The sequence below is a fragment of the Topomyia yanbarensis genome, chromosome 1, assembly GCF_030247195.1.
Source record: "Topomyia yanbarensis strain Yona2022 chromosome 1, ASM3024719v1, whole genome shotgun sequence".
Taxonomy (NCBI): Eukaryota; Metazoa; Arthropoda; class Insecta; order Diptera; family Culicidae; genus Topomyia; species Topomyia yanbarensis.
This window is the reverse complement of record NC_080670.1, coordinates 65965521-66037609: the sequence shown is the minus strand read 5'-3', so window position 1 is coordinate 66037609 and position 72089 is coordinate 65965521.

The following is a 72089-nucleotide window of genomic DNA, read 5'->3' as shown; positions in this document are numbered from 1 at the left end:
TATATTTTGGCAACAAAAAACCTAAAGAGAAAAACGTTTTGAATGTGATTGCATGATGGAGGACTTATCGGTGAACAAGCTTTTCTAACAATAACTTTATGTATGTTTTCAAATTTGGTACTAATTGATATACAAAACTGTAATTTTATTACAGAATATAATTCTAAGTATCATGTATCATATGCATTGATATTGCAGGCATAACTGCGCAAAAAATGACCAGGGGAGCCAGGCAAGATCTTGCAAGTCGTATCTTCACTGAAACAAGAGTTGAATGGCAATAAACTCGTTTGTACCACTTAAATTCCCAGGAATAGCCGAAATTCGTCCAATTATGAATCAAAAAAGTAAAGGATTTTTAATACCTTGCTTAACGGCGAGCTTGCGGGTCGATTGCTGTTTTTATCCTTAAAGCCAATAAGAAGAACATGACAAGTCCGAAATCTTTTTGACCAATTAGCCTTTCGTCATTTCTGCTGAAATTGATGAAGAAGCTGATTGATTGACATTAAATCTAATTACTTAAAATCGGTGCCATTAAGTAAACATCAATTTGCATACCAGCATGAAAAATCAACTATGTTAAATGTTAAATAAAAGAGAAATAATATGCAGCCATGGAAGTTCAACAATTGATGCGAGGGCTGAGAAAGGATGTCCCAAAAAGGGGTACTCTCGTTGTGGTCGTTGGTAGTTGATGGACTATTATCACAACTGTCATTATTGTTCGTGGGAAATATGAACAAGTAATCAGAGATAGATTGCAATATGCTCTCAACTTAACTGCAGCTTAGTGCAAAAGTGAGGGGTTATCCGTAAACCCTCATAAGACTACGATTATTTCATTTGCACGAAACTTTAAAATACCTGACTTATATTTGGAAGCAACGAAATTAGTTCTTTCAGTGAAGTTAAAATATCTAGGAGTGATCGTTACTAGCAAACTCAATTGGAACTCCCATATGAAACAAATCATAAATATGGCTACTAGTGCCTTATGGATAAGTAAAAAAAAACTTTTTGAAAAAATGGGGAATGAAATCTAAAATGATTCATTGGATCTATATGGCTATAGTAAGACCAAGAACGTGAGTTTAGTCTGGTGGCCAAAAACTAAAGTTAGGTACGCACAGAAAAAGCTTGAAAGATTACAAAGACTTACTACGATCTCTATCACAGGAGAAATTCGTAGTACGCCTTCCAAAGCACTAGATATAATGTTAAGTTTATTTCCTTAACATTTAGTTGTGCAAATGGAAGCTGAGAAAAACGCACTAAGGCTGAAAAGAACTAAACAGTTCTTCGATGGAGATCTTGGAGGCCATCTCAGTATTCTGAAATAGTTCAAAATCAATCCGTTATTAAATAAAACTGGATGAATAGGAAATATAACCTTGAACGCCTATTCAACGTGTCTGAACCAAGCCGCACTGAATTAGGAACAGTAGGACCTACTGTTAAACCAGGATCAATAGTTTTCTACATTGATGGTTCTAAAAAGAGTAACAAAGTTGAGGCTAGGGTAACTGGTCCTGGAGTTAACGTTTCAATATCTATGGGTAAATGGTCAACTGTATTACAAGCGGAAGTACAGACAATTATTGAATGTGCCACGATTTGTTTACAACGTAACTATAGACATACGAATACATGCATCTTCTCTGGCAGTCAAGCGGCCCTTAAAGCATTGAAGTCAGTTACGGGTTCCTCTAAATTAGTTTGGGAATGCATTCAATTGCTACAGCAGGTGGTTAACAAAAGTACAGTGGATCTTTTCTGGGTACCTGGGCACTGTGCAATTGAAAGCAATGAATAGGCAGATTTGCCAGCATTAAATGGATCATCAAAATTATTCCTAGGACCTGAACTAATTTGTGGGGTCTCAGAATGCACCATAAAAATGGAATTGAAGAACTGGGAAAATTCAATTATGGATAACATATGGAAAAAATAATACTACTGCCCGACAACCTAAAAGATTTATCTCACCAAATATAATAATAACTCAACGGCTGCTTAGTATGTCCAAAAGGGATTTAAGTATATTCAGCGGTTTAGGATAGGATACTAGCCCGCGTAAATATTACCTCAAGCAGCTACGCAAAATAGAAGATGATACCTGTCACTTCTACAACCTAGATAGGGAGAACTCAGAACAATTATTTTGGAACTGTGTAGCACTTTTCCACAAAAGGAGCAATTTCTTCGATGAGGAGATAATACAACCCTTAGATATATGGATGACTGCACCCAGTAAGATAATAAATTTTATACGTTCTATAATACCTTACTGGGATCGTGTGTCTATAGTCAGCAAGTAGGAATCACTCAGATTAATAGTGATACAGCACCCCAATACAATAAAAAGAGGCCTGCCGCAATAGATCGAAACACTGGTCGCAGTGGAATATGTACCCAACAAATTAAAAAAAAAAAACCTGTTTTAATCCACCTAGCGGTGCAATTGTGCCTTTCTCATTTCTCTAAACTATGGCACGGAGGCTTTTTATGTTCAACATAATTGTGGAAATGTCTTACGGTGTCGACGGTGAAACACTTGAAACAAAAAAATATCATACTCCATTAGCCTAAACAGCATTAGATCAATGTTATCTGCTTACTAACTCATTTTGTCATGCGGGGGTGGGTATGTGAGGAGGGCGAAAGTCCCATGAACGAACGACTCCCCAGCATAAATTGGTATGCTTTGTAATATAGTGGTGGTTTAAAGATGATGGGGTTGAAAGGGAGGGGTATGAGGTGGTGGTCTGAGGGGTGATGTAAGGAGATTTTTAAAGGAGGGGAGTGAACAGTAGAGGGGGGTGTAACCCCTCTCTGTAAACCATCAACTACGCCCCTGTTAAAATCCAGAAACCTTATGAGAGTCGAAAAAAAAATTTGGCCGGGATTAGGTTGACGTTTTTCAGAGTGATTGCATAACCTTTCTATATGAGAAAGGCAAAAATGTGCAAAATCCAAAAAAGTGAATCTTCGTCAAATTTTTTTCGTGTTTGCATCAAATCTCGACGTTTTATGCACCTTGAATACATTTAGCATCAAAAATAAAAATTCTATTTTTAATTTTTCCTATAGTTTTTATGAGAAATTTCTGTGTGGCCGCACTCTGAAACCCGTAATTCCGGAACCAGAATTCCGATCGATCCAAAATTCAATAGCAGCCGATGGGAAGGTTACACCTTTCATTTGAGACTAAGTTTGGGCAAATCGGTCCAGCCATCTCTGAGAAAAATGAGTGACATTATTTGACACATACGCACATACATACACACACATACACACACACATACACACACACATACATACACACATACACACACACATACAGACTTTTTCCGATCTCGACGAACTGAGTCGAATGGGATATGACACTCGGCCCTCCGGGCCGGGATTAGGTTGACGTTTTTCAGAGTGATTGCATAACCTTTCTATATGAGAAAGGCAAAAAAGTGCAAAATCCAAAAAAGTGAATCTTCGTCAAATTTTTTTCGTGTTTGCATCAAATCTCGACGTTTTATGCACCTTGAATACATTTAGCATCAAAAATAAAAATTCTATTTTTAATTTTTCCTATAGTTTTTATGAGAAATTTCTGTGTGGTCGCACTCTGAAACCCGTAATTCCGGAACCAGAATTCCGATCGATCCAAAATTCAATAGCAGCCGATGGGAAGGTTACACCTTTCATTTGAGACTAAGTTTGGGCAAATCGGTCCAGCCATCTCTGAGAAAAATGAGTGACATTATTTGACACATACGCACATACATACACACACACATACACACACACACACATACACACACACATACATACACACATACACACACACATGCAGACTTTTTCCGATCTCGACGAACTGAGTCGAATGGGATATGACACTCGGCCCTCCGGGCCGGGATTAGGTTGACGTTTTTCAGAGTGATTGCATAACCTTTCTATATGAGAAAGGCAAAAATGTGCAAAATCCAAAAAAGTGAATCTTCGTCAAATTTTTTTCGTGTTTGCATCAAATCTCGACGTTTTATGCACCTTGAATACATTTAGCATCAAAAATAAAAATTCTATTTTTAATTTTTCCTATAGTTTTTATGAGAAATTTCTGTGTGGCCGCACTCTGAAACCCGTAATTCCGGAACCAGAATTCCGATCGATCCAAAATTCAATAGCAGCCGATGGGAAGGTTACACCTTTCATTTGAGACTAAGTTTGGGCAAATCGGTCCAGCCATCTCTGAGAAAAATGAGTGACATTATTTGACACATACGCACATACATACACACACATACACACACACATACACACACATACATACACACATACACACACACATACAGACTTTTTCCGATCTCGACGAACTGAGTCGAATGGGATATGACACTCGGCCCTCCGGGCCGGGATTAGGTTGACGTTTTTCAGAGTGATTGCATAACCTTTCTATATGAGAAAGGCAAAAATGTGCAAAATCCAAAAAAGTGAATCTTCGTCAAATTTTTTTCGTGTTTGCATCAAATCTCGACGTTTTATGCACCTTGAATACATTTAGCATCAAAAATAAAAATTCTATTTTTAATTTTTCCTATAGTTTTTATGAGAAATTTCTGTGTGGCCGCACTCTGAAACCCGTAATTCCGGAACCAGAATTCCGATCGATCCAAAATTCAATAGCAGCCGATGGGAAGGTTACACCTTTCATTTGAGACTAAGTTTGGGCAAATCGGTCCAGCCATCTCTGAGAAAAATGAGTGACATTATTTGACACATACGCACATACATACACACACACATACACACACACATACACACACACATACATACACACATACACACACATACAGACTTTTTCCGATCTCGACGAACTGAGTCGAATGGGATATGACACTCGGCCCTCCGGGCCGGGATTAGGTTGACGTTTTTCAGAGTGATTGCATAACCTTTCTATATGAGAAAGGCAAAAATGTGCAAAATCCAAAAAAGTGAATCTTCGTCAAATTTTTTTCGTGTTTGCATCAAATCTCGACGTTTTATGCACCTTGAATACATTTAGCATCAAAAATAAAAATTCTATTTTTAATTTTTCCTATAGTTTTTATGAGAAATTTCTGTGTGGCCGCACTCTGAAACCCGTAATTCCGGAACCAGAATTCCGATCGATCCAAAATTCAATAGCAGCCGATGGGAAGGTTACACCTTTCATTTGAGACTAAGTTTGGGCAAATCGGTCCAGCCATCTCTGAGAAAAATGAGTGACATTATTTGACACATACGCACATACATACACACACACACATACACACACACATACACACACACATACAGACTTTTTCCGATCTCGACGAACTGAGTCGAATGGGATATGACACTCGGCCCTCCGGGCCGGGATTAGGTTGACGTTTTTCAGAGTGATTGCATAACCTTTCTATATGAGAAAGGCAAAATGTATTAAAAATAAACAAACTCTTAAAACTAAATTTAACATATCCCAATCTAAAGGAAAATAAAAACTCGCTTGTAATTTATTACTCTTGCTCAAATCTGAGATTTATTTGTTTTATAGAAAATAGACACTTTACGAAGCTTCGTAAAAATCAGGTAAAGTCCAATTTCGGTTTTTTGTAGTTTTTGTACACAAAAACCGAACAATATACTCAAAACGTATAACAAATCAGTATTTTATAAGTTTAGAGTAAAAATCATTTCAAATTAAAATGATTCGGTAGACTATTCTGTTTTAATAAGCGATCTACGAAAAAAGTGTCGAGTGATCAAAGTCACCCCGATGATCAAAGTCACCCCGGTTTACGGTACATGCTAAGCATTGTGGACCTGATTTTGAGTAATGAATAGCGTAGGAAATACTATTGTTCCTGTAGAGAGAGTCCGGACAAGATGAATTTGACGTATCCAAACTAAAGAATTGCGACCTACAGAATAGGTATGGCTTTTATAGTACTTATCCGTGCTTTCTCGTACTTAAGGAAAACTTTTGTTAAAAAATCAATGAAAAGTTCTACGGGCGATGCTAATATGTTAAACGCTTTCAATCCCTTAGATTGCTTATTAACAAATTTATTTATTTAAAACCGCTTGTACCATGTAGCAACACATGTGCCTATAGTGGTGCGATTACTATTGTTGAAAATCCCAATGATTTTCGATGTGAATTGAAATTATTAATACATTAGATCAACTATAAGTGCAAGGGAGCTTTTACCCATTTTAATAGGTTTTGCATCATCTAGATACCATAGTGGTACCAGTTTCTATGAGAATTTACTGTGTGACCGCATTCGTCAACTCGTTATCGCAAACCAGATCAAAATAAAAATCAATAGCAACCGATGGGTAAGGTTACACCTTTAGTTTGAAACTAAAATAATACAAATCGGTCCGTGCATCTCTGAGAAAAATGATCCACAATTTTCACACATACATACACACAAACATGCATACAGACTTTTTCCGATTTCAGCGAATTGAGATGAATGGTGTAGAAGACTGATTTCTGTCAATTTTTTCGAGATTGCACCAAATCTGGACGTTCCTTGCATTTTAAAGTCATTTGGCATCAAATGTACGAACTCGATTTCTAAATATTCACATACTCTTCCATTTTAATAAATTTTAGTTCCGACTTAATTGGGAATTTCATATGTGACCTAACAAATAAGAACAAACATACACACATACATAATGACACACACATACAGACTTTTTCCAATATCGACGAACTGAGCCCAATACTATTAAGTTAAAAGTTTGCGATGATATTGGTGCAATTATTGATAGAGGCGGCAAAATAGTGATGTTAGCGCTCGATTTTTCAAAGGCATTTGACACTGTATCTTATTCAAAGTTATGTGAAAAACTTCAAGCAAATTTTGGTTTTAAAATGAACGCAGTTAGCTTGATTGAATCGTATTTAAAGCACCGAAAGCAAGCAGTTCATGTGGGTGATAGTTTCTCGAATTTTTACCTGTTATATCAGACCAGACGGTTACTGAACCGTATTTCCGGAACAATGTAAGCGATCCGTGCGAAGTTTCATAGACCTCTATGGGAAAAATATACGTTTTATTTGGGACAAAGTTTATGAAAATCGACCCAACCAGCCGTCTATGGTAATCAATATGGCCAATGAGACTTCGGTTGGCCGTCAGTGACCTACAACTGCAAATTATTTGACATAAATTTTAGTGAAATTTTTACCTTTTGGCATTCATCGTGGTATCGGTTTGAATTGGAATTTTCTATGCGACCCCACGCCACAACCCGTAACTTCGGAACCGGAATTTTGATTGGGATGAAATTTGGCATCCTTTTACGAGTATGAAACACCTTTCATTTCAGACTAAGTTTCGTAAAAAATGTCAAGCCATCGCCGAGAAAACGATGCCACTGTTGTTCTAAATTTAGTTGTTTCCGCCGGGGCTTCCAGAACCGATGATTGGGGCCAATGTGGCCAAAGAGACTTTGAATGGTTGTTAGTGACCAAGTACTACAGATCCAAGCAGATGTTGTCATATTTTGGAAAAAATTTCACCTTTTACATTCATCGCAGAAATCTGTTAAAACCGGGATTTGCTGCATGATCGTACTCCTTATCCCGTAATTCGGGAACCGGAAGTCGGATCCATTTGAAATTCAATTGCAGTCAATGGGAACGTTGTATCTTTCATTTGAAACTAAATTTGTACAAATCGGTCCAGCCATCTCTGAGGAAAATGAGTAACATTTTTGACTCATACGCACATACATACACACATACACACGCATACAGACTTTCCGATCTCGACGAACTGAGTCGAATGATATAGCAGACTAGGCCCTCCGGGCCTCGGATAAAAAGTCGATGTTCGGAGCGATTGCATAACCTTTCTATATGAGAAAGACAAAAAAATTTGCCAAAATCCAAAAAAGTCAATTTTCGTCAATTTTTTTTTTGCGAAATTGTTTTAAATATCGGTGTTTCATGCATAGACTGGCAAATCCAAGAAATTCTGCACCTATTTTAAATAAAAAAGTTTTGCATCATTTTGATTTGATATCATAGTGGTACCAGTTTATATGGGAAATTGCTGTGTGGCCGCACTCTTAAACCCGTAACTCCGGAACCAGAATTCCGATCGACACAAAATTCAATAGCAGCCGATGGGAAGGTTGTACCTTTCATTTAAGACTAGGTTTGGGCAAATCGGTCCAGCCATCTCTGAGAAAAATGAGTGACATTATTTGACACATACGCACATACATACACACACACACATACACACACACATACACACACACATACATACACACATACACACACACATACAGACTTTTTCCGATCTCGACGAACTGAGTCGAATGGGATATGACACTCGGCCCTCCGGGCCTCGGTTAGAAAGTCGGTTTTTGGAGCAATTGCATAACCTTTCTATATGAGAAAGGCAAAATTAATGTCAACAAAACAAATTGAATTCGCAGGATGTACTCAATACACATCGAAGAGAATTTTGACAAAATTTGATAATTTTTCAATGGGGAAAAGGTTAGTGCCAGTCCAAGTTGTTAACTTGAGAATAACTCATTTCTTTAGCTATCGAATACAAACATCAGTGTACATACTTCACCTCCATTTTCCAAAACACACAACATTTGCTAACTAGTGAAGGGGGAGGGGGGGGGGAGGTTGGCTAAGTGTTTCAGCGTGAGAAAAAAAAACACTTTTTTGCGATTTTTTTAGAAGTTGGAGTAAAGCGAATTAATCAAAACTTTTGTACATTATAATGACTCGGTGACGAAGCTTTTTGTAGAACGTCTCTGAAAAAAACACGATTTGCGGTGTTAACTGCCATTTATAAACTTTTTTCAGATACGTTGTACAAAAAGCTTCGTCACCGAGTCCCTCGTCGATATTTTTGCATAGAAAAATTACAGAATGTTATTGAAATGATACATTATGGTGTACAAAAGTTTCGATCAATTCGCTTCTAAAAAATTCGCAAAAAAGTGTTTTTTACGCTGAAACCCTTAACCACGCTCCCCCTAAATGAAAGTGAAAACATGCGTGTTGCATTTTTCATAAGAATAATATTACAAGGAATTGTAAATAATTTATCGACATTTTCTTCATTTTACCCTGATGAGAGGATTCTCAAACACACTCTCAAAGAATGGGCACTTTTTCACACGAATCTTTCATGGCCTCCTTTTGAATCATGGATGCCCATATCAAACGCTTCTGGTTCACTATTTTTCCGCAATCAACTCGACACTGAAGCTCAATCAACATTCGAACCCTCAGGCATTCGAACCGAACCAATACGAATAGGTCAAACGCCCAGATGTACCGGATGATCCCTAATGGTGGACTGCGAAATGATGCAGCCACGTGATTGATATCAAAGTTACGATAATGGATGCAATTGATGACCTGCAGGGCATATTTTTTGTTTGAGAAAAATAGCAGGTATGTATCTCTTTTCAGTTTAACCCACTCTATTTCAAACTTGTTGAAATCGGTGTTGTACATTTGAATATTACCCAATAATGCACTTGTTCGAGTGTAAATACATAAAATATACCACGTTTATAGAACAAAGAAATCCAAAATACGTTATGCAACTGCTATTTATTTGTAAACCTATCATCTCCATGCCATGCGGTTAAGATGTTTCTGAATTCTGAAACGTGCCCTTGTAGCTCATAATGTGGTCTACAAAATTATATTTCCAAGTTTCTGGCTGTTTTTTGCAAGGCATTTTTGGCATCAAAATGTAAACACCATCAAATAGATTTACAACTTGACATTTCTTCAAATGCGGGCAAGAGCCATAATTAAAATATAATTCTTCGTCTTTGTCAATATGGTTCATTTATAGACCAAACATCATTAGCCAATGATTCAATGTCGATCCAATGTGTAGCTTGTATGATGGATAATGAACAATAATCTGTTCCGCTTTATTTTGCATAACAAGTCAGTCAGTTTACCGTTTTTTGTCATTTATGAAACGGGCATCCATTATTTATTACCACAAGCATAATTAACGTACACATTTGGTGGATTAATGTTATATTTTGAATGCTATTTTTGCCAAACCATTGGCCCACGTTTCTCCGGCGCATTACGAGGTTTAATCCCTGGCTTTCAAGTCGTATTACCAACCATGAACTGCGCATACATCGTTGAACTAATTGAATCCAGCCCACGTTATTTTGTTTTTATTGTCCTCCGACGTCATAAAAGCTCACTAGGTGGGATGTTTGAGTTGTTGGGATGGCGCGTAAGGACGACGATAGCAAGTGCCGGGTCGAAATCACAATTAATTTAATCAACCAAAACGTCAAACGGAAACTTTACGAGTTCCATCGCAATAAATATTTAATTCACTTTAGACTCAACTCAATTGATTTATTCACGTTTATTGTTCACCACGGCATGAAAGAGTGGCACTCCGTACGGTACTAAACCCAACTTTAGTCTGTCCCATTTCGCAAGCTCCTCCTCCTCATTCCAAAGCATCGGCCACGCCAACGACTTTCGGGCTGTAGGGTAAAGTAGGAAAAAATGAACATTTTAAAGTTGAATTATAGATTTTACTTGTCAATTATTGCATAGCCAGCAAATTGTTCTCGTGATTTGAGGTCATTGTCATTGTGAAATGATATACAGATGAATGATGCAAAAAAAAATTGACAAAAGTATTACAATTAAAGTCTCTAGCCTGCTTGGTTTCAAAAATTTTATGCGGGTGAGTCAATTGACTCAGTTTTAATTATCATTCAGCTATAAAAATCATTAAGAGATACAGATTCATTGTGGTTTTGTTTTTTCCGATCCGAAAAGTATCATTTTATTTTATTTTTCAATTATTAATTCTTTATACAACATGTGAACATGAGCTTTTGGATCTATTTTTCATTTAAAAACGCTTTCAATCCACCTAACAGTGTGATGAAACATTTCTTATAACTCTTATCACTCTCTTCGGATATTATATCGTTTGAGAACATTTAGAACTTGATGCTTCGCGATGTTTTTCATAACACATACTACATGGGATAGTGGCAGGACTCAGATAATCGCTCAAATCAGCATAGGACAACATCAGTGTTAGAAATCTCAAACCAAATCAATAGGAAAGCGAAAAAATGGCCCATAAAATAGACCTACCATCGAATTATTGTTAATGCTCTGTTAATAAAATATCTAAATTGTGGTGGGAAAACTGAATTTTCCTAAAGGGGTTATTTATTAATCATTCGCATGTATGAAAAAAGCCTTATGTTTACATTTGTGAGTATCGCCCTTTTCACAAAAAAGCGTTGAAATTAAATCGCAGCTCCTGATATCACGCTATCTCTGAAGTGCATGCGTACATAGTTCCAAATTTTACTTCGACATCGACTTTTTCTAAAGGTGACTTCCCAGTAGTATTCTTGATTTGAATTATTATCGCTAATCCTAATGCCAAAGAATAAATAAAAACCTCACGAAAACGAACCGTTTGGGAAAATCATCATCATTACTGGAACTTTCATTTTCACGAAACTTTTCGATAGCCTTCCGTCACTTGCATTAATGCACTGGGTGCACAGTGCTCCGAAAATCTAGCGAAATCGTCTTAGGGCACCAGCAGGTCTGATTCAGAGCCATCTGCGCGACGAGTTTAATCTGTAAAGAACACTAAAAATTAATTTCTATTCCATTATATTCAGTTCAGCAATTCGAGAGATCGTGCTCACCGCAAGTCATGAAAAATAGACTACGTTGTGAAGCGATGGTCACTATTTATTAAAAAATCACGGTTAAAATAAAAAATTAAACTATTAAAAAATTTCAAATAGTTTATAATTTTCACAAACTTATTAGGAAAAATTGTTTAAAAAGCTTTCGTAATATTGTCTAGGAAAAACCTGTTTTAATCTACCTAGCGGTGCAATTGTGCCTTTCTCATTTCTCTAAACTATGGCACGGAGGCTTTTTATGTTCGACATAATTGTGGAAATGTCCATTACATTCTTAGTACACTTTGCACTTATACACAATGGCATGCCAGCCACGAACTTGATGAGCTACGTGTCGACAGTGAAACACTTGAAACAAAAAAATATCATACTTCATTAGCCTAATCAGCATTAGATCAATGTTATCTGCTTGCTAACTCATTTTGTCATGCGGGGGTGGGTATGTGAGGAGGGCGAAAGTCCCATGAACGAACGACTCCCCAGCTTAAATTGGTATGCTTTGTGATATAGTGGTGATTTAAAGATGATGGGGTTGAAAGGGAGGGGTATGAGGGCTGGATGGGGTGGTGGTCTGAGGGGTGATTTAAGGAGATTTTTAAAGGAGGGGAGTGAACAGTAGAGGGGGGATGTAACCCCTCTCCGTAAACCATCAACTACGCCCCTGTTAAAATCTAGAAACCTTATGCGAGTCGAAAAAAAAATTTATTAGGTTGACGTTTTTCAGAGTGATTGCATAACCTTTCTATATGAGAAAGGCAAAAATGTGCCAAAATCCAAAAAAGTTAATTATTTTTCCGTGTTTGCATCAAATCTCGACGTTTTATACAACTTGAACACATTTAGCATCAAAAATAAAAATTCTATTTTTAATTTTTCCTATAGTTTATATGAGAAATTTCTGTGTGGCCGCACTCTGAAACCCGTAATTCCGGAACCAGAATTCCGATCGATCCAAAATTCAATAGCAGCCGATGGGAAGGTTGCACCTTTCATTTGAGACTAAGTTTGGGGAAATCGGTCCAGCCATCTCTGAGAAAAATGAGTGACATTATTTGACACATACGCACATACATACACACACATACACACACATACACACACATACACACACATACACACACATACATACATACACACACACATACAGACTTTTTCCGATCTCGACGAACTGAATCGAATGGGATATGACACTCGGCCCTCCGGACCGGGATTAGGTTGACGTTTTTCAGAGTGATTGCATAACCTTTCTATATGAGAAAGGCAAAAATGTGCCAAAATCCAAAAAAGTTAAATTTTTTTTCGAGTTTGCATCAAATCTCGACGTTTCATACACCTTGAACACATTTAGCATCAAAAATAATTTTTTTTTTAATTTTTCCTATAGTTTTTATGAGAAATTTCTGTGTGGCCGCACTCTGAAACCCGTAATTCCGGAACCAGAATTCCGATCGATCCAAAATTCAATAGCAGCCGATGGGAAGGTTGCACCTTTTGTTTGAGACTAAGTTTGGGCAAATCGGTCCAGCCATCTCTGAGAAAAATGAGTGACATTATTTGACACATACGCACATACATACACACACATACACACACATACACACACACATACACACACATACACACACATACATACACACACACATACAGACTTTTTCCGATCTCGACGAACTGAATCGAATGGGATATGACACTCGGCCCTCCGGGCCGGGATTAGGTTGACGTTTTTCAGAGTGATTGCATAACCTTTCTATATGAGAAAGGCAAAAAGCTGAAAATTTCAGTATTTTCTCTATCTGCAACATATAAACTCTTAAGTATACCAATTAATTGGTAAACGAATTGGAATAGGTTCGCCAAATTTTGGAAGAAGTCTATAAAATAACCCCTTGAAAGCTACCTAAAAATTCTTGTAGTTCGATGCAATAAAAAAATCATATTTGGCAATTCATATTTGGCTGATAAAATTGGAGTGTCAATGTATTATAATAGATATTCAGCATTCGAAGAAGTTTCTTGTGAACGAGTGTAGAACGACTTTGTTTCTACTCACTTGAAGTCAGCGGCGTAGCCAGAAATTCGGTTTGGTGGGGGTTTGGTGAAAATCGATCATACTGTCCAAACGGCATAATTCCGAATCCGTAATTTTTGATGTTTTAAAATTATGCAGAATTAATTTTTCAGAAAATAGTAACAGAGTTCGTGTCTTTAGCGAATTTGTTGAGACTTTATTGTAGTCATGAATATTAACCTGAGAAAATTCACCATAAATACTTCTTGGACGATATACCGTCAAAATTATTTTATCAAATGATGCGCTATTTAACGTTTGTAAAACTCATCAAAGATACTAAACCTCCAAAATTGGCGGTTTCAACATGATGCTATCTTGACCTTAAATTACTGTTTTTAAACATTTGACCTATACATATAATTGGTCATACAACAAAAATCAAATGCTCATCAAAATCGATCAGGACCTGCTAGAGTCGAATGGAAATCGTCATTTTTCATAAATTTCTCTCTACATTCGGAAAGTGTTATCCTCGTTATTAATCATATTACGTTTTCGTCTCAACTCGACGCATTCCCAAAATAAAAACCTGTTTTAATCCGCCTAGTGGTGCAATTGTGCTTTTCTCATTTGTCCAGACTACGATTCCATGGCTGGTTATGTTCAATATAATGGTGGAAATGAATATTACATGTTCAGTACGATGTGCACATACATACAATGGATCGACATCCACGATCTTGAGATACTATGTTATACTGAAATATCGCTTGAAACCAGCGGCGGATCATGGAGAAAGATCCGGGAGGTCCAGGTCCTGCCGAAAATTTTCAACTTTTTAGGAAATTTTAAACTAGTTTTAATTTTAAAGTAGCAACCCCTCACTGCATACTCCCTCCGGGCCGGTATGATTGACGATTTTTTTAGTGATTGCATAACCTTTCTATATGAGAAAGGCAAAAATGTACCAAAGTCCAAAAATGTCAATTTTTGTCAAACATCTCAATGTTTCATGCATTTTAAAGTCATTTGGCATCAAAAATACAAATTTGATTTTGAAAATTTTTCATTTCAGTTTATATGGGAATTTGCTGTGTGATTGCACTCTTCAACTCGTAACTCCGGAACCGGAAGTCCTATCAATAAAAAATTCAATAGCAGCCGATGGGATTCATTTGAGACTAGCTTTGTGCAAATCGGTCCAGCCATCTCTGAGCAACAGAGGTCACATTTTTTTCCACATACACACATACACACACATACATACAGACAGACATTTTCCGATCTCGACGAACTCAGTCGATTGGCATATGACACTCGGCCCTCCGGGTGGGGATTAGATTCAAGAATTTTAGAGTGAATGAGAAAGGCAAAAACATTTTTAGCAAATGTTGAAAGTTATGCATTTCTTTGGTGAGCAGTTCTATGTTTCATTAAGTCAATTTTAACTTCGCTTCCTATTAAATAAAGACCCTTATTACAGTACATCTCTACAAAAACGAGCTCAATTTGAAAATAAATCTGAGGATTATGATTGATTACAGAACTCTGGAATTTTCTATTGGAATGTTTTCAGGCAGGAATTTGATATTGATGCAATTAGACAACTGTGAAATCAAAACCAATAGATCAGTTACATATCAGGACCCCATTCCGACAATTTATCAAAAGTCCTCATGATGTTTACAACAACAGGTTATCAATCTACGGATCAGATAATTGTTATTGTAATATTGAATTAAATCAGTCAGCATCAATAAATTTTCAACTTAATCCATTTTTTTTGTTGGATGTGGTTGTTGTATGGTGTTAAACCCCAAAACCTTCTCTTGGCTACGCCGTTGCTTGTAGTTATTTATTTCGCTTTTCATTTTCCGATATTTTTCAGATCGATCCGATGGTTATAAGTTAGAAAAATTGCAGTGAGAAGGTTCGTACAAATGAACTTTTTTGCACTGAAAAGTTATCAAGTTCCTTCCAAACAACTTGGAAGTGTTCGGTGATTATTTCTAGCGGTTGTAAATAGAAAAATGAAATACAAAATTCGAAATACAAATAATGTTTGGCTTATTTCAATGGATTATTACTATATTGAACAATAAATAGGCGACAAAGAGTAATCCACAACCAACATGCCATAACTTTTAAAGTATTCAAAATAGATATTTAAAGTCTTCAGTAAAGTTATTCGCAAAAGTAGGAGCTACAAATTTGCTGAAGATATCATTTCGATATAATCACTTCCAAGAAAATTTGTGAAAATATCTCACTCATAGGGGGATCAATCAGCAAAACCACAATACCAAAAGAAAGGGCATATTACCTTCATTAAATTCTCAGAAGATACTATTGACCTAAAATAAGCCGTTTTGGCGTTAATAATAGATTACATGTTCTTGGTCATATTTCTGGCAATGGGAAATGATAAAAATCTTTCGTCCGCATTTAATGTTAAATATCTCTTTTGATAATAGTTCGATTTCAACAATCTATAGCTTTTTCGAAAGGTATTCGTTAAAGCTGTCTAAAAACATATAAATTGTTAATCTATATTGTCAATTTCGGCAGATAATTCAAAAAAACTGCAAAAAACGCCATTTTTACGCTTTCAAACAGTCATATCTTGGAAACTAAACATCAGAATCAAAAACAAATTAATAGCGTTCATACTGATTTTTAGTTCTTTCATTTAAAATTGGTTTGGATAAGATCGGTTCAGCCATTGCTGAGAAACACGAATGAGAATTTGTCCGTTACATACACACACACAGACACACACACATACACACACACACACAGACATTGTACCAAATCGTCGAGCTGACAGTAGCGCTTTGCTCCCTCTAGTAGTTATAATCTTTTTGGGATGGTGCCTTTACGATGTACGGAAGCGAAGATTTGTGCCTAATCTGGGCCATTCCATTACCGAAATATTCACCACCGTTAAAGAATTCTTTGCTCAAACTCATTTACTCATATCATTGTTCATATTCAGAAGGATCCGCATATTCATATTAGGTTGCGTGGGCCGCGAGCTCCCGTAGAGACACTCACCTCCCTGCGTTGGGCTATCGATCGATTGCCATAAATCAGGTGGTGAGTGCGAAAACTGCTTGTGTCCATTGGCTCTGGACGAGGCTGTGGTTGAACAAATGTTGTGTTTGGGGCAAAATGCCGTGGAGAAGCAAATGATTGCATTCTAGGTGGAATGTTCGGGATTGTGTGGTGACATGGTGGTGCTGGTGCTTTTTCTGAAGGTTGTCCGAGAAATTAATGCAGGCACTGCAGTGGATTGTCTAGGTGCTGCTGTTTGGGTGGGATGCCAAGTAGACACACTGGCTGGAGCATTTCGGGCATCTAGGTTCAAATAATGAACACCATAGCTGTAGGCTTGTGCCAAACTCTGCGCTCTGAAGTTTATACAGAGTTCCGAAAGCGGGTCTCTAATGAACGTATCTATAGATATCTGATTATGTAACTGGGATATACTAGCGGTTTGCTTACGGTTGTTCCGCGCTTGCCGCTGTTTCTTTAGTTTTTAACTTTATACCTACAAAAAATAGAGCACGTACATGTGTACAGCCTGACAACGCCTAGTTAATACGGTCCTATTTTCCGGGATTTCGGTTCCAATCAGTGCTTTAAAGTCACAAGTCCCCAACTTGAATGGCGATGCACAGAGGAGTATTCTGTTGGACGAAAAGCAAGGCGGCAATTTTCAAAAGCTTCTACCCGAGGAAGGCGACCGGTTAGCTGCACGTGATTCTGGTCTCATCCGTTCCGTTCCGAACTTCGGCACGCTGTATCTCTTACAAGTAGGTATATTGATTAAACAAATTAAAAAAAGCAATCCCTTTTAAAATCGTGCAAATAAATGACATGAAGCTGAATATCACATCGTTCTCAAAGCTGAGACTCTAATTCATCGAAAGATATTGAAGTTTTGAGAACATATTCAAATACCACTTTATAATACTTATATAACAATAGCTTTAGCAGCAACTTCACGATTGGCGGATAGATAGTACGGATTTTCAGTTATACGAAAGAAATATCTTGACATTTTTAATGAGAATTTATCGCTCTTGTTTTACTCTAAGTTTGAGTTATAAATGAAATAAATTGAGGTTGTCAAATTGTGTAGCAGTTGTCCAGGAAGTCAGCGGTGTTAAATGAGAAGTGATTGCAGGAATTCGAATGTTTATTCTTGCCCAGTTTTTTAGCTCAAATACTCGTCTGTGCAATAAAGCCGTGTGGTGTCCGGCGGGCTAATATTTTTTGCACTATTTCAGCCAAGCATAAAACCACTGGGAACGTGCCCCCTTCTCGTAAAAGGGGACTAGGTCAAGGTATTGATCCGTACCGAAGACTTAACCTGGACGGACCTTAAGTTTTTGCATCATAGCCTTTATCCATTCTATATTGAGTGAATCACTGTCTTTTTTGATTCGCTATTCCCGATTGTGTACCAACGTTTTAGGTTTCTTCTGGCGGTTGTACAATAGCCGTAAAGGATGAAATCTAATTGTACACTAAGTAACAGCAGGTATTAATATACCGGCTCTCCCACGCCATAATATTCAAAGCTTTGGCTCAAAAACCGTATTTAAAAACAGTAAACTAATATAATATTCAAAGCTTTGGCTCAAAAACCGTATTTAAAAACAGTAAACTTTCAAGTAGGAAATTTTTTGAATTGGCCTAAGATGAAGCTGTCGAATTACACAAAAGGTTTTGTGTGTGGCAAGCGATCTGTAGATGTGTCAAAACAAGCCAGTTTTTTTATTAAATTTGGAACCGTCTAACGACAAATCTACATTGACAAATACCTCCAAAAGTGACTTCTTGAGGTTTTGAGGTCTGTCACTAGCTTTGTACTACTTTTGCTTTCCTAAACAGTGAACACTCCACAACTTCACTCAGTCAGAAAATGTAGGGCCATCGGACAATCGCACTCCTGGTTCTTTCTATTGCACTCTGCGTTACTCTTTCGAGTTTGAACCGCTCATATAATAATCGGTTTTTGCCATTATTTCTCTTTGCCATCCATTCTTCTTCGCCGATGGATCAAAAGCCCTTGTCGTTGTGTTTATTATATTTATTACGCATGTCGTTTGCAAATTGGCATTTAACCCAATTATGGAAACTTGTCTGATAGGGAGAGTGGAGGTGCCAACTTGTCATTAACATTTATCAGTGAATTTCTTCACATTAATTTGGAATATCTTTTAGACTTTTTGTACGCTTGCTTTGCACTACAAACTTTAGAAATAATCATTAAAAGGTTAATAAGAATCAATACTCCCGATGGCCGGCTGTTCGTATTTCAAATTGCTCATTTCGAAGTATCGGAAATTGTTGGCGAGTGACTTTCGTATATGTTGTTAAAATCTTATTGTCTGTAGATGAATAGATACCTCTATTATATTCCACGCGGTTTTATCCTGTTATGAAAATAACAGAAGGAATTATAATTATTAAAATGCCTATTCGGCATTCATGTTTCTACTGGAGGTCGCGCACCTGAAAACATTTAACTGAAATGAAAAGACAAAGCGCGTGAGTACTTCGCTAAATCACAATATCTACCGAGATATATCCTGATTCATTTCCCTACCTACTAACACCAATCCTATCCTGCGACACTTGGGGATGATGCAGAAAATTCCTCGGTCATAATAGCCACAAGTGTTAAACTAACATTCCTTCCCATCCCAAAATTGACCTGCATGGGCGTTGCCATCTACGTTATTGATCATACTATAATCTTAGTTCCTTAAGGTTGCACGTTGAGTATGATGTACTACTCCCAAGTATAATACAATGGGTTCAATATGCAATTTCAATAGGCTTTGATCAATCACGCGAAACCCACGGGCGGTCAACTAAGCTAAACTAAACTAAGAAATCAATGAAATGTTTTGATATCGTTTAAGCATAGAAAATACTTTGCTAGACTGCATTAGGTTAGTTGTAAAACTAAAATTTGAAAGTCGACCCGCATCACGAAAATGTGACATAATTTTAAATGACCGCCCAAGTAGCTTGAAGGAGCTCTTAAAACTTAGATTGCTCTTTTAGTGTACTATAAAACTTTAAATGTTACTTGGACGTAGAGCTGTCAATTTTTAATGAATTTGCGTCATTTATTCATCAATTGATTCAAAAAAGTCCAACTAAAGCTTTGATTGCAACTTTATTTCAATATTTCAACTGTACTCTATTGAAAAATCTATGAAAATATTGTGAAAATGCGAGAAAACAAAGATTTCGCTTACATTTTGTTAATTGTTGAAGGATTTTCATAATTCGAACATCAATCGATTAAGAGAAATGTCAGTAAAGAACTGTTATCAAATTTTTGTGTGTGTTTTAAAAGTAAACTATTGAAAAATCCGCAAACCTACAAAACTAGGTATAACAAATTCAATATTCACTAACATCTATCACCACCACTAACTAAACTCAGAAATATTATCGTGAACATTGTAGGGAAGAGGGTAAGGGTACAAAAATAATCCACGCTTGTCCACAAAGGGGAAAGAGAAAAAGTCGAAAACTAAAGTTTTTTTTGTCCACGCGGTAATATAACACTCGAAAAATGTTTTGATTTATCCAGGAATCACGCAGTTGATTGATATATACAATATGTATCAGACTTCGGCTAAAACTGCTACCAAATCAAAAAACTCATAAAAACTATTGTGGGAATAGATAACTACTAACTATTTTACATCACTTATCTCATACAGCATGAACATCGATAAACGTCTCACACACAGTTAACATTTCGCTCAGAATATTTGGGCATCTATAAACGAGTGTGATACTTGTTTTATATTGCTTTTAAACCCAATCTTTCGATCCTCGAATCATACGGGTTAATGATCGAAAATCTCATAAGTTGTGGTGTTTCACAGTGCAATACCGTAAAACGGAGTGTCTTTGATAATACAAAGAGCTTTGATAGGGCTTAACTATTTCAGAATTGTGAAACGTTGGGTTCATCTTGAAGCCCAGAAAATTATGCTTCATATGCCATTCTGGCGAAAGAGGATTTTTTTCGCCAGTTTGAATACCCGAGTAAATACTCATGGGTTCAAACACCACTTAGCCCCTTGAAAAGACCTTAAACATGGTCCGTGCCAAAATTGACAACCATCAAGACACCATAAAATGGTCTCAATAACCCATAAATACACCAACATATGGTATTTTATATGGGATCTACCGGACCATGGTGATGGTGTTTTCATAGGTTGAACCCATTTCAAACACCCATGTCAAACCCTATGAGCATGGGGGTATTATGGGCTTTTCGTTTGCTCGGGTAAACAGTCAAATACTTATTCTATGTATTTCCTATAAAACCATCACGAGCCCGTTATTATTTTCTCATTACTCTTAATGTTTATGATAACATATTTATTTAAAGTTCCATATTTCTTGTACTAAATATATACATAAATAAATAAATACCATTCCAGGAATGTGTTGAACTATTCATATAATACTCACTCTGTTGGGAATACTACTGACATATTACTATAATTCAACTATTAAACAACAACACTCATTTTAGTTACCATTTTCAGTATCTTCCGTGTATCCTACATTGAAGAATCGTATACTACATTGTCCTTTTGTGCCAGAAGTTGATGCTGCTTTGGTGGTCTTTATTATTCATATATCTGTTTACTCTGTTATAAAGACCAGTAGATTAATGTAATGAAAAGCATCGTCTTACCTACGCTGTCGTAACGACACCTCAATTGGATAAAGCGACAGTCCACTTAGTGTCAACGAAACTTTCTTCAGAAGATGCTGTGTAAAGTTCATTAATCGATCGAATTGAAAACGGGAAAGAGATGAAATTTTACCAAACTGAGTTAGATATGCCACATTACTTGTCTAAAAAATCTCAACAAAATGGCGTTTTCAGAATTTTGACATTATGCTTGATTACTGAGATATAAAAGAAACGTGCTGAGAATTTTTTAATTGCTTTCTTCAAGTGACTGTGTCTGGGGATTGTTATCTTGATGTAAAAGATGTTTTTATGTGTAAAACTATCTGAGAAATACAATGACATAATCATTTTCAAAACAAAAATGCACAAATTGTGAGAAAAATTCGGTTTAATTTTTAAGCATATTTGGCAACACTGTACACAAATTTTTTTTTTGGATTCCCTGACTCATTTCCTTCAAAATGCATCTCACCGATTGTTTACAGACCAAATAAAGCCAAACATATGAATAAAAGTTAACAATCGATGCCTTTTTCCTATGGGACATTTCCCATGAACGATTATGACACGCCATCCATTCAAATTTTGTCATCAATACGCACCTATGACACGTGTGACTTTTGTTTACATTTTTATTAAAAACTCGCAACATAGTTGACCGATCTTCGTAACATTTGAGAGATTAATACAGAATAGATGAAAGCATCAATTGTCTTCTTTGAATTGTTTATACCATTTATAAGTTTCAAGATATTCAATCTCAAACTTTAAAAATCGTTTTTCTCGAAAAATGCTAAATGGCGCTTGTCATAAGATGGCACAACAGCGATCATTTAAAATGGTTTTTAAACGTTTGATAAAATGTTTGGCTCATAGTTCACATTTATGCAAGAAGTTCGATCAAAGTTATAATTTTCGTGCAAAGACGGCTTAAACTTTTTCGAACGTTCCTACTACACTCGATTATACCATTTTCGGTTGCATCGCGCACAATCGCTATCAAAGTAACTCCGTCTCACGGTATCTAATGTCCGTTCCATATGCATCAATTCTGCTCATCGTCTGACGTTTTCAGTGCCGATTCGGTATGAGTACATAGAGTGGGCACAAGAGTTGGGCTCAGCCCGGAAGCTCATATTTGCAATGGAGAAGCGTGCTTGGATAGCTTCATCTTTCATAACGATTCAAACCCGATATGAAACCCTCAAGAGAGTCATCAATAGCCTGGACCGGTCATAAAACCAGATAAAAACTACCACAATACAAAACTCATTCCAAACGTAAAATGAATCTCTACAGCAACATTAATTTTCTGACTTTTTCTCTTTCCTTTCGACGTACGGACGTTGCGAATCGTCCTGTACAGCTACTGTTATTAAAAATTTATTTCGCTTTGAAAAATGCTTTTTGATTATATTTTTTTATCGATGGTGATTGCGAAATCGCTTTTTATTGTAATTGGATTAAAGCTTGCATTTTATTTGCATGAGAAACAAACAGCAACCTGCATGAGAAAAATGATTGAATGACTTTGCATCGCTCGGCTGTGTTTTCAATGCTCACTAGAATGGCCCGGGGTCACATTTTCCGATAATTCTAGTTTGGCTCATCTCTTGAGAGTGAGAGAGTATCATACAGTGATGAAAATACAAAATCATACACTTCTAGTTTGTTTATGTAATATTCGTTCATAACTAATTGCGCAATCGAATATAGCATTTTCTTACCATTTCTTATCTGAAGCGTGCACCTGTTATTTCTTTATTTTTTGTGCTGCTCAGGAAAACAGATGGTATGAAAACAGAAATGTGTTCTTTGGCACAGTTTCTTCTATACCAGCTGAAGAAACTTCCTAATTCCTTTGTAATGGGTAGAAAAGGTAAACTCACTGCCATTTTGGAACGAGAAGTATTAAGGGGGTCCTCTTATATAATTGTGCCAAAAAGTATCCCCTTTTTTATAATTTTTTTAAGCAGTAAAATGACTTAGATATGTGCGCTATTCTGCAAAATGTTTATTATGGTTTCATCTATAAAATAAAAATTTTCGAGCGTGGCGTCTAAAATGGCGGCTTTCTCGGAACAAGATTTTTCGAATCCGTGGGCTTTCTCGTTTTTAAACCATTCAATCAATCAACTTCGGGTTGGGGGGTTGGCGTAGCGTAGTTGGTAAATCGATTGCTTTGTACGCAGCGCACCTGGGTTCGAGTCCCGATCCCGCACGTAGGGTTAGAAATTTTTCATAAGAGATTTTTCTAACCCGAAGAGGCGAATGACCTTAAGGTTAAAACCTCTATAATCGAAATAAAAAAAACTTCGGGTTTTGCCCGCTCAAAAGAAGACAACATTCTCGGGCGCAGTAACCTACAAAATCACAATATTTTGATCATAAACGATTTTTCAAAACCGGCCAAAGTGGAAAAATCATGCTAAAAAACGATACTTTATTTTCAAGTGGCCGCCATTTTGTTTCTATATGGAATTTTTTCATGTTTTTTAAGTTGGGGCGCCTCTACGGAATGTAATATTCAAGAACGTTTTGGTTTGCTGCTTGTAGACGACGAATTGCGACCTGTATCGTGCCCGCTGATGACGTCGGTTTTCAAAACACCTTTTGCTGGAGCCGCCACTTTGACACCTTACACTCTAAATTTTTTCTTTTATAGATGAAACCTTAATAAACAGTTTGCAGAATAGCGCACATGTCTAAGTCATTTTACTTCTTCAAAAAAATTTCCAAACATTAGGTACTTTTACCACAATTGTATAAGAGAACCCCCTTAATTGCTTATCAAATTGAAGGGAAACTACTTCATGAAGGTTTTGAAATCGTTAAAAAGCTGCAATCGACTATCTAACAAGTATTAAAATGTTTCATGTGTCGAAGTGACTCGCAGATGGTCGGAAATACTTGAACGATTTTTAATACAAACATTTGAGAAAATTAAAGATTAATGTTGCATACAAGTTACATAACCTAAATCATAGTACTTAAGTCTGCTCTGAAACGGTTCGTAATGTATGTAATTAGGTCTGTTATAATGCCTGTGTTCTTAACAGGAAGCCGTTCATCAATACGCAGAACAAAGAATTAGTTTTTAATTTACTAAACAACACACTCCATCGGAACATGTTATAACATTATAATATTTTTTTTTCAAATTTAACGCTTTTAACTGTAATGGCCGTTTCAAGCGAAGAAAATCGAACTCAGACCTGAACATAAAAAGCCTTATAACAGAAGTTACACACAGGGATTGTGAAATAATGGTATGCGGGTCCATTAGAAGTGCTAAAAATTTGGTCTGCATTGATGAAATGAGGGTTCAGAAAGTATATTACAATAAGAATATCCTAGAATAAATTTTAAAACATTTTCCCGTTCTTTTACTTGGAAATGGAGGATATTAGAAATTCTATCGGTAGAATGATCCAAAGGATGAGGCGTACAAAAAACGATTATGGTAAATTAATAATTGTTTAAAAGTTTTCTTGGCTTTAAAAATTACTTTTTAGATTAGTGGGAGAAAAATTCAACGATATACGCGCAAAAACTAGTGGACAGCGATTCAAAACGGTTGAAAGCTTTGATTACAAATAAAAGTTACCACACGGAACATTTATTATAGAAATTTATATGTGCCATACGAATATTAGTTTGAGTGCATATTCGGTAATCTTTAGAATTATGTTTATTTTTGAAAAAAATTAACATTTGTAGAGTAAAGGTGAGGACTGTATCTTCCCTATTCTGTCTAGAAAAATCTGTCTCCAAAAATAAGTTATCTCGAAAACTTATTTTTTACGTGTAAAGTGCACTTAAGGTTCAACTGAGAAAACCTGGAAAAGTGGACATATTTGAAAACGAAAAAAGCCGTTTTTTTGCACACCGTTGACCAAATCTACATAAAAATTAATCAGCAATATTCTAATAACGCCTCGAATAGATTGATTGAATTTCATGGAGATATTTATTAAGGGTAGCTAAAAAACTGTTTTTTTTTTTCGCTTTTCAAAGATGGCAGCTTTTTGTGGCTTTCTCTATTGCACCTGAAGCATTACGCTTAGCGGTGCACGATTTCGTATTTGTATCATTGTATTTGAAGAAGAAAAAATTGTTCTAAGCGTTCCATCACATCTTAACTGTTGCAGAGTAATTGAATTATTTTGTAAAAACTTGTTTATTTTAAAATATTTATGGGGCCATACACCCATTACGTAAGGGCATCATAAAGCAAGTATGAAAAATGAAATCAATTAGAAAAATGCTGTTCATAAGAAAAGAAACTATTTCTAATTAATGCCATTAACATATTCAATATCAAACAAAAGGAGAAGATAATATACATCATGGTCAAGGAAATGCGGACCTCAAATTGCAGTGTGTTTGCAACGGCAGAATATGATCGTTAAATTAGTTATGGAATTTTGTTAATTGTTGCCAACGTCAGGATCGGGTTAATTGTCAATGGTTTTGGAGCAGTTACAGCAATTTCTTGACGCAATTTCTTCGCGGGTCACAAGTTAAGAAGTGTTTACACCCTTCATGTTATTAGGCCAGCATCTTTTCCAAACTTTCGCTTCCAACCCGCAAGTTACTCAGAAAATTTTCTGTCATGTGATTGTCAAAGATCTTGTAGGCCGAATATTCCCAGAGTGCGAACTGTACAACTCGGAGAGTATGCTCGAGACCACTCTGTTGACAGCGTCCCAGGTATGTTCGTCACGGCACATCTCTTCGACGATATTGTCCGCTGTCATACCTGGTATACCCCTACGAACTTCTTCGAATCTAGGGCATTCGAAGACCACGTGTTCCGGTGTCTCCTGCACGGTCGCACAACCCGGGCAAAGGGGTGACGAAGCATGTCCAAACCGATGCAAGTACTTCCGGAAGCATCCGTGCCCGGACAAAAACTGCGTCAAATGGAAGTTCACCGCTCCATGCTTCCTATGAACCCAGGCCGATACATTTGGGATGAGTCGGTGGGTCCACCTTCCTTTCTCCGCGTTGTCCCACTCCTGTTGCCATTTAGCCAACGAGTCCGCTCGAACCTGTCTCCTAGCGTTACGTGCATTTCTCCGCTGATAGCATTCCACGTCCTCCGCCAGGGTAATGCAGATGGGGATCATCCCGACGATAACGCATACTGCCTCCGACGATATTGTTCTGTAGGCACTCGCGACTCGTACGGCCATCAGTCGGAATGTCCTGTTTAGCTTTTCACGGTTCCGCTTGGTTTTCAGCGCAGCACTCCAGGCAGGAACCCCATATCGGAGTATCGATGACGAAACAGTAGATAGCAGACGTCTCGTGCTGCTTCTCGGACCGCCGACGTTTGGCATGATTCTCGCTATTGCGTTCGTTGCCTTCACCGACTTTTCACAGGCGTAATCAACGTGGTTGTTGAAGCTCAACCGGTCGTCGATTATAACTCCCAATTGCTTCAATGCACGTTTCGATGCAATCACGTGCCCTCCGACGTCGATCTGCATCCGTTGGACCGATCTGCAGTTACTGACCAACAACACCTCCGTCTTGTGGTGAGCTATTTGCAGCTTAACCCCGTTCATCCAGCTCTCGATCGCGCCTATTGTCTCCGTCACCGACACCTCCACTTCTTCAAGTGTCTCACCCATCACCGTTAGTGACACGTCGTCCGCGAAACCTACGATTTTCACTTTCCTAGGCAGCTGCAGCGTTAACACCCCATCGTACATCCCGTTCCAAAGGGTTGGACCGAGAATGGAGCCCTGAGGAACGCCCGCTGTGACACGCAATGACTTCTGTCCTTCGCTCGTCTCGTACAGTAGCACTCTGCTCTGAAAGTAGCTCTTCAGGATCTGGCACAGATAGTCGGGAACCCTCATTCTATGCAGCGCTGCAGCGATGGCTTCCCAGCTGACACTGTTGAACGCGTTCTTCACATATATCGTGACCACAGCGCAGTATCGATCTCCTCTTCGCTTCTGTTTAGATGACTTCTCGGCACTCTCGAGCACTATCCGAATTGCATCCACTGTCGATGCTCCTTTGCGGAAACCAAACTGCATCTTGGACAGTCCGCGCTCACCTTCCGTGAATTTCGTCAACCTGTTAAGAATGATCCTTTCCAGGAGTTTTCCGAGTGTATCCAGCAGGCATATGGGTCTGTACGAGGTCGGGTCGCCAGGTGGCTTCCCTGGCTTCGGCAGCAACACCAGCTTCTGGACCTTCCACATTTCGGGGAAGTTGCCTTCATTTAGGCACTTCTGCATCACTATCCTGAACATGTCCGGATATGCCAGGATCGCAGCTTTCAGTACCACGTTTGGTATTCCATCCGGACCAGGGGCTTTCTTTGGTTTTAGGCGCTTCGATGCTTCTACTAGCTCGTCGTTAGTCACTTGCCGATCCATGTTTGTTCCTTCTTCCTCGCCGTGCGGTGACGGTGGCCATATAGTTGGATCGTGCTTCGGGAAAAGACCCTCGACGATTATCTTCAGCTTGCTCGGACACATTTCGGCTGGCGTCGTCGGACCCTTCATTTTCGCCATCACGACTCGGTATGCGTCACCCCAGGGATTGGCGTCTACTTCTCGGCATAGCTCCTTGTGGCACTCTGACTTGCTAAGTCTGATCTCCCGTTTTAGAGCGGCCCTAGCTTCCCGAAACGATGCCTTATGCTCTTCTCTATCTGGTTCCGACCTTGCTCTTTGGGCCCGCCTTCTGGCTCTGAGACAAGCAGCGCGTAACGTACTAAGCGTCTCGTTCCACCAGTAAGCTGGACGCCGTTTGTTGCGTGGTTCCAGTTTTCACGGCATTGTGGCGTCACAAGCCGCCACAATCCTTCTTGTTAGGTCAGCCGCATCCACGTTCTCGGTCCCGCCGTTCGGCCGAAGTGCCTCAACAAAGAGGTCTTTGTTGAAGGCTTTCGTCTTCCACTTTCGTTCGCCGGTCACCCTTCTCTGTACTGCCGCGGGGTTCCGTTGGCCGATACGGTAGCGAATCTCCTGGTGGTCACTATGCGTATACGTTTCGCATACTCTCCAATCCATGTTCGCCGTCAATGAGGGACTACAGAATGTGACGTCTATGATGGACTCCCTCCCGTCTCTCCTAAATGTACTAACAGAGCCTTCATTGCACAATCGTACGTCTAACTTCGCTAGAGCTTCCTGCAGGATACACCCTCTTGTGTTGGTTACTCTACTGCCCCATTCCACAGCCCAGGCGTTGAAGTCACCACCAATGACTACCGGCTTCCGATCGATCAACTGCTCGGTTAACTGCTCCAGCATTAGGCTGAACTGCTCTACTGTCCACCTTGGGGGAGCGTAACAGCTACATACGAAGATGCCGTTGATTTTGGCTATCACGAAACCCTCATAGGAACGTTCTACCACTTCTTGGATAGGGAATCTTCCCATTACTTGTATCGCTGCGGTTCCTGATCTATCCGCCACCCAGTTACCGTTATTAGGGGGGACTTGATAAGGCTCTGCGATCAAAGCGACATCGCACATAGTTTCTGTCGTAGACTGCCACAACAGTTGCTGTGCGGTATCACAGTGATTCAGGTTTATCTGGGTCATCTCCATCACCGTTGGCCTGCAGTCGCCTTCTTGTACGCTGGGCATTTAAAGCCACCCGTCTGATGGTCGTTTCCTTCCGCTGGGGTGCAAAGCAAGCACTTCGGCCTCTGCGTGCAGTCTCTCGCAAGATGGCCCGTCTCTCCGCATTTCCAGCACATCCCGGATCTGTCCGGGCCTTTGCAAGCCCCTGCTAAATGTCCAAAGCCTAAACATTTGAAGCATTTCTCTGCTTGTTTGTTTACTCGTGTGGCGGCTCTCAGTAGGCATCTCGACCATCCAACTGTAACCTTACCTACCTCCAGTGCCTTGTCTGCAGCGGTTACCGGTAAACGTATCATCGCTATCTGCGTTCCTCCGTATCCCTTCCTTAACCGGATCGTCATGTGCACCTCGCCCAGTTTGCACTGCTGCTTCATAGCACCTCTCAGCTCGTCTTCCGTCGTTATTTCGTCGAGGTCTTTGCACACGATTACCATCTCCGGGCTTAAGGCTTTAACTTCTGCCTTTCCGCCCATTGATTTAGTTATAGTCTCCTGCAAGGCAGAGCTACTAGTCGTAGTATTCTTCTTAAGCTCGAGGAGCATCTCATTTTTTTGGGTACGCCTGACTCTTAACACGTTTTCCCCCAAATCTTTCAGCTCCGGGTCCTCTCTGACCTTTTTGAGCAGTGCTGCGTACGTAGTCTCGTCATTTGCTTTGACGAGCACGGCTTCTCCCTTAGGCGCCTTCTGACGAGCCGAGGGTTCTGATTTCCTCTTCTGCTCCTCCTTCTTTTTTTGCTGTTTCCCGCGTTTCTTCTTCCGACCTACAACGGTGCTCCAGCTTTCACCCTGTAAGGTGGCGTCCTTTTCTTCGGCAGCAACAGCATCCTCGAGCGTCTGCCTCTTTGACCCGCCTGGTCTTTCTTCTCCTGGTGAGGATCTTGTCCTCTTTGGAGTTATGGGAACTGGCGTGTTCTCCACTCCAATCTGCCTCTCCTTACCCTGTTTCGGAGGGGCTAGGAGGATAGTGGCCTTAGCCTACGCGGATGCTCGCTCAGCTGAATCTGCCCTCTGCGTTGCCGTATCGTACTCTTTCACGGCAGACAGTAGCGCCTTCCGGATTTTGATGACCATCTCCTTAATGTCTTTGTGAACATTGTTTCTCATGTCCACGAACTTGTGGAGCTCCTCCACCAAGTGCCTCGCTACCACTACCTTTGGCGTTTGTGGGGTGTAGCTCCTTCCGCTCTGCTCCGGCTGTTTTTGTTGCTGCTGTTGCTGTTGCTTCGGCTTCCCCTCCTCCTGCTCTTGCTGGGTGACTTCAGCTACTATTGGTGGTGGTGACCTCACCAACCCACCTCTGGCAAACGGATTTGCCGTGCCTGCTCCATTTATATCGGTTGCTTGTTGTTTCTCCATTTTATTTTATTGGGTCCCAACTCCGGGCCGCTATCTCCACTCGCTGCACATAGTCGCCTCTCGCGATCCCATGATTATCTATGCTGCCGAAAAGTAGCAGTGAGGTCATGCAAGGGTTGACACCATCTCTCATGGGGGGTAGTGTTCAGAGCCGGATCGGCGTAAATCGGGAATGCTTCAACCGAACCTAGTACCACCAACCAAATGATGGCGAGTTTCGAACGTACCCGGAGACCTGCCAGGGTTTTGTTGGAACGGAGGCAGCCATGCTGTTAGCCCACTCGCCATTTCAAGTCGGTGTCATCCTTCCTTACTCAGGGAGTAGAACAGCACGCCTGTCAGCCCTAAGTCGCCATCCTTTTCGTCATCCGTGTCCTGTCCGTTGCCGTTCGCCATGGCCAGTATACCATAATCAAGATGTTACTGGCGTCGATCCTGATGTGCCGGTTGGCACTCCGGTTGGGCTAGAGTGCTTTTATTGCCCAGATCTTAGATTATTGGAATCTTAGGATCTTAGCAGAAGCGGCACAGACTCGCTTCGTCGGAGCTGCTTTCGGAGTTATGGCTTTTTTTAGAGGTTCAGAAGAGCCCAATCTTAGCCCCACCATATCCTAGCAAAACTCCCCAACTCGCAGTAGGGCTGTGGGGGGGGGGGTTCGTTAGGCCCCTAGACTCCTGTCCTTCCTGTCCCTGCTGCCCCTGTATGTATGTATGTATGTATGTATGTATGTATGTATGTATGTATGTATGTATGTATGTATGTATGTATGTATGTATGTATGTATGTATGTATGTATGTATGTGTGTATGTATGTATGTATGTATGTATGTATGTATGTGTGTGTATGTGCGGATTTGTTAACAAAATGTCCACATCGGTTTCTCGGAGATGGCTGAACCGATTTTTACAAACTAAGATTCAAATGAAAGGTATAATATTCCCATAGGTTGCTATTGAATTTCATTTTCAACCGACATCTTGTTCCGGATTACGAGTTGAAGAGTATGGTTACAAAACAAAATTTGTTGATTTTTCCACATCGGTTTCTCGGAATTTCCTGAACCGATTTGGCAAACTTGATTTTAAATGAAAGGTCCATCAGCTGCTGTTGAATTTTGTGTGGATCCGAGTTTTGGTTCCTGAATTACAGGGTGATACGTACGATTACGCAGCAAATCCCAATTCTAACGAATTCTGCGATGAATGTAAAAAGGTGATTTTTTTTCCAAAATGTAAACACAACTGTTGAATTTGTAGATCTAGGTCACCAACAGTCATTCAAAGCCTTTTTGGCCACACTGGCCACCATCGACGAATATGGAAGCATCCAAATTCAGAATAACGGTTATATTGGTTTCTCGAAAAAAGCTAGACCGATTTGATCAACTTAGTCTCAAATGAAAGGTGTTGCGTCGTCGGAAACTGATATTAAATTCCATCTCCATCCGACTTCCGGTTCCGGAGTTACGGGTTGTGGAGTGCGATCACATAGAAAACTCCGATTCAAACCGATACCGCGATGAATGCAAAAAGGTGCTCTTATATATACTTACCAAGTGTAATAAGAATGAAAGACATTTCCATAATGTTATATTGTACGAACCAGCTATTAAATCATAGTTTGGAGAAATGAGAAAGGCACAATTGAACCTCTAGGTGGATTAAAACAGGTTTTTAATTACAAAACGATGATAAGGGGAAGGGGAAGGGGGTGTTTACCAAAATCTTACGAATTCTTATATGGGGGAAGGGCAGATTGAAAAGTTCTAAAAACAACCTTACATAATTAGTGTACGGCTTCTAAGGAGTTTCTCCAATAAAAATTTCATAGGTAAACATCGCCGGTGGTTGAGTGGTAAGCGTGACCGCCACTCATTCCAGTTGGTCTGGGTTCAATTCCAGCCGAGGTCGTTGAGATTTTTCTGAGGTGAAAAAATCTGTGGTGACGTCTTCCTTCGGAAGGGAAATAAAGCCGTTGGGTCCTGGTCCATGAATTGATGGAACGATATCTAGTCTAGATAGTGGAGTCACCTCTCTGGCATCAGTAAAGAACCTTCTATACTTACTAACAAATATCCTCCTCCGTGATACTTGTGGATACCTCTAGCAAAAGCAAGTATCGGACTAACCATTCCTTTCCTTGAAAGATGTTGCGCTACTGATTCCCTGTACAACTTCAGCTAGTCCAGATCGATAACGGAGTAGCAGCCAGGGGTGGTCGCACAAACTCAGGCTCAAGCTAAAAATTTCATAGGTAAGCATAATTCGATTGTAAATAAATGTCAGTCTGAATAGCCCCCCTACATTGTAAAAGGATGAAAAAACGTAGAAATCGTCGCTAAGCGCTGCCATGGAGTGGTGCTTATTATTTTTTATGGCTCCAAAATGTGGCTGAGGCTTCAAACTAACTATTTGGACCTTTGAACGATAAATTATTTCACATCTATCTACCTAGAAGGGCGATTTTCTTAGGCAAGTCAGAATAGCCCCGGGTTCCCCTATGAATTACAAAAATATGATAAAAGTCGTTGTTAGCTGATCTGAGCTTTTACCGCGCGGTATTACCGCAACTGCACTTTAAAAAATAATTGATACAGTCTGCATTAAAAAGTGAATTAAAACTTTGACTTCTACCATTTAAGAACGACGCAACTTATTACCTTACAATAGGGAACATAATAAACATTTAATTTCTCTAATTTCCATAGACTTGACAATGATTTCAAAAACAATCCGAATATAATCTGTATTCGACCTATCCCTACTTGATTTTTTACATTTTGCTTATTCCAATATGATAAAACAATATTTTACTAACAAATAAACTCTATGAGCTGTGTCCAATATAATTTGGCATCATTATTTTTACGACATATTTTGAACACTTTGCAAAATTTACAAGCGAACCTTTTCAAATATATAAAAAGCACAATCCAATCATTGAAAAACAATTGAATTGTACTGCCAAATCCAATTTAAAAATGCGTCATTTCTCCCAATTCCTCTTGGCAATCGTGGAATTATGAAACGTTTATGATGGCATTTTCTCACCTGTGAATTTTGATTAATTTGGAGAACTTAAAGATGAACTTTAAAAAGTCTTAAGACCTAAAACAACCCAAAGAATGTAATTATCATCATCAAACCCAACGAATTTGGAAGAATCAGCAATAAGGGAGACAAATGTTTGAAAAGCTTCCAAAATAAGAAGGGTCCAAATTAGGCTGATAACCCGATCATAATGAAATAACAAGTTTATACCAGAATGCAATTTTCGTAACAAATTGTATTATAAATTATGTTCGTTAGTAGTTAAAAAAACAGAAAATTATAACAAGTAACAACGCGAGATATATCTTTGAAATCTTTTTGTTATGTGTTTCTGATCGGGAACCTTATCATTCGTTCTTCAACATCGAATTTCTATCTCTTTTGGTTTCTATGTAAATTCGCAATGAATTTTTCTGCAGTCCGTTTTTAAGACTCCTTCTATAGAACTTTTTTTCGCATAGTCCATTGTCCGTCCGCCTGGGAATATTTTGTAACATTTTGAAATTATAAAGCTTTCGAAGTTAGTGTAGGGTATTTAGATTTTTTTGTGTTTCTCAAGGCCTCCCTTCATATTTTGACAAGTATCAATGTTAGCCCAGATGCCAAGTTTTCCAAAGTTTGAACAATTTTTGACCCCTACCAACTTCAATTGAAGTTTTTGCCATTGGCATTATGGAAAAATATTAAAAAATACATAAAAAGGTAGAACTTTCGAACTAGCTACTAGAAAATTACAACTCATACAATTTTAAGGGAGCGATCTTAGTATATGAATAAGAATACATCCATTTCTTGAAAAATACGAAGTAAGTTTTTTGAGGTATTTTGTTCCTAGAATCCCCTATTCGTAATAACATGTATGCTGTGTGCTGTAAATCATACATCTTTTGCAGTTTTTCAAATGTCCTTCAACAACTCTGTACCGGATGAGATGGGATGGATTCCTGTTATGTTATGTGTAGAACGATTTCTGATAATTAAATTAAAAGTTTTCCTATTAATTGCTGCGGAAGAACGTTTTTGTATGTATAATGATGAAATACAGCTACATTTCATAGGACTTCAGTGCTACGCTAATATTTACCTTGTTTCGAAAGTATTTATCTCAAAATGTACGGCATTTTATTAATAAAACTTGCAAAGTTGGCATTTTTTAATAAATGTTACATTCTGAGGAGTCCGTCAAAGTTTGTCAACACTATTCAAAAATTCAGAATTTTACCGCATTACCGCGCGGTGCGGTGCGGTAAATGCAGTACGGTTGCGGTAAGCGGTGCGGTTTTATTAATTTTTTGCGGTTGCGTTGCGAACTATCAATTTACCGCCCACATCCGCACCGCGACGAACCCTAAGTACACTACCATGCTAAAAGGCCGTTATTAGCAATTTTCTTGCATTTCGAAACGATAACTGCAGTTGCAAAAGACCAGGCACACACGTTTGACGGCACATCGGTAACCAACAGCACGTCGCACAATAGCTGAGTAAACACAGCCTCAAAGTGTCAGTCTAAGATGACACCTTTTTGCGCTTTTAGTGTTTTTCTCTCTCGATTTGAAGAATTAAAAAATCATCCTGCAATCTCGAAAAGGCCTTCATCAGGTAATAAGCTGGCCTAGCATTCTGAGGATCGGAAATTGACTTCATGTCTCCTCATCAGAGGGCATTTTCTTTTTAGCCCTGAATTACCAAGGAGAGGCCGAAAAACGTTAGCGCACGGGGTTGCCAATCGTCTCAGCGGTCTCCAAGGGACACGACCTTTTGATTGGATGGTCAATGAAGAGCTCATCTGACTCAAAGTGTACCCGTGATCGAGAGAGTGAGTGCCAAGCTAACAATCAACAAGATAGGTCAACGTTGGTGCGACGCGGACCAAAGTGCAAGCGCGACAGTATACCGCCGTGTGATCTTAAGTAGTGCATTAGTGTTGCGTAGCAGATCGACAGGCCAGTGTAGTCATACGATGAGACATCTTTCAGCGACGTTTTATATGGAGCTGCGGCAACATTTCAAGAAGAGAGTGCAACCGTGGCGACAAAGCATCGCCGCGTGGCAGAAGCAGCCAATCGATCAACTTGGTGAATGCAGTATGCGATGATTAGATGCAGAAGAGCATGTACCGAATTGAACAAAATAATATAATGTAAGCCCACCCAAAATCTACTTACCTATTACTAAGCAGCATTCCCTGTTTTACTATTCCGTTCACCGCTAATTGAGTCGCCTTTGCTAACGAGTTAGGCGAGTGTGGCTAGTCGGCCAATTATATTGAGAGTGTGAGATTAGCAGTTCACTTTTGTGTCTTTGACGCAGAAAAATAATTTTTAAACCCAAATAATATGAGGATTGAAACAACAAATTTTCCAAGTTGTTCTGTGTTCAATATAAAAAATATGTTGATGTAAATAAAATAATTGCTGAAATAATGCTTAAGAATTTATTGGATCAAACCAGAAACCAGCCAAATTAAAAAAAAATTTGTTGACCTCATCATGATAGTAATCGAAACAAACTAAAAAAATTTGTTATTTCAATAAGTTTGTTTTGTTGTATTAAACGCAATTTTTTTTTATTCAACTGCATGAGAGATGTTACATCAAAAAATGTTTTTGTTGATTCAAATTGTAACTTTTATTGCTTTAAATCTGTGAGATATTTGAAACAAAACATATCCAATATTAAAGCAAATCCTATTTTATTTAAAAGCTATTACATATCAAATTACCGACACTAGTACATTCGGATAAACGTCACATTCAGATAATTTTTCTCGCATGACAATTAGACAATCCATGAGACGTTTGTTTGACAATTCAGTGGTGGGTTTTGTCAAGTCTCCTTCTGCGAGCAGAAGAAAATCGTCCGACAAACATCTTTCGTTAGTCCGATTCGATCAACGATATTGTCGGACATGATGCCCACCGGAGTAACGTCAGGAGAAATAAGCAAGAAATAAGTACAATTCACACGATACATCAGGCTTCCGTCACCGGTACGGAACGTCAAGATTAGTTACATGAAGTTAAAGGAAATCATTCACACACAACATCAACGGCACGGAACGTTTTGACGTACGGCACGTGTAAAGCGCGATTCAGACGTACATCAGCTTCCGTCAACGTCAACGGAACGTCACCGTTCCGTCAGGATAAGTTAAATACTTTTCTCTTGCGTCCGTTCACACATGCCGTACGTCAAAACGTTCCGTGCCGTTGATGTTGTGTGTGAATGCCTCCATTTAACTGCATGTAACTTATCCTGACGGAACGGTGACGTTCCGTTGACGTTGACGGAAGCTGATGTATCGTCTGAATCGTACTTAAACGGGCACAAGAGTATTAAACTTATGCTGACGGAGCAGTGACGTTCCGTTGACGTTGACGGAAGCTGATGTATCGTCTGAATCGTCCTATAGTCAGCTGATCAGAAACGTCTCATGGATACCAACGGTTTGGCACTTCCTGAGCATTACAAAAGTTTGAGAAGTTCCGATCCGCTCACGTCCAACGAATCCATTATTTAAAGGGCCAATTTCAGCAGCAGAACAATAGTTGGACGGCTTTGTTTCTGCTGCTATTTACGACCGAGGAAATAATTCGCACATCCCTGTATAAACTTGTTTATACCAGTTATTACGGTCGCTGGAAAGAAAAGAAATGGAGAGAAGTCAACTAAGATTATATTGAACAAACCTGTACAACATTTTACTTTGAGTTATACTCGATAACCACTGTTTGAAACACAAATTTGTTCATTAACGCGCATGAAAGAAAATCGCAGAAGGAACAGCGAAGACTTCCAATTCCTCTGACCTACAAAAAAGAGATTGCCATTGATTTCACCTATTTGACGCACGTGTAAACAACTTTTTTATTCGTTAGATAAATCTTATTTTTCATATTGTATCCACATTACAAAGATTGCTAAAATTATGCAATGAGTCCTTTTGAATCAATTCGCCCAAGTTTTCGCTTCAATCACAGATTTCTTTGAAACAAACAATACTTTTGTACATCTTTGAAAAGCACAGATAATAAAACTTGCAAGATTGATTCAATAGATATTTTGATTGATTTAACCCAAAATTTCCGTTTAGTTCAATGAATTCTGGGATTTGAAACAAACAAAATATTTAGATTGAAAATGAAGAAATCATTTGTAGAATCAAACATGGACAATTCGTTTGCGTGTAACTGTTGTGTACTAACGTTCAGCATTTCTATTTGTGTTGAGCGATTTCCATGGATTAACGGGAAAACTTCACAATCTTTAAAACGATAAACATTTGATTTGGGAGAGCGGGAGTTAACCAAAATCCTATCTGGGGGAAGGGGAGGTTGAAAAGTTCTAAAATGCCTTACGTAATTAGTGTACGGCCTCTATAACTCCAAAATATGCTTTGCCTTGCTATTCTTTGGCATATGGCAAACAAAACTGTAATCTTATTGCATAATAAGATTCTAAATGTCATTTCAAATCAAAATTCATTAATCAAATATCTTTCTGAATGCGATAGCTGTCGAGATATTTGGAATTTTATTTCAACAAAAACAACTAACTCGTGAAATGCTGCCCTTTTGCATATTACTTGTGTTTTCCGTCACAAACTATCAGATTACAGTTTTGTTTGCCATATGCCAAAGAATAGCAAGGCAAGGCATATTTTTGAGTTATAGAGGCCGTACACTAATTACGTAAGGCATTTTAGAACTTTTCAACCTCCCCTTCCCCCGGACAGGATTTTGGTTAACTCCCCCTCTCCCTACATAAGATCTTCTCATGATTGGTGTAATTAAAAAATCACATTGTTAATTAATTAAATTATACGATAGCGAAAGTGATACTTATAGAACTATTAAAAGAAAATTCAGGACAAAATTTACCAATTATCATCAGCAATAGTTTTATTTGCATCCTAATCTCACCCAGTAGAAATTTCAGAATAACTTTTGGGAGATATTCAGAAACCCCGATTTGGTCCACATAATCTGCTTCGCTATATTCCTTTTCCTTTGAATCTATTTCCTTGTAATGTAGAACCCGAAAGAATTGATAACCTCTTCTGGTGTGAAATTATTCTGAGTTCCAACTATAACGCTTATCGTACGCATAACTCCAACATGGCCACCTTCGAATTTTCTTGAAGCAAAATACAGTTCACACTCTGGAATTATTCGGTAAACAAGATCTTTGACAATCACAAAAAAATTCTCAGATACCTTGCGGGTTTGAAGCGAAAGTTTGTAAAGAAATAACTTAAATAACTTAAATGACTTATGTTAAGGAGTATTGTCTCTATATCGTCCATTTTGGTCGATCCAGAAGGATTTGGAGGAAGATATTTAAAAGTAGCACATACTACTTAACAAAAATATAATACAACCTTAGAAGAACAGGTAGCAAATTTCGTGATACGTCTGTTTTAAATAGCCAATATTTAGGTGAATCTTATCTTAGAATCAGGATTATTGGGGAAAGTGCCAAAATTCCAGCGTACGTAAACAAAATCAATGATTATTTACCTATGTAACTGCAAATTTATACACGGAACTAAACTTTAGAAATGGATTTTTTGGTGATTTAGTAGATTACCCTGGTGTTGCCCAATTATGTTTTTAGTGCATTAAAATAATGTGTGATACATTTTTAAAAGAATTGTTACACGTTGAAACAAAGCGTGGTACTCAATTCAGTAGATACGAGGAGAGTTGAAGCAAAGAGAACCATGTTACCAAAATCAATGTATAACTGCTTGGTTGCAAATGTATACTGCATATGTTTGCGTTTCTAGATAAAGTATTAACTGTAGTAAGTAATTTGAAGTAATAAATCACTGCTTGTTACCAACGAGCTGTTAGCTTTTGTTAGATTTATATTATAATATCAAAAAATGTTTCAACCCGCTTCGGTGCCCCCAACACCTATAGTACTACATTGTTGAAGATGCGAGTTTAGATTTGCTACCTCTTAACAGAGTCTAGTTTATTTCTTGCCAATTACTGACGCTTACAAAACCCTGTAATAAAATTCACACCACATTCGAAATAAAACAATGTTTGATGAATCTTGTAGCCTCCAGCGGATTCGAGACCACTGCTAGCCTGATTCATCATTACACAAGATAGTAACGAATTGAAATTCAATTACAAATAACTGGAAAGCAGCAGTTGAACACAATTTGCTCCACGGTTTACCCACAGTTGAGGCTGAATAACAGTGTAAAATTGAACGCCTTGTGCCTCTGGGCACTGGCTGTGGCTATGGCGAGCAGGATAACGCGAGATGAATCGAAACGGAACGAAAACAAATCGACTCGCTATAGTAGCAATAAATTACGGATATAAATGTTTGTTGTTCGTTTCGCTGGAAATTTATTTACTTTTCAGAAAGGGTAGTGTTTATATTTCCCGATTTTATAACGCGTAGCACAGTTTGTACACCGGTATTGCTACTTCTGTCGTTTCCTTTTCCGCCGCGGCTTCGGAGGTGTACTTTCGCCCTAAAAGCGTGTGAAGGCCCGATCCTGTAACCATAGCGTCGGGAGCCAACTGTGAAAAGTTATTGGCTAAAGGTGAAGTGAAGCAGAAATGCTCTTAACTTGTTGAAAGATAAGCATTCTTAGAGCTACTGTGACGGATCAACAGTAAACCCTCATAGTTCATGAATTGTCGATGATTTCCAGGTCACAGCGTGAATGTTCACATTAAATGCTAGATCGACGAAGTTACTCTACTCTATGAATATCGGCAGCAGTTGCAGCCTATCCGGATACAGTAATATAGGGCTTCACTATTCATTTAGCATTTTGAAAATGGGCAATTTTATTATGAATAGAATAATAGCATTCAATCGTGTTTGAGTTTTCGGTTTCCAAATAAGAAATACAACATATAATATATGAAGCTTATAACTATTATATGTATCTTATACTTATACAATATCTAGTAATACAACAATATTTACATAATGTATCGGCCTTAAATTAAGGGCTGTTTTCCGTGCTCGTAGATAAAATACCTTTTTATTTCTAGCGCAATTCGTATCTTTAACGACCACCGGACCGAAAAACTATGCCTCAGTTTGTTTTAAATAGAAAGTAAAGAATCTAAGAAAAATTTATCAAAAAGCGCAAGCTATGGTCAAGTGACCTAGTCTATTGTTTCAAAACATGTACTGCCTTTCACATATAGAAAGCTCATGCAACCATTCTGAAACCCGATTTTTTAATCAAGGACTGGGTATGAGGGATTAAATCTTCGAAGACGTTTTCTAGGAGATGGCTGGTCTCAATTGAAAGGTAATATATTTACTAGCTGCTATTCTGCTATTGAATTTCATTCTGATCAGACTTCTGGTTGTCTAGATTTATACAATTTCATGTGATCATATACTGTTACTGGGATTCCGAAGCATAACAAGGTTTTGTACGATACATTCACAATTAACCCTCCGGAAGTCGCGCATATGGCTCACTGAACGAGCAGCCGCTTGTGTCCTAAGACGATTTCGCTAGATTTTCAGAGCTGCGTGCACTTAGTGCACTAGCGCGACTGCCGGAAGGTTAACGACATGGATGTATGTATGAAGGTAGCTACCATCCTAGCTTGAGTCTTGCATTGCCTGCGGTTCCACCGTACAATAAGCTTCAGTTTCATTACCATTCTGCATTCAACAAATGGAACTCGTAGTGAAAAACACCTACATCCGCGGGAATCAAACAATCTGCTTTCAACAAAATGATCCAACCGATTTAATAACGAAATTCGCAGTGATTGACAAACTTTCCACCGGATGGCTCGTTTTGTAAGGGGCGCATCAAATTGATTACAATTGTTCAGGGACATAGCCCCCAACCCAAATCATTTTGCTTGCAGAAATTTTTTTATCGATGCTGATTAAGTTAACTCTATTGTACCTTTTCAAGTAGACGTATGTATCTAAGAAAGAGAGAGAAGCTCTTTTTTTTTTATTTTCACTTTTGATTATTACGGTGTCATTACAACACATTTAAGTTATATTCTAATATGAATGAGGATTGTTTGGGCTACCATATTATCTAACGAATTTAGTGGCAATCGTAAAAATGACTGAGTAATTGTCGGAAAATAAAATAAACAATAAGAGTCTTTCTTTGGAAGACATTCATATACTGATATTTCAGCACATCAACAACTTATTATTTCAATCTTCCGATCTCGGGCTAAAAGTGTATCGCCGGCCCTGTCTGCACCAACATGTTGTACATGCGGAACCCGAACCATGGTAGAACATGTGCTAATGAACCGTTCGAAGTTCGGTGACCTTCGGTAACACTATAAATAACTGCTATCCATCAGAGCATTTATTCATGAACATCTCAGAAAACAACATTTCGGAAGTCGTTGAAGAAACGTCTAAGGATCAGACGTTCCAAACGATTTCGCCTATGTACACCTCGATTGGCCTAGATCAACAACACCAGTTCATGAAGGTGCGAAGATTTATTTCAAATACCGAAATGAACTGTCTGTGCAAGATGGTATGTTGTTCCGTTACGACCGAATTGTTGTACCGTTTTCTCCTCGTAAGAAAATAACCAATAAAGCACACGTAAGTCATAACGGGGCTGAATCAACTCTGAAACTAGCTCGGGCAAACGTTTTTTGGCCGGGCATGAGTGCACAAATTCATGAGGCAATACAAGAGTATGCAATTTGTACTAAATACACTCCATTACAACCACCAGTTCCGATGCAGACTCACCCGATACCCATCCATCCCTTTCAAATCATCTCTATGGATGTGTTCTTCGCAGAATATCGTGGTGAAAAGCGAAAGTTTATTACAGTATACCACTATTCAAACTTTTTCGAGTTGAACTTACTGAAGGATCTTACTCCGAGATCGACGATCGCAGTGTGCAAGAGTATTTTTTCCCGGCACGGCCGACCCCAAGTTGTGGTAACAGATAACGGAACGAATTTTACAAGCCGTGAGTGGAGACAGTTTTCATATGACCGGGATTTTCGCCACACTGCTTCCGCTTCCAATCACCAGCAAGCGAATGGTAAAACAGAAGTGGCGGTTAAGATCGCCTAACATCTACTGAAGAAGTGTGCGGATTCTACCACCGAGAAGAGAGGTCAATGTTCTAATTAAATTCAAAAACTATCTTATGGACTTCGATTGAACTATTCTGATGTTAAAGTTAGAGAAAGAGAAGATGTTGAGGTAATAACTATGTCATGCCCCTTTATGTTTCCTATGTACGCCCCTGTGTTCTCCAAAATGTCAAAGGTTGCTTCTTTCATTCAATAAAGACGAGTTCTGAAAATAAGACATAATATTTCTCGGTATTGTACAGCGCTCCGTTCGCGCCAAGCAACCAAATAGAAATGTTGATAGAAACAAATCTGTAGCGGACCTATACTTAAAACTTTTCATCATTTAAGTGTTCGGTTGGTGCACCATATTGACTGCTCTGGCCGAGATGAGCTGTAAATTTTCACCAATTTCAGTAATTTTTGAAAGATTTTTTAAAACACAGTATTTTCGGTATTAAGCGGTTGGGGAGAGAAGCCGACCAAGTCCAGAGACTGTAGAATGTGACCTGTACCCCTGCTGGCACCGCGGGGAGGTAAGATCAGAGGTGAATGGTGACATAGTTTGGCCTCATGCACGATAATACAGCATTGCCAGCCAACCTGGCATTCAATATTGTTAGTTGATCTCTAAGTGCTTCAAAATAATGAAGCAATTAGAGTAACTTACTATACAGCATATCTACATTAAACCAAACGAATTTTGAAAAACTTGGCAGTGAAGGAGGCAAATCTATCAAAGGGTTCTAAACTATGTGGGGTTCACATCAGGTTGGTTACCCTAACTACTGTAAAAAGCATCGGCGACCTTCCAATCCATCACCAGAATTAAACATATTACTCTACACCAGCTCTGCTACAAAACTCACGGTGTCTTTGTCGCGAAACTTCAGGATACGAAAAAAATAACTTTTACCTTTCATTTGCAACCGACAGCAAAATAATTGATCGGGGGGTCTAGAACAACAATGACTGTTGTAATCTAGAATTACCCTCTATCCTAATCAAAACCTGCCTGGTAAAATACAATTGGCTTAAATTCAAAACATTCTATTTACATGAACTTAATCAGACAATTCGAGTCATTGTAACAAATGACGGATTTGATTGAGAATCCTCTTAGTATTATTCAATAATATTAGAAAGATAATTGAAATTGAAAAAATATGCACTCAAATCGTATTTCATTTCCAAAAGAAATACATTTCACAAAGTCTTAGGCTATCAAAATTTCCTTTAAAGGTTTCAGCGTAAAAAAACTTTTTTAGCGGAATTTTGCGAGAAAAATAAAAAAATACTTGAGAAACGTTATTGAAAAAGGAGTCGCCCGGACGTGTTGTCGTTAACGTCCAATATTTTTCATAGTTTTTCAGTGATATACAATATGTATTCAACAGAAAAACGAAGTCAATCGTTTAGTACACACTCAATCTTGTTCTACCAAATCCCAACTTTTTTCGCTACTTTTACCGAGTTTTGCACAGCCGAGCACTCAGCTAACAAAGCTTTTACCGAGATCTCAGTAGAAGTGACGTTTGTTTTGAATAAACTCGGTAAATATATCACTGAACATCAGTAAATTAACGCCACTTTGCTGAGCTATCAGTTGAAAAATTTTACCGAATGTTCAGCTGTGCGGAAATTACCGAACTGAATTGAGTGTGTAGGTAGTTTTTCCTGTTGAGTTACGTGTTAGTAGGTTGAAATATCGCGAGAAAAGTGTGATTTTGCATAGAAATTTATCGTCACAACTTTACCATTGAAGTATGTGAAGCAAGACGCGAAAAAATACGTCCGTTCGTTCCGCTTAGCGCCTGCAGCGCCGCCTGGACCTGAGTAGCTTACGCCACAATTTCATGGATGGAGGAGAATTCTTCACAGAAATCTCATGAATTTATTTATTCAGAGCTGGTGAGATCATTGCATGTCATTTTGCAATTCTTGTCTACCTTAATAAATATTTTCTTTTTTGTAAATACGTGCCAGAATCAAAAATATTTTTCATTCTGAAATCCAGTTGATACGTGGATATATTCGCGCCGGGCTTATTGTATATGAAGGCGGCCTCAGAATGTACGTGTAGGAACAGGCATTCTTGAAATGGGTCGTTGGATGTACAATAGAGCTATCGCCTTTCATTTCCAGGGCTAAACATGTGTACATCTATCGATGAAAACAAATATATTATTACATAGATGCAGACAAGTTTCTTCTATAAAAGCACTGCCGGACAGTGGAAAATGAATTGTACACACACATACACAAAAATTAAAAAATACTAAAAATAAGTAAAAAATACCCTTAATTGAAAATTTATCTCAAAAATTCAACGTAGTGGTTAGGTATTCAACGTATGGGTTAGGTTTTATAGAATGTGTTTGTAATGTTTGAAAGAAATAGGTTAAGTAGTTTTTGAATGGCAGGTAACACCGCAAATCCTGTTTTTTCAGAGTCGTTCTACAAAAAGTTTCGTCACGTCGTCGTTCGAGTCGCTTGTCGATATTTTTGCATAAAAAAATTACAAAATGTTATCGTGTATCGTACACTATAATGTACGAAAATTTTGATGAATTTGCTCCACGCGAAGTTCCAAAAACAATCCGTAAAAAAATGTTTTTTTTTTCACGCCGAAATCCTTAACGCAACCCCCCCCCCCCACCCCTTCAGAAGAAATTCTGGAATCGTTACTAGCAGGACACGGATCACAACAGTAAACGAACATGAAAGCATCGTGCTAAACCATACATTCAGTAAATTCTCCAAGTAATTTAAGTCGTTTTATTGAAGATTTCTTGCATAATATAGGATAAGAGCGAAGACCGCATATCAAGAAAACTGAAGACTCTGTCCAGTTTTTGGAGACAGTAACACCTCTGTGGGGTGAAGATGGTAGTTTCTATATCTACTTTTTAATTGAGCTCCCTGTTTCGTACCATAGACCACAGTTTTATTTCTCATTGACTATTGCGATTTCTGTATGTCTTCCATTCTTCTCAAAGAGAATTAGGCATTTATGCTTTTTTCTAGGCTATGTGAAATGTGTTCCTTTTGAAACCTAAGTGTGATTGGAGTACAAGAAAAGCCTTACAGCTATACCGTTCGATGAATAGAAATCCTCCAATGTTTCCAAAAAGTTAACAAACTGGAACCTAAATCTCGTAGAATTTTTTTTCTATCCATCTTTTTATTTATTTATTTATTTATAATTAATTAATTAATATCAACAGACACAGTGTGGTCCTAATGATAATTTCTTAATCTATTTAAAAAATCAAATTGTAATCTGCTACGTGGAATGTGAAGATCGAACTCGGATGACACTCTGTTGAAGGTCCGCTGCAAACCAATGATGGCACCGTTTACTCCATAGTTAGTCCGGGGAAGAGGTAATCGGAGGAATAAATTATTGCGAAGGGCGAACGTTCATGTTTATCGCACTGAGAAGCTCGGGGCAGTCAATTCGATCTTGTAAAATATCCGAAATCGTCATAGCACGGAATAGATCCTGTCGCACTTGCAATGTATCGAGTCCAATAAGCAAACCCCAGCTTTCATAACTTGGCAGCTGGTGAGGGTTACTCCAAGGCAATCAACGAAGGGCAAACCGGACAAATCTGCGCTGTACTGTCTCAATTCGATGGACACCGTTGAGATAATGAGGGTTCCACACAACTGAACAATAGATTTCAAGCAGTAAATATCTGAAAAGTGCTTAGATATTCTCATTATGAACCCCAAACAGCGTGATGCCTTTGCGACAATATAGCTGATATGCTGTTTAAACATCAGTTGTTCATCGAGAAAAACTCCGAGATCTTTGACGCAATTCGCTCTATCAATTGTGGATTCAGCTAGACAGTAATCGAATCGAATTGGCGTTTTTTTCCTCGAGAACGTAATGACCGTACATTTCTTGGGGTTTAGGGTCATTCGGTTGATCCCGCACCATTCCGCAAAGGTTTCCAGTTGGCGTTGAAGGAAAGCTGCATCATCAGTATTCCGGATTCTATGGTATAACTTGAGGTCGTCGGCGAAAGACAACCGTGGTCCTTCTAAACAAAAGTTAACGTCGTTGAAATACAGTAGAAAAATCAATGGACCGAGATGGCTGCCTTGCGGAATACCAGATGAAGCAAAGAACTCTTCGGATACACAATCACCTATCTTGACTGCTAGACGACGATCACTGAGATACGATTGCATCCAACGGAGAATATTAGTACCAAAGCCAAGTCTATCCAATTTTGCCACTGCAATAGCGTGATTTATCTTGTCAAAAGCAGCTGAAAGGTCCGTGTAGATAACGTCAGTTTTAAGGCTGTCCGACATAGCATCTGTAACATATGTTGTGAACGACAGAAGATTCGTAGATGTTGAACGTTTCGGCATAAATCCATACTGAGTCTCGGAGATATACTGTTTGCAGTGGCTGGAGATGGGTTCCAACACAGCTATTTCAAACAGCTTAGGAACTGCGCTTAGCGTTGTAATACCACGGTAGTTGTCAACTACCTTTTTATCACCTTTTTTGTGAACTGGAAACATGAAGGAGGATTTCCAGAGTTCGGGATATATTCCGGTTGTTAACGACAATTGCAACAGATGACAAAGAAGTTCAATTAGACCGGCAGAGCATTTTTTTAGAATAATAGTTGGTATACCATCTGGGCCTGCCGAGGTTGAAGCCTTCATTTTGCTAATCGCCAGTTGTACCATATTATTGTCGATATTGATAGAGTTCAAAGACTGGTATGATTGAGGTACATTGAGAGCCGCGCGTGAAGCCTGAGTCGGTATCAGTTTCTCGTTGGAGAAAACACTCGCGAACTTTTCAGAGAATGGTTGACAGATCTCCTGTAAACTAGAGCTCATACGTCCTCCATAGCTCATCGTTGAAGGCATCCCGGATTCCTTTCTTTGCTCGTTTACATGCTTCCAGAATGTTTTAGGTTCGGACTTCAACTTACGTTGCACGTTTCGCAAGCAATCGGCATGGCAACGCTTCGATGTCTTTTTATAGACTTGGTTAACATGAACGTAGTGTTGTCGCAGCACGTAGCCCCCAAACTTGGAGTACTTCTTCAGAGCGGCTCTTTTAGTCGCTTTTGACCGTCTCAGCTCGGCAGTGTGCCACGCTAGGTGCTTGGATTGAAGGCCACTTCTTTTGGGTACATAGCGATCGATAGCATAGCTCATAACATTGGAGAAGGTCTGCACTACAACGTTTACATCATCATTGTCGAGAATTTCAGTCCAGTGGATATTCGACAGGAAGTCAATAATGCTATTATAGTTGGCTTTTCTAAAATTATAGCTGACGGTGTCAGAAGCATTGCAGTCATGCTTCACTCGAATCGCTTCAAGCAATATATGCAGGGGAGGGTGGTGTCTAACAGTGTTTACCAGGGGGAACGGTGCAGCGGTAACTTTTGACGCGTAGTCAGATTTGCTCGAAAAACAGAGATCAAGGATTCTGTTGTTCTCGTTCACCACATTATTCGTTTGACGCAGCATATTTAGACTGTAGCAGTCAAGCAAACTGGTGATACCAGCATGAAAAAATGACAGTTCGGGATCAGCGAACATAAATCCGTCAGAAGCAGAGCGCCATTTTAATCCGGAGAAATTGAAATCACCAACAATCAGGATCTCATCAACCGGGCTTGCTTGAGCGGAAATCCGTTCCAGTGACTCAGTATGTGAATCAATCAATGTCGAATCGCGAGTGCGGTCCGGTGGAAGATAAACCACGCAAAGAAAAAGTGCGTAGCCAGCCAGTTTGATTCGCACCCACACCTGCTCGACACAGATCCCCAAAGTATCGTCAATCAGTTGCGCTTTCAATCGACGATGGATAGCCACAAGTACCCCGCCGCCGGTAGCCTTGAGACTGTTGCGTGAGCTGCGATCAGTTCGGAAAACATCGTAGTTGGCACCAAATGCTTGCACTGACAGAGTGCTATCGCTAAGCCACGTCTCTGTGAGGGCGATTATGTCGAAGCATTCATCCGAATCTGCTACCAAATAATCTTCGATTACTGAATTCATACCACCGGCATTCTGGTAATATATTTGTAGGTTTGAATGCCGCGATTGACTGGAAGCGAGGAGCTGATCAATGCTTGCATTAACAAAATCAGGTTCGTACTTGCCGTTGGTATCGATTTGGAAGACCCCTTCACCACTCCTGCACACAGGACCGGGACGACTGGTGAACGCTGGCTGCAATGGCTCGACTGTGGCAGGAGGATCAAAGGCTTCCATAGTGCTAGCTGCAGTGCGTCCCAGGGTGCGATGAGTTATACCAGCATAGCATAGAGTGCTTAATGCTTCTGTGATCGTTGAAGAGCCGAATGTGCTATGAAGAGACGTGCTCGTTACGATGGGATCCAAATTTTGTTTTTGACATTGAAGATTCACAGCGGCGGTAGAGTTGTGTTCATCAGCAGACTGTAAGTTAAATTTACATTGAGGGCGTGCAGCATCTTGTATTGTTTCGGAAGGACATATACCCTTCTTGGCTTTACCTGACACAGAAGAAGTCGCCGGTTCGCCAGGTAAACCTAAATCGCTCGCCGGGATACAAGAAGTTGGATAGATGAGTTTATCCGGAACAGCTTGGCGCTACTGTCCACCACCAGGTGGATTCTTCTCCGCCTGATGATAGGTCGTTGGATTTTTGAATTGGTCACAAATTCACGGAAGTAGATGTTCTCCGGCGGAGTCTTTGGACAGAGCCTTATCCCTGTATGATTTGCTAACGCCAACTTTGAAAGTAATGAAGCTCAAAGATGAGAGATCCTTGTCCTTAGGAACTAGACGAACTATTCTCGGTTGCAGATTCTCCCCCAGACAATCTTTCACAAGGGTAGAAACTTCATCATCCGTCGTGCTGGGATCGAATGCTGACAAGTAAACCCATAACAGTTCCTCAGGTGGTGAAATTGTTTTTATTGTTTCAAACGCAGCTTTGGATCCACGAATATTAGGAATTTTTGTTTTGAGCGAATCATCTTCGCGTTTGCGCTTAGGCGTGTTTGAAACTGTATTATATTCAGCAATTCGTTTCCAAGGCGTTATAGTTGGGGATAGCGGTTTTGAGTCAACTTTAACCGAGAGAGCTTTGATGACATCTTTCAAATCAGCTATGTCGTTCTTTATAGATTTCAGAGAATTGTCGTCAGGCACTATGTCGCAACAACGCGAAGCCATTCTACGGAAATTATCATTCGAGAATAAGTCAGCACAGCCGTTGCACATCCAGAATAGATTCCGTGGGTGGGTTCCCAGGACGTCATGAATATCATAATCCATCTTGACGCATATAATGTGGAACGAATTTCCGCAGTATCCACGACATGTGATTCGATCAGAATCATTAACCACTTTCGAGCAGTTGTTACAAGCCATGCTTTTGATGTAGAAATAACGCCTAGCGGGTATGCAATATGCGCAGGAAAACGCTAACGGGTAACGTGCGTCAATGGAAGCGAACTTGCACGCAACGTGCGACAACTCAACTACCCACCAGCAGATGTCGCTTTTGGCAAAAAAATTGAGCGTAACGTCTGTGCAGTGATAATGTCAAGTGAAAACAAAAATCACAACCAAAAACAATCACTTTCACGAATCACTCCGGCAGATATAATCATGCTTGAAGTCACGAAATTTCAATGCACACGTACTACCGAATAAAACGATATACAGATCAAACGAGAATAAAAATAATCGCGAGTGTAAAACACTAAAAAATAAAAAAACTAGCTCTACTGACGACCGGAATATAGCAAACAGTGATGCCAATTTGTATACTAATTTTGAAACGGTCAACAAGATTCTCAAATAACTAAATATCTAATCGAGTGTGTTTAAATACAAAGGTTTAAATACAAGCCAAATGTTACAAGATGTTGATCGAAAAGGAGATTAATTCAAGATTTTATCAGACATCCTCCAGAACGAGAGAAGTAATGAAAAAGAAGAAACGAATATATTTTTGACAGTTAAAACTGTCCCATTTTACTATATTAGCCTGCATCTTTGGAAAAAGTGCCAATTTCATACAATTTTTATCAATTTTTCTTGTATTTGTAGATATCATGGATGCGCTGTAACCGTTGAATCTGGAATTATTCCGCTTAAAGGTGAGACTTTGTCAGCACTCAGATTTCTCTAAACACACTATTCAACTGAAGCAAACCATTTTTAACAATTGAAAAAGTTTTTGGAAATCGACTTCTTTACCAGTAGGTTCCGTGCGAATCTATAAATTTTGATAAAATTTTATTAACTTTTCCGGGCAATTTTAGATCAATTTATAGCTTTCTATAGTACAACGAAAGTAGGTATCCATCAGATTGTTACTTCTATTAATATTTGAATGTCTGTAGCAATACCTAATTGCAAAAATGTGAAAAAGTAAATTGTAAAGCCTAAGCTTTCAAACAAAAAATCTTTAAAATAAAAAGTTGTTTTGGAGCTCCCGACTGATCATTTTACCTTTGGTTGCAAATGAAAGAGAGAAGTACATTCTACCACATAGGGTTCGTCGCGGTTGCGGTAATTACGGTAATTGCGGTGAGACACTTTTTCCCGCAGATGCGGTGCGGGAAAGAGCTCTTACCGCGCGGTTTTACCGCACCGCAAAAAAAATTGATAATGTGATAATATTGATTATTCTAAATTGATAAACAAACTGCTATTACGAAAAAAAATCTTGCTGTGTCCGAAATATTTTGACGCTATTATTTTTACGACATATTTTGGACTAGTTATTTTATACTTTCAAGTAAAACTTCACAAACTAACCATTTCAAATACATAAAATGCAAGATCAAAATAGAGATAAAATTACTATATCGTTTAAAAAAATAAATTTGTGATCTTAAATCCAATTTAAAAGTGCATCACTTCTCCCGATTTCTGTTGGAAATCGTGGAATTATGAATCGTTTTCGATATCAATTTTTCAACTGTGAATTTTAACTAATTTAAAGGAATTAGAGATGAACTAATTATGCTGGGACTTAAACACAACCCAAAGAATATAATTATCTTCATCAAACCAAACGAATTTGGAGAAATTGGCAGTAAAGGATACAAATGTATGAAAGCGTCCAAAATAAGGAGGGGTCCAAATTAGGATGATTATTCTATCATTAGTTCATCAACATTGTATTTCTATCTTCTTTGATTGCTGTGTAAATTCAATGTGAATTTTTCTGCAGTCAATTTTATTGGACTCTTTCTTAAAAAGTATGCTACATAACTTTTTTTCGCGTACTTCCATTCAAATTTACTATAACTTTCTACCAAATTAAGTCCTAATATTTTTCAGTTAAGACTATTTTGTAGCTTTTTTGAAGCTTTTTTGCCAAATACCACATAGTTTGACTCTCGTTCACTTTAATTGAAGTTTTTGCCATTAGCTCTTTGGGAAAATATTAGAGGAAAATACATTAAATGCAAGAACTTTCGAACTAGCCTTTAGAAAATTACACTTCATTCATTTTTAAAGGGAGCAATCTTAGTTTTTGAATGAGAATACATCTGTTTCTTGAAGAATGCGGAAGTTAGAGTTTTGGGATATTTTGTCCGTAAAACCCCCTATTTTTAAAAATCATTTCTGCTGTATGATACAAATCATACATTTTTTGCAGTTTTTCTAATGTTCAATAATTCTGTACCGGTTAAGACCGGACTCCTGATTACATGTAAAGTATACAGCAATTTTTTTCGTCAAATATGGCGTCGTTCTTATTGATGAAATACAATATGTTTTTATTTCACTGTATTGGTATATATACGCTATTATATAAAAGTACTGGTATTTCGACTTTAATTTTTTTTGTGAAATTCCTTTAAGAATGAAAGGTGGTTTTTACTACATAAATGTGAAAATCATCTATTTCATTTTCATATGTCAAAAACATTGAAAATATGAAAATTTAAAGAAAAAAATATGCAACTTCATTTATTATTACATTTTTATTCCACTTTTTCCAATTAACTGAAGGGTTGCTAAAATTAAAGTTTTCCTATTACTGCAAGAGAACGTTTTTGAATGTATAATGTTTCCCTTAAAATGTACGAAATTTTATTAATAGAAAATGCAAAAGTTGATTTTTTTCATTAACATTACATTCTGAGGAGTCTCTTAAAGTTAATTTCGTGTGAATAAGAATAACATTTTATTATATATGGTTACACAAATGAACAATTATTCAACACTATTTTTAAAAATATAAAAATTTTACCGCATTTACCGCATTACCGCGCGGTGCGGTAAATAAAGTGCGGTTGCGGTAAGCGGTGCGGTTTTATTATTTTTTTGCGGTTGCGGTGCGGACAATCCATTTACCGCGCACATCCGCACCGCGACGAACCCTACTACCACATACTGAAGTTTTAGAGATGCCGATTTTTTTCGAATAAACTTGTTCTACCGAACACACCGTGAACTGTTTAACGTTGAAATCTTATTATGAAAGAATCACATCACTAAGGCAAAACATCAAATTTTAAATAAAAACAATTTCATCTACCAAACTAAAAAAATCCATCTACCTTTGACACTCAAGCCATCACTTTTGCTGATGAATTCATTTTGATTAATAGAATAGATTAGGTAGCTTGCTGCGAATTGAATAGCAGACAATTTTTACTCTCGCCAGTTTAAGCTCAACATTTATCATCGTGGATATTTAACCTTTTTCGATCCATTCAACTGTAGATTTTTCTAGTTTTCCGTTCCTCCACATCCGGGATTATTCCATTTAGATAACAAAGTCAAAGACAGTTGACGACAAACGTTTTTCCCATTCTTGCTGTGTCTTCTTTTTTCCAACTGCCGAGAATTTGGCTTATCAGGAGTTTTCTGTGGAAGCTTTACTTCTTCTGTTCTGTTCGAATTATCTCAGTTAGCAGCCACATCACCAGAGAGTCGTCTCGCTGTACCCGCATGACTGGTGCACCGATTTGCTGGACTATTCTCTTGCCCAGCACCCCAAGACCGTAAACCCGATTATTTTTCCGCACAAGTCTTCCTGGAATGATAGTATACCAGGTCAGAATAGTGGCTTGGCAGATTATCCGGACAAAAGCCGGAAATGGTTTAAAAGTGAAAAGCTTCCGTACTGCATAGGTGGATACCGAAAAGATACTTCCTATGCCATTCAATGTTTTTCCACTATCTCCATGGCACTTTTTCTTATGCTGAGCTGTGACTAGGAATATGTCTCTGGATCACCCCGGATGCAGTGGTCAGCAAATAATAAATGACATTCTGGAAACAAACAAAGACGTTGACTGGTGCGACTTCCGTCGGTTTTTCCTATGTGGTGAGTTTTGACCACGTGTCCAGACTGTTGGGAACGAATTGTCTTCTGGATAGTACAGTTTGTGTATTGAATGTTGCCTTTACCAACCGACATAAGTTACGTAATCTGACATAAAGTCAAACCTAATCCGCAACTTCTTGAATTCAGCCAAGTGAGAATTCTGTGCATTTGTACACTTTGCCGAAAGTTAAAGTGATGTATGTACACCTGTTTCGGCTTTTTCGTGTAAAAAGGATATTGTATCACAACAAAACTTTCTAGTCGAAGACATAGGACTAAATATCATGCATAAATTTGATACGGAACTCCCACGGTAGGTAGGTAGGTTTTTCTCTAAGCAAAGATGAAACGATTCCATTGAATGTCTTCCACGTACGTCTATGCCAATAATCCGAAAAATCCGTCGGTGCCAACATAAATGTACCCAACGCGCGAAATGCGCTTAATCCCCATATAATCCTCATGTATACTGTGGAGTACCTTCGTTTCAACCTAATGATGAATCTAAGTAATTAGGTCACACTCATGGTTTGCCGTTAATATAATGACATTGCACCATGTATAAGCGGGAATACGGAATACACGTTCGAATCTGGCAAATTGAGGAGCGCCAGGTATACCTCGAATACGGGTGCCCTGATCTGCAATCCAATTTCGGTTCACAACTTTGCTTTGGGTGCATATTTCGCATGCCTTGTAGCACAGTGTTGAAATGCAAACGATGTTCCGATTTTGCGCGTGTAAAATATGGTGCTTCTGCTAGGACGCTCTTCGTCGCCTAACGCAGCTGATCCCACAAACTTAATTCCTTTTGGGTATGCAAGCGCCCTGCAGAGTGGGCCTGTCATTTCAACATGGATTTCGCAGATGGGTTTAGTATTCAGCAACGACACTTTTCAATGCTAACGGCGAATGAGCACCATCTGAGGATCCGCTTCCGGTGGTTCGCAATAATGTCATTATTTTATTGAAAGGCTCTCACCCTTTCGATACGATTGAACGTAGGTTGATCTGTACGTGCACTTGCCGAAAAGCCGTCCATTCGCCGAAGGGAATTCGTTGCCTGAGCAATTATTAGGAAATTCCTTTCCGAAAGCATTTTACACTGATGACAGTGTATTTAAAGCTATTTAACGCTTGCCGTACGAGCAAATCGTATGCCTATGTGCATATTTAGAAAGTTCGATCACCGACATTGCATGATAACTACATGGTACACCTTTCACAGTGCAAGCATCACTCCTGGATTCTGCGGAATATCAAGCGATATTTGAGATTTTTTTTTGGAAAAATGAAATGGCACACGAACTTCTGCTTTTGAGCTTTTACTCGTTATTTATCGATTTCTTTAACGTCTATAAAATTGTTTTTATCTTTTTTAATAAATTATATCCAAAAATGAAATTTTATCTATTTTAATAAATTACATCCATTTCTCATTGCAGTTAGCTACGAGAGGCCCTGCACTTGACAAAGTAGAATGATGCGCGCAGAGGCCGTGGAGATCCGCCATTTTGGAGCCGCTATTTTGAAGCCGTCATTTTGAATTTTCGAATAAAATCAGAAAATCAGTTTCTAATTATCGATAAATAACGAATAAAAGATCAAAACTTATATAAAAATCGACTGCATGTATTTAAAATGACCGCAATATATGCTATCATGCTTGTTTTGTCCAAATTCCCCTTCTCGTAAATATTTATTTTTTTACTGGCACAAAACGTCTCGTAACTCGATTACTGTAAGTGATAGAGACAACATGTCTTCTGCAAAATTTCTAATAATACTTATCTCAACAACTTTGTCGAGGACAGGCAAGCGGAACCTCATTTGGTTCAAAATATAAATTTTCTATAGCTTACTATGATAATTTAATAAAAAAAATTATATTGCCAAAAGGTGACGCTTTTACGCACATGCACATTGTAGAATATGTAAAATAGCTAATATGGACAGTTTTGACTCTAATAAATTAAGCACCTCAAAACGCTGTTTTGAACTACTGTGCAATGTGATCCCTAAAAGTTGTTAACTTGATCTCACAACGTTAGATTCAAACCATTAAATTAATTAATATGATTATTATTTGGTGTAAGAAAATAAGCTATTCGAAAACACAATAAGCTATGCTTATGCCACGTTAGTAGAAATGTTCCATTTTGGGTAGTCATTGACAATATTCATACTTCATTGCAGTCGACTATAAATGTTTGGAAGACATACCTATAGCAGAGATGCTAGTATCATCACAGGAAAGTGGCGTTTTACAGCCTGTGAGTTGATTTGGAAGATAAAGTGTAAAAATATGATAACCCGAACAGAAGAAAATAACTGCGGAATACTAAATTTATGTATCAATACCAACGACTGTTTACCACAATATGGTATTAATGAGCTCTACATAAGAGGTAAAATACCAAAAAAAATAACACAGACATGTTCTACAAATAACTAATTGATAATGAAACGAGTTATTATAATACCTGAAAAATAATAAAACATTTTTCAACCTTCCAATAACAAAATTCACTCTATGGAGGTATTGAATAAGGTATTGGTTTGGTATTTGTAAAAATTACTGGAATATATAAATAATACTAAAATAAAGTATTATACCTCATTGAGGTATTAAGCAGGTATTGAAAAATGTTTCTTCAATACCTGCTTAATACCTCAATGAGGTATATTATAAGTTTTGGTATGAATACCAAAAAATAGTATGCTCTGGTTATTGCCCAGTTATTTTCTCCTGGTCGGGAAAGGATTCGAGCGACGCTTGATCCTTGTGTGCCTGCTTTACAGGGTAGCACATCAAATTTATCATTTTGTTAATAATTTACCTGTAAGGCACGTTCCTGTAAATAGTTTTGAGTTATCTTTATTACGCAAGTAAACAAATTGAAATGTCACATTTTGGCACTTAATCATGTGTGTCAAACACTGTCAGAAGCCTTTTCAATGTCTCGAAGAGCAACTCTAGTGGAATGGCCCTCTGAGATATTTGCCATTATCATGTTTGTTACTCTAACAAGTTGATGACACAATTCTAATTGGCGATATTAGCGAATAATTTATTAATAAAAAAGAGTAAATTAATTGGTTGATAACTAAATGTTTCTGCTGGGGTTTAAACGCTGAAACTCTTTCCTCCCCCCGTTCCATGCAGTTCCGTGATAATTCCGGAGTGTGGGCCGATAGCCTTTCGCTTCAAAATAATTACTTGTGAAGAAGAAAAGTAACTTGAAAGATTGATGGAGAGAAAAATTTAGGAAATCTCGAGAAAGACTGTTGCAGTTGAAAAACTCCAGGTAAACCAGCTATCAAGTTTTTTGATCAGATGGAACGAAGATTAAAGCTGCACTGAAAATGGAAGTTTTTTATTATAGATATTTTTACCTCTTTTCGAGTTAGAGAAATCACTTTTGGAAAAATCGCTAACCCTATGTACGTGGGTTGGGAATCGAAACCAGGTGAGCTGCGTACAATCCGAGCAAATTCTCATGAGTTTAACCACCATACAAGCCCATAAAAATACCACGAACATGGCCCGTGCCAAATATTACAACCATCAAAACACCACTAATTGGTTTCAAAAACCTAAAAATACACCAGAATATGTTTTACATTTCTTATAAAAGAAATGTATAGAATTCGCTCAAACTTTCAAGATTTTTTCCGAGGCCCGGAGGGCCGAGTCTTATATACCAATCGACTCAGCTCGACGATTTGGGACAATGTCTGTGTGTGTGTGTGTCTGTGTGTGTGTGTGTGTGTGTGTATGTAACGGACAAATTCTCATTCGTGTTTCTCAGTAATGGCTGAACCGATCTTATCCAAACCAATTTTAAAAGAAAGAACTAAAAAACAGTATGAACGCTATTAATTTGTTTTTGATTTTGATGTTTAGTTTCCAAGATATGAATGTTTGAATGCGTAAAAATGGCGCTTTTTGCAGTTTTTTTTTAATTATCTGCCGAAATTGACAATATAGAATAGCAATTTATATGTTTTTAGACAGCTTTAACGAATACCTTTCGAACAAGCTATAGATTGTTGAAATCGGACTATTATCAAAAGAGATATTTAACATTAAATGCGGACGAAAGATTTTTATCATTTCCCATTGCCAGAAATATGACCAAAAACATGTAATCTATTATGAACGCCAAAACGGCTTATTTTAGGTCAATAGTATCTTCGGTGAATTTAATGGAGGCAATATGCCCTTTCTTTTGGTATTGTGCTTTTGCTGATTAATCCCCCTATGAGTGAGATATTTTCCCAAATTTTCTTGGAAGTGATTATATCGAAATGATGCCTTCAGCAAATTTGTGGCTCTTACTTTTGCAAATAACTTTACTGAAGACTTCAAATATCTATTTTGAATACTTTAAAAGTTATGGCTTGTTGTTTGTGGATTACTCTTTGTCGCCTATTTATTGTTCAATATAGTAATAATCCATTGAAATAAGCCAAACATTATTTCGATAAAACGAATTTTGTATTTCATTTTTCTATCTACAACCGCTAGAAATAATCACCGAACACTTCCAAGTTGTCTGGAAGGAACTTGATATCTTATCAGTGCAAAAATGTTCATTTGTGCGAACCTTCTGACTGCAATTTTTCTAATTCATGACCATCGGATCGATCTGAAACATATTGGAAAATGAAAAGCGAAATAACTAACTCCAAGCAACGGCGTAGCCAAGAGAAGGTTTTGGGGTTTAACACCATACAACCCCCCCCCCCCCCCCACCACACCCACAAAAAAATTGGATTGAAGTCGAAAATTTATTTCGAGATCGGAAAATGTCTGTGTGTATGTATGTGTGTATGTGGAAAAATATGTGACTTCTGTTTCTCAGAGATGGCTGGATCGATTTGCACAAAGTTAGTCTCAAATGAAAGGTACAACCTTCCCATCGGCTGCAATTGATTTTTTATTGATTGGACTTCCGGTTCCGGAGTTACGAGTTGAAGAGTGCAATCACACAGCAAATTCCCATATAAACTGAAATGAAAAATTTTCTAAATCAAATTTGTATTTTTGATGCCAAATGACTTTATAATGCATGAAACATCGAGATTTGATGTAAACTCGAAAAAAATAATGTTTGACAAAAATTGATTTTTTTGGACTATGGTACATTTTTGCCTTTCTTTTTTTTATTTCGATTATAGAGGTTTTAACCTTAAGGTCATTCGCCTCTTCGGGTTAAAAAAATCTCTTGTGAAAAATTTCTAACCCTATGTGCGGGGTCAGGACTCGAACCCAGGTGCGCTGCGTACAAGGCAATCGATTTACCAACTACGCCACGCCCACCCCCTTTTGCCTTTCTCATACAGAAAGGTTATGCAATCACTCTAAAAATCGTCAATCATACCGGCCCGGAGGGAGTATGCAGTGAGTGGTTGCTACTTTAAAAATAAAACTAGTTTAAAATTTCTTAACAAGTTGAAAATTTTCGGCAGGACCCGGACCTCCCGGATCTTACTATGTGATACTGAAACATCGCTTGAAACCAGCGGCGGTCAAGCGATGTTTCAGTATCACATAGTATCTCAAGATCGTGGCTGTCGATCCATTGTATGTATGTGCAAATCGTACTGAACATGAAATATTCATTTCCACCATTTTATTGAACATAACCATCGTAGTCTGGACAAGTGAGACAAGCACAATTGCACCACTAGGTGGATTAAAACAGGATTATATTTTGGGAATGCGTCGAGTTGAGACGCAAACGTAATATGATTAATAACGAGGATAACACTTTCCGAATGTAGAGAGAAATTTATGAAAAATGACGATTTCCATTCGATTCTAGCAGGTCCTGATCGATTTTGATGAGAATTTGATTTTTGTTGTATGACCAATTATATGTATAGGTCAAATGTTCAAAAACAGTAATTTAAGGTCAAGATAACATCATTTTTAAGCCGCTAATTTCGGAGGTTTAGCATCTTCGATGAGTTTTACAAACGTTAAACAGCGCATCATTTGATAAAATAATTTTGGCGGTATATCGTCCAAGAAGTATTTATGGTGAATTTTCTCAGGTTAATATTCATGACTACAATAAAGTCTCAACAAATTCGCTAAAAACACGAACTCTGTTACTATTTTCTGAAAAATTAATTCTGCATAATTTTAAAACTTCAAAAATTACGGTTTCGGAATTATGCCGTTTGGACAGTTAGATCGATTTTCACCAAACCCCCACCAATTGTAAAATTGGTATTGTAAAAAAAACGTAAGGGCGATACTTCAATGCTGATAGGTGGGACCGAAAAAGTAAACAATCGTCAAAGGGGCGATACTATCATTTTGTCAATTTCAATAGCAAACACAAATTTTAATTTGATAATTTCAAATACTTCATGAAGTTTTGGGTTTCGATCACTGAATCATGCAATCTAGGATGTAAAAAACACAATAGTTCTTAAATAGGAAATAAAACCAAGTCTGAAAATATTCACTGTTGATTTTCTTTGAATGGTGTCACTGCTAGTGTCGCTTTTTTCCAGAAAAAGCGTTGATTTTTAGGTCTCAGTCGCGTTGGAAATTTGAGTAAAGTATAAACTTCATTTCGATTCAAAAAAAAAATCAATTTTTTGGCTCAGTACAATATACATAACCCCTTTAGGAAAATTCAGTTTTCCCACCACAATGCATTGATTGAGGAATTTAGATATTTTATTAACAGAGCATTAGCAATAATTCGTTTGTATGTCTATTTTATGGGCCATTTTTTCGCTTTCCCATTGATTTGGTTTGAGATTTCTAGCACTGATGTTGTCCTATGCTGATTTGAGCGATTCTCTGTGTCCTTCCACAATCCCATGTAGTATGTGTTATCAAAAACATCGCGAAGCATCAAGTTTTAAATGTTCTCATTCGATATAATATCAGAAGAGAGTGATAAGAGTTATAAGAAATGTCTCATCACACTGTTAGGTGGATTAAAAGCGTTTTTTAAATGGAATTTTATGGACCATGGTGATGGTGTTTTCATAGGTTGAACCTATTCCAAACACTATCAAAACACCATGCAGTGGGAATAAATTTGGACCGTGATCATGGAGACATTATGGGCTTTTCGTTTGCTCGGGAAGGCAAACGTTTTAACAACCACGCTATGCCCCTCCCCTAAAAATGTAAATCATTAACAACCAAAAACTAATACCTCCGTTTCATCCGAAAATTTGAAAAGAATTGGAAGGTTAATTGAAAGGATGATCCACAAATGGAAGCTAATTTCGCTTTGCCTTCATAAATACATTTGCAGTATCACAAAAACATTCCTAAATTTTCTCCACTTTTCTCATACGTATATTAAAACATTTAGCGGACTTCACGTGAACCAAATAAGCTCAAATGTTCATAAGACATCGTCCAAAGTTTCAACTTGGTACCTCTTCTTACTCCTCGAAATGCTACATACTTATTACAATCATAACTTTTAATCTGCATTTTTCAATTTCTGATAAGTTATTTTCTATTGAACCCGTAATTCGAATTTTAGCTTATTCCCAATTATTTTTCTCCAACCTCAACAAGCAGGAAATACAATTTCGTATCATTCTCTTTAGTTAGAATGCATTCACCAAGAAACTGAATGTGCTATCTTTCTAGTAGTAGATTGTGTTTTTTGTAAGAACAGAAAACTACGTCTGGAACAGCAGTACGTACCAGCATCATCGTCGCCTAATGCAGTATGTCTCATCCTTCCGGTATATTTTTCCTCCCTGTTTCGTATCACTTCTGCGTATAGGGAGTGACTGTACGAAGTGATTCCAAACACAATACCGACACGTACAAAGCGCACTGAAGGGATGCTACAAACCGGAAGACGGTACTTGCCGAAGGAAAATGTGAAAGATTAAATGCGTAGCTAGGAGAAATAAGGTACCACCATAAGCGACGAAACACCATCACCGATGTTCACTTGGAAAGTTATAGTTGCATGTCCCACGACCGTATTGGGATGCTGTTTTAGTCCATACGAGTCAACTGCATCGGAAAGAATATAAAAAGATAGCTTGGCTCCTATTTTTATCTGTGCTTACAGTTTCGACCAGGACTTAGTCGTTTCGACATAAATACTACGTGAAAAGAAAATTAGTTACACTAGTTAGGACGATAACGAATGTTTGCGACTTTCAGTTGCAGTCTAACTGCTTGTTGCAGCTTATACTCACTGGATCAGGCACGGAAACCTGTCGTCTTTTTTTGCGAAAGTGGCTGGAATAGATTGAAGCGTCAGGGGAATTACGATACATGATATAATCATCGCCCGTATAATCACATATCACAAAGGATGTAATCACATTTTCGAGCGCAGTGCACTTTAAATACTTTGTAAGACGATATTGTATTTGGGCTGCAGTTTTATGCAGTGTATCATTCAGAAAAATATCGGTTGCAGCCTTACTTAGATGATTCCAATGTGGTTTAATTTTGCAATATCAGCTAATTAAAACACAAATCGATCGCAGTACTGCTTGGTCGTCAAACGGTGGGATAACAAAATTCTCACAAGTTTCCTATCTTATGCCTCCACACGAGTCTAAGTCTATTGATGACATTTGGTCCTTAGACCGGCGACGACTGGGTGCTATCAGCCTTCTGCCGATAGTAGCAGAATGAGAGGGTGCGAACAGATCTAGCCGAGAAAACATTGCTGTAAAATGAATAGTTGATCGGAAATTAGCCCCAATACGACTAATCTGACTAGTATCTATGATCACGGGTCAATACGTAGTGAAAATTCGCCGCGTCTGTTTTATGAACCTAATTTCAAGCTCCGTTATTGCTAACAAGCCTGTGCATCAGGTTAACAGTCCTTTATATTTCCCTTCAGTGTTCGTTATTATCGCTCGTATAGTTGTATTCCACAAACAATCCGATATGGAAAATAAGAAATATTTTCCTTGATTTATAACATCTCGCGCTATTTTTGCCTGCATAATGTGTTATCACTCGGTAGTTTTCAAGCCAATAAATATATCGTAGAGAAGAAGTAGCGAATTCTGTCCAAATACTGTTGCAATAAATAGTGATCCGGCCCATTACGTAGATAAGATTAGCTTTTTTAGGCAATACTCCCACGGTCGGCTGTGTGGAGTTCAAATTGCTTTTGTTTAGGAAACATAGTATACTCTCGGTAGCCGGCTGCCCAGAGTTTTAAAAGAACCAAAAACTAAACAAGATCTTCTCTTTTAGGAGTGATCATGCACTCGAAGACTAACTAAACAACTACCTAATAAAATATGCTTTACAGGTCGCATCGCTTGCTTGGAGTGAATCCTAGACCTGATACCCTTCCAAACTACCAACTCCGCGACACCTATGGAAGAGTCTGATGAATCGTCATCCTTCCGTTAAGTAGGTGGAGCATCAACACTTCCTGTCTACCTTATCCTTTATCCGTCCCCGTGAACGATGGAGATGGAGGCGGCCGGCAATGATGGCTATCATGCTGTTGAGGTTTTAATATGGGTCGGATTGGTATGAATTCCTACTTACCATTACCTAAGCAACTCTTATTAGATAATCAGCAGTCAAGCATGATGAAGTCAGTGTGCAATCCACCAAAATCATCGTCACAACGCAACGCAACGCAACGCACAAATCGATCGCAGCACTGCACACTAGAGTGGGACATATGAAAAAAATAAAATTTTGCTCCGAGCAACTTTTTGGGTACCATTTAGGCCCTAGAACAACTGTGCAAATTCTTAACGCGGTCGGTGAAACTATATTTTCGCGCCCACTGTTTAAAATTTACATGGGATTTCAACTGACTTTCACAAAATAATTCCTCCAGTAGTCACCCATTGCTTCCTAAAACTAGATCGATATATTGTTTTCATAGGAAATTTATCAAGGAAACAAAGTCTCGAAGACCGTGAAACGATCTGGCGCTTGTGGAAAAAGATATTAAGCAAAAACCAATTGATGCTCTGACGATTGATGAAAATTTAAATTTTCATAGCATCACTGCTGCTGACGGTCGAATTCTCAACAAACATGTCAAATAATCCTAAGTGCAAATGAGAGCCTTTGTTTACTTTCTCTTTCGATTATTACAGCGTCATCTTAAAACTTTTCAATATTGTTTCAGGATATATCGAAAAACTCTGATTTCGACTAGCTTATTCTGCTAAAAGTTGAGTAACAAACGTATAAACTACCGAGTTATTAGCGACAGAGAAAGTAAACAAAGAGAAACTGTCATTTGTACTTAGGACCATTTGACATGTTTGGCTAGAATTATATACAACATTTTTTAACTCTCTCTTATTGTGTACAAAAAACCTCATTTTATCCCTTAAAAACTCTTGTGGTGGGACCAAACAGCTCAGGTTATTGATTTGGACCCACTAAGACCAAGCAAAAATAAATTGCATCAAAATCGAGATCCACCAGCAGTGGTGCTAGAAAAAAATGATTATTTTATCAATAGTAAGAGCATCAATCGGTTTCTGCCTTATAACTTTTTTTCACAAGCATCAGATCGTTTCGTGGTCTTCGAGACTTTGGTTCTTTGTTAAATTTCCTATGAAAAACATCTATCGGTTTACTTTTAGGAGGGAATGGGTAACTTGTAAAAGTCAATTTCCACCCACGAAATCCCATGTTAACTTTAAGCTGTGGGCGCAAAAATATAGTTTCACCGATCGAGCTAAGAATTTGCACTGTTGTTCTAGAACCCAAAAAGTATCCAAAAAGTTGCTCGGATCAGTAATATAATTTTTGTCCACCCTACTGCACACTGGTCGGAAACGTTAAAAAAGTGAACTCAATTCACTTGAGGCCAAACCATCAAATATATTCATAGGGTGTCTTTGGAACAATTGTTCGTATGAATATTCTCTACAATCTTATGAAAATGAAAATTAGGCACGGGTTACTACGATCGAGCTAAAAAAATAACTTTTTATGCTGACGAGGTAGAAAGTTGGTGTCTTGGACAGTTTTACAAATGTTTGTTGTAAAGAATTTTGTCGAAGAACTTGAACACTTTTTGCAATGTCTAGACTATGCATAATAAAGGTAAGAAGGTTTGATCTGCAGCACTCTACAATCCTATGAAGAGGGTAAGCGACCGTACACTAATTACGTAAGGCATTTTTAGAACATTCCAACCTTCCCCTCCCCCCCCCCCCCAGATAAGAATTCGTAAGATTTTGACGAGCTCCCCCTCCCCCTACATAAGATCTTATCATGATTTTCGTAATTAAAAAATCATATTGTTGATTCATTAAATAAGATAGCGAAAACGATACTTACAGAATTATTTCTAGAAATTTCATGACAAAATTGAACTGCATTCATCTGTAGTAATTTTATTTGCATCCTAGTAGAACAACTATTGGGTGATATTTAGAAAAGCCAATCTGGTCCATATAATCTGCTTCGCTATATTCCACTTCCTTTGAATCTCTTTTTTTGTGATGCAGAGCTCAAAATAATTCTTCAAATTTTGTTGAAGTAAAATACAGTTCACACTCTGGAAATATTCGGCCCACAAGATCTGTCACATTCGCATGACAGAACATTTTCCGAATACCTTGCGGTTTGAGCAAAAAGTATGAATAGAAGGATATTGGACCATCAACACGAAGAGCGTCAGCACTTTTTAACTTGTAAGGCATACTGTTACCCCATTTCCCGAACAGAACAATGTGCCACCAAGCGTCAAAAAATTGATGTAACTGCTCTAACACCATCGACAATTAAGACACTCCTCCCCACTGAGACATCCAAAAAATTGTTTCAAATTGTTCAACACGGGTCCAACGATGGACGTTCGTTGAACGGTTATTTTGATGTTAACCAAATTGGTCCAACGAACGTCCTTCATTGGACGATTTTGAAACCAACCGTTCTTAGAGGGTCACGATGGCAACAATAATGGGACCATTCATAAATTACGTAACGCAAAAATTGTCCAAAATTGACTCCCCCTCCCCTCACGTAACAAATTGTCACAAATTGCTTTATCCCCCCCTCCCCTATTACGTAACAAATCCCTTGAAAAAAAAATGTTTCTTTGGTGAAAACATGTTACGTAACGATCTAGCTTACTCCCCCTCCCCCCTATGTCACAATATGTAACAACTTGTCGAACCACCTCCCCCCCCCCCCCTAAAAGCGTTACGTAATTTATGAATGGTCCCTAAACAAAATTACATAATTAATTTAACAATCCTGCTGTTGCAAAACACTTCAATTCCAGTTCCACCCTTCCTTGGCCATGATGTACAATATGTGCTAATTTTGTTTGATATAGAAAATGTTCATGGCACAAATAATAAATAATTCTTGTGTAATGAATGTTTTTCTTATTGATTTCATTTTCATACTATTTTATGATATTACGTAAGAAAGAACAAACCCTCCCTCCCCCTCAGATAAGAATTTGTAAAATATTTTGAAACTCACCCTCCACCCATATGCCCTTACGTAATTAGTGTACGGCCCCTAAGCTAACTTATTCATGTTTTTTTACTTTTGAGCTTGAGCTTGTGCGACCACCTCTGGCTGCTCCTCCGTTATTGATCTGGACTAGCTGAAGTTGCACAGGGAATCCGTAGATAATTATGCTTGGGAATAGTGAAACATCTTTCAATGTGCAACTCCTGGTAATCCTAAAGTGTTTATTGATCAATACCGGCGCCGGCCAGGCCCGAACGTAGATCGCGGAAGGAAAGGGAAGGAATTGTTAGTCCGATACTTGCTTTTGCTAGAGGCCGTATATACTACTGCGCACTCCACAAGTATCACGGGAGGAGGATATTTATTAGTAAGTATAGAAGTTGGATTCTACTTCTTCTTTACCGACGCCAGAGAAGTGACTACACTATCTGGACGAGATATCGATCTATCAACTCATGGACCGGCGACCAACGGCTTTGCTTCCCTTCCGAAGGGATGTGATTCGTTGACAGTTTCGTGTAATGATTCAATTTACAAATATTCATTAAATGCTCTATTTAGGATTACCATGTGAGGATATATATATATATATATATATATATATATATATATATATATATATATATATATATATATATATATATATATATATATATATATATATATATATATATATATATATATATATATATATATATATATATATATATATATATATATATATATATATATATATATATATATATATATATATATATATATATATATATATATATATATATTCGAATATTTTAGATTTCGATGTACGTGTATAGATATTTCAGTATTTCCATTAGAAATAACAAAATAACTGCTTTTAATACCACCTGTCAGAAGATAGTCGAAATTGTAGCATTTGTATAACCATGTCTAAAGTGTACTCTACTTCACTCCGGTTATGTCTCTGGCATTACCCACCCATCTTTTTATCCTTGAACTTAATACTCACTTTAAAATGGGAAATTTGAGTGTTAAAATTCAGAGTATTCCTTCAATGCTATAATATAGAACAATATTTATTAATCTCACTCCTCTGGATCACTTATTTTTTCCTACTTTTTGAGGTGAAATTTTCTAAGAAAATTGAAAGTTATTTCAAATATAATCAGATAAATTGTCAATACCGTTTCTTTATTTTGTAGACAACTTCTGTGGGGAAGGATGAGGGGAACGCTTCAACCAGCCTGCACGAAAAAAACGGTTTATAATTTCATGAAAAAACACGAATTCGAGATTTTCATGAGTAATAAACCTTGTAAACTCAGGTTTACGCGGGGGATATGTTTATTCGAAAATCAGCGTAAAAAAGGATAGGAAAAGCCTTCAGGGCATTCATGAAAATATTTGTGTTTCCAGAAAACTAGTTATCGCTAAAATATACGTGACCCAACATTCAATATTTGGTTGGGTTAATGTGGTTTAGTTTTTGTTATGATCCTTATTCATTATTTGGAGATATACTGGTTTGTATTGGCTATATCAAATAAAAGTCGAAAGTTAAACAATGTGCATGGCTTCAAGAGCTTAGCCACGATTATTGGATTGTATAATTCGTACCACTAAGTTGGCGTCGGATTCTGATGAGACGAAGTAGAAACGTAAACTCCTTGTGGTTCTCAGTTTTCGTGCGTACGTGTACTAGGGACGAAAATTATTTCTGTGTGCTTTTTTTGAAATATATTTAAGCCGAAAAGTACGATGTTTGTTGGCAACAACTATTAATTAAATCAAGTGCATTATCGTGATTTTGAATCTGCCGGATAATATCTTTTATTTTATATCTTTGTTTTGGGGCGAGACTATTAACTGTATTCGTTTAATCGGGGTGTGAATAATAGAACATGGGTGGGTTCAATTCGGACCTTTTGCCGTATATACGATCTGATAGGCGATCGCGAAAAACCGTTTGAGATGAAAGTGTGTGTATGTAGTCAATCTTTTAGGAAATCATAAACTTTCACAAATCGATTGATTTCGACGTTATAGCTCATAACCTATTTTTAGGTACTTTGTCCCAGCCCTTACTTTTTATTGTATATTAACTACAAAGTTTTATATATCAAGAAGAACTTTTCATTCCACAATTCGAAATTTATTGAAAATCAAATAGGAATAACAAGGGCCAAAATAAGAATTAATTTCTATTACAAAAAATCAATAAGATATGGGTAATTCGGACCCTTCATGTACTTTTGCGCAGAACCGTTTGTACACAGTACGGTAAAAGATCGAAAAATGTGCGCAATTGATTTATTTGTGAATCGGTTGACACGTCCCTGTTCTATAGCTCATAAACCCTTACTAGGTCCGAATTTCACGAAACAGCTCACGTAACAAAAATGATTAGATGAATAATGTTACAATTTTTTTCAAATTGTTTACCATTTTACGAGCACGAGTGATGAGTCGTGACTGATATACTAAGAATCTTAAACCAGTTCAGGAATACATGAATACTATACTGAGTTCTGTGGCATTGTTCACGTGAAAACATTAAGATCACGCGCAAAATTGCATATTTTATGATCTACATGCAAATGGAAACGTATTTATGATTTCATGAGTTCGCAAGACGTTTTAATTCATAAAAAATATTCTGAGTTTCGTGAAACGGTTTACGATAAAATGCTGCTTTGATTTTCTGAATTATTTCACAACTACGAAAACCGGCAAATGAGAAAATGAGGGAAAATGAGAAAAAGGTTGGCGAGCTTGTTTACGAGGTGTTGAGTTTTGAAATGGATTCTGAATTGGTAGATTTAAGAAGTGTGTTGATGTAAATGTATTCGTACTTTTAATTTATTGTTGTGACATTTTTCTTCAATTGAGAAGTTAATTCAATAATTAAATTCCGGTAAATGTACATGGTATATAAAACTTTTCAATTTTCAAAATGGGAAAGTATACGGCTTCGAACGCTGTAAGCGGCATGAATGGAAACTACAGCAATAGCAGACAGACATATTCTCAAAACCAATCGAAACTGTTTGTCGACTCAAGCGCTATTGATGCGTCTATGGAGAACGCGTTAGAAAACTTTCATTTACCCGCTTCGACACCAGGCCATTTTTGCCTAACCGCAACGGGTGGCGTCATGAAAACTCTCAAATAGGAGTTAACAACAGTCCTGCTAAAGTATTTGTCTTATTTTCGGAAGTCAACATCATCGTCAATCAGTCTAAGGCCGTGATGTATCGTCGAACGTTCATAAAGCTTAACGCTCCAAAGTTATATGATAAAAGACTAACTTGGATGCACCTTTCATTTGGCTTAGTATACTGTGGTCCGTTCATCCACCAAGGGCTAATGAAAATGGGATATCACTTCATAACATAACACAAGCAGAACCTGTCTCAGCTTCTATCTAATTTGGCGATTGTAGGAATACTATATCGAATATCAATCCTGTATCGTACATCGTGAGCTCAGTTCGTCACAAATTACTCCACAAGCACAATTCCTTTGCTATACGAGTCACACAAAAACAACGTTTGCATTTGCCAAATCACGACGAATTCTTCCAAATCAGAAAAATAATCAAGCAACCACGCCTGCAGGAAACAATCGGAGCAAAAGTTTTCTTGACGTGCTGCAGCTTGGCGAAAAATTCCTCAAAACTCTAAAACTATAACTTTTAATAACTCAATTATGGTATTTGCGTGACTTAGGTATTCAACATCATGAAATATTAGCGCGTTTTGATATTCATACCAAGAAGAGTGGTTGCAACGGAATGGGAAACTTTATTTGAATGCTAGGTGCACCCACTGACAGTTTGATGTGCACTTTGGCCTAGGTCGGCGGCTGCCGTAGGATAGACGGGAGGTGACTAAGTTGTCTTCCTGCTACACCGCGTGTTTCGCACCATAGCGGTTATTTATGGGCTATACAAGACTGAGGAAATATGGCAAGTGTTGTACAAAGGAAGAGAGAAAATTTATTTGAAGCAATAAAAAAAGGAAACCGAGCAAGGAGCAGCAAATAACATGTTATATGTTCTCACATTTATTCATTGTTTGAATTTCGATTATGAGAAAAAGTCCACTGGTACGAATCAGTCATGCTGGAGCGAGTCATGTATCTCCGACCACGTATGCAATAAGCGTAATAACCTGGTCAATGTTTCGAAAACTGTGGCACACAAAATAATACCTGCTTTCTACACTCGATGCAGAAATAAATCAGTGTGTGTTCACTAATAAGGTAACATAGCCTTTTTGACTTTGTTTTACGATATTCATTGCTTATTTGATTATTGAAATGTATTGACATATGATTCAACTGTATATGTTTTATTAACATAGGAATTAAATGTGCAAAATTGACTGGAAAAAACCTTACTATTGTTCTCACTTTAGAAAAGAAAAAACACAATCTCTTCAATCTGTAAGTTTCCATAGCACTTTCACCGATTTACAACGAAATCGAAATAATTCATTCCCATTAGAATAAGTTCACTGATTCCAGCTGCGATAAAATGCCAACAGAGCCGGCATACAAAACTCCGATTACCCTAGTAGTTGGCAGTGATAGAAATAGTGCCGCCATCGTGGCGTTCTCGCCACAGATGCATGCAATCGCTTTTTCGGTATGGATATGCAAATGCATGATCAAATTTTCCACCAACAATTCGAATCATAATTTTGCTTCCGCTCGCAACTCCAGGACTCCAGTTTTACCCTACAATAAGCATTGAGAAGGGTTAGGGGTTGAACTTCTCGTAGCGCACCTAGGAAAATCCACTCTTCCCAAGCCCACCAACAATCAGAAACGTGGAAAAGAGGGAACAATAGTCTCGACAAATGAAACATGAAACAGCAACAGCATAAATTCGAAATCGGATGAAACAATTGTGAAGGTTGATTGATCTGGTGCCTAACAATAATTTAAAATTATAGTTTCTATTCACTTCTGGCATGCTAGGTGCTCCGAATGGAAACGTACACGGAAAAGAAGTTGTGAAGTTTTTTTAAACATATAGCGTTTTTGGATTAGCAATTGAAGTTTATTTGTTATGCGTATCGGATCGACAAATATTGTTACTCTTTTTACATGAGCGTAGTAGATGGACGTAACATATTCTGAGCATTATTTTGTATTTGTATTTGTATTTTAACAATTTAAGTCCAACTGACGCTGAACCTCAATGAACTATAATTAAACTATAAATAATTGACCTAATTTGACAACAAACGGTTCGAAGCTGTGCAGAACTAATGACGAAGTCGAACATGTCGGTAAAATCGTTGAAACGACAGATCATTGCTAATATCGGGCTGTTGGCAGCGTAGTTAGTGTTGCGCATTTCAGTCTGCAGCAGTGTTCGAGGACGAAGGTCACGGGTTGGTGCGTAGATGTTAATTTGTGATAGGAGATCGGCAACATCATATTCAGCCAGAAGGTAGCTGGCGACGCGTGTCTACGATCTTCTAAAATGTGTAGTGCTAATAATATACAACGGTCTTCGTATAGTGGCAGGTTCAGCGGATCATTCCAAGTCAATTGATGTAGCGCATATCGTATGAATCTGCGACTTCAATTCTTTGGTTCCAAGTTGCAGAACAGTTTTCCTCCACACATTTAGACGAAAACCATATCATTTACGAACAGTGAAAACAGTAGCGAATCAAGCGTACTACCTTGAGG